The sequence below is a fragment of the Pelmatolapia mariae genome, linkage group LG4, assembly GCF_036321145.2.
Source record: "Pelmatolapia mariae isolate MD_Pm_ZW linkage group LG4, Pm_UMD_F_2, whole genome shotgun sequence".
Classification (NCBI taxonomy): Eukaryota; Metazoa; Chordata; class Actinopteri; order Cichliformes; family Cichlidae; genus Pelmatolapia; species Pelmatolapia mariae.
Genome location: NC_086230.1, coordinates 2,744,518 through 2,797,196, shown reverse-complemented (window position 1 = coordinate 2,797,196; position 52,679 = coordinate 2,744,518). Strand labels below are relative to the sequence as shown.

Below are 52,679 nucleotides of genomic sequence, written 5' to 3'. Positions count from 1 at the left end.
TATATTTGCATCTCTCATCCCAACTAGTTCTCATTATCCTACTAAATATATAGAAATGAGATGTGGCTCCAAACTTCAATGATTATACAGCATATATCTTAATGACTTTAAAAACAAGAAGTGGGTGCACAAGTTTGAAAAATAGCATCACCATTCCTGAAGAATCTCTTTGATTTCTGTATTTGTATTTCCCTGATGAGCATCGGTAATAAATATAGATTCTCAGACATTTTGTTGCTTGATTTTTTTCTGTCTACAGCAAATGACTTAACAACAGTTGTTCTATAAATGTTGACACATATGATCCTAAAAAAGGACACCCAGACTGTGCTTCATATTAAATTTGTACTAAACTAAGCCTATAATTGCGTTTTTATCATAGCCAATATAGGCCAGCTGGACTCAAATGCTGGACTTGGAAACTCAAAGTTCAGTTTTATTTCCAGTGAAGTCAACAACAACACACTGCAAAATGAGGGAAACAGTGATCCAAGGGTCCATGGAGAAAAAGAGTCTAAACATCCAGTTATACACAAGAAACTCCTCTCAACTTGGGTTAGGCTCACCCAACACCAGAGAAAAGAATCCAGGAATCTGTGCAGAAGAGACAAATGGTCAGTATCCAGAAAAAAACAGGAGCAAGATAACAACACAGTGAACCAGTTTCACTAACTGTATAGCTTACCAGTGCACCAAAGACTGACTGCCAGCCATTATATTAAGTAATGGCCTTGATAAGCTCATTGGAGATAGGTGGGTGATTACAGGGGAAGCCAGAATGAGTCTCAACCATGGGCAAAGACAACAACAGCACACAGAGAAGAGGAGAGAATCTTGGCATGAGAGACCAACAGGAGCTAAACGCGATGAAGTCCATGACAGTTTTTATATTTGTATTTTTAGATTTATAGTTTTTTAGATTTCAGATCATCTGGAGGCACCACAAGTTAACTCATTATGTTATTCATAGCATGTTTTAGGCATTTTGTCCAATGTATAGCAAAGAATCTGTGAAATTGCTCATTTTTTCTTCAGTGTACACTACTGACTACAACTATGCATTTTTAAAAGAATAATTGGAGATTCGTGTACACTTGGTTTTGTGAACACTGGAAAAAGAACATTTAAACAAGTACATCTTTTTCCAGTAATGTTAAATTGTTATATAGGAGCGCTGGTTCTTAGATGGGGCACTTATGAAGAAGATGTAACAGAAATATTGACCGATGTATGGGAGAAGCTCCAAGATAAACATCTGTCCATACCAACCATCAACTTATTTTAACCAGGTTTTAGAAATGGACTCTTTCTAATCCAAAACAGAGGTCTCATTGGCCTCCAGAATGTAAACCCAGTATAAATAATAAAAGTTTAGTGTTGAAGACAGAAGAAACATGAGCATCTTAAACTGCCTAATTATTACATGATCAATATGGAATACGGCCACTATCACACATTTGAAACACAAAACACATGGATCTGGGTTGCATCTGAAGTCCAAATGGATGCTTTGTAAAAAATAGTCTCTCAAATTCTGCAGATGAGAACACATGTGGTGTCCAGATACACTTTTATTAATAATCTCATGCCCTCCTCAGCTTTCTTATAATGAGTACAATCTTGTCTGTAAACATGCTCTGTTCTCTAGCTTGCTGAAATTTTAAATCATCAAAGGCTGAATTTACAAGTGATGTGGGCAGGGGTTTGCTGTGGATAACACACCCTTGGATTTATCCACAATCCCTAAAGTCTATATATCCCTTTAATCTATAGTCAGACACAGTCTTGAAATAAGATGAGTACTGAAGTATTTTTTTAGGATACAAAGAGATGGTCATGACCTGGATTATTCTTCTTTCTACATTAATTATGTGCCTCACTGGGTATGTTTCAGTAGCCCACCTTGTGCCAGTGACCTACAACGACAATAGATACCAGTAAAGTAGCCAAACCCCTTTTCAGTCTCCTGTTTCCCGGAAGATCCTAGTTTAAGTTACAGAAGGTTGACAGTAGTTGGCAGTGTGTGCTTCAATCTGTGTGTATGTAAATAAGTAACAGGCTTTGGAGATTGGCCTTCTGTTTTCAAAAATGACAGTTCATTTTTTTCTCTCTCCCTCCCTTTCTGTCTTTTGTAATTTCTTAATGGATATATACACTCTCTCTCTCTCTCTCTCTCTCTCCATAATTATAAACAGAGGAAGATTTGCAGACACACACACTTTTTTGAAAATGGTGCCCCCCCCCCCAACACACACACACACACACACACACACACACACACACACACACACACACACACACACCTCACCCCACCCCACCCTGCAATCCACCCCCCAGGCGAGCTCGTATAACCAGTTACCATGACAGCCAGGCCCCAGATTGCAATAAAGTTTTACAACACAGAAAGAGGCCCCAAACTCCCACTCTGCCCCCTTTCTGTGTGTTTGTGTGTCACTGAGAGGAATTGTAAAAAAAGAATCCATGTCAAAACACACTATAATCCTTTTCTCCCTCTCATGCCTTCATTAGTTGCTTTCTCTAAAAGGAGTCGTGAGGGGATTGAGGCTTTTCCCCCCCATTTTTTAAACAGGCTGTGGGCGCATTAGGGGAATTAAAACATATTTATGGAGCTGGATTTGCATTTCTTACAGGCAAGATACACACGGCCCATGGTGACATTGTGTGTCTGAAGGTCAATCAGTTTGAATCCAATGCGCTGTATTAAATGCACTCTTCAGAGATCAGCACTTTGATCTGCTCTGGTACACTTCATCCCAGTGAAGGGTCTAATTGCTTTTTATCTTGGTAAAATGTACAAATCACACATGTCATTTATATCTCCACAAAATTCTTTCAAAACTGCTAATACTGTTCTCCCTATATATGGAGATGTTTGCAGTATTTGATATTGTGAAAAACATCATGAATGATGCTGTCCAAGACTTCTCACCAAGGGAAAATATATTTTGCTGTTTCTTCTTACACTGCATGCTGTTATGTTTGAATTTTATTTCCGCGAGGACCAGATGTATCCAGACTGAGTCTGGACGTGGCTTTTAGCGGATCACAATAGCAGAGATTACGTTACTGAAACATTTTAACAGGATAAAATCTAAAGAGGCATTCTATGCTGAGTAGTTTACTTTAAGATATAGTCAGAACTGCATGATGTTCTGATTTTTGCTATTCTGTGCAGCAAAGTGATCTGAAACTTAAGCTTTAAGAGTACACACTGCTAAAGAGCTGAGCTGATATAAATTTAACACAGTTAACTGATATTAGTACAAAATGTAATTTATATATTGGCATTAGTATACCTTATTCAAAAATTATTTTTATTTGTTAAAACACAATACATTATTATCCTTACAATGTTTCTGTGTAATCCTATATCACCTACTCTGAAAGTGAGTATTAGCTTTAAAAAAAAAAAAAAGCTAATACAGCAGGTTTTGTTTTGTTTTGTTTTTATCAGTGTATCATTAATCCATCTGAAAAAAAGGATCACTATAGACACATCAATTATAAACTCAGACTAAATACTAAAACAAATTACTCCTGTATTATGGACAGACAACCAGCAGATGGCACTGTGGTACAAAGAAAGAAACTTTGAAAACAAATGTAAATACCGATACAAAAAAGAGAGTCAGATCAGAATTATTCAGTGTCTTATATCCCAGTTGACAAGCTTGTTACACAAGTATTAAAGTTGAAGTCTTTAGTTAGTTGATATAAAATGTATTACTTATGAAGGGACAATATTTTTTTTAATTACATTTCATGTTGTGACTGTTATCTGTATTTGAAGCCATCTTTTATGAAAATGCTGAATGCTTACACCTAGTCATTTTCAAGCTAAAATGCATCCAGTTATTCACCTTCAACCTTCAGCCTGTTTTTTCTTCATTTCAGTCTCCTAGGACACGTTGGGCTCCAGCCTGCAGCTCTTTTTATGGTTCTATATTTCCCGGGCTTTTTTATTGCCACTGACAGACAATTAAAGTCTGCTGAACACACGCTTGCTGCCCGTCAGCAGGCTGTGGCTCCATAAAAGCGTCTTTCTGTGAAAAACAAGTGGCTGTCCAATCAAAGAAAAGAAGAGCAGAAGCAGTCAGAAAAAGCCTTACCAATCAGGGTTTAGCTGGGCCCTATAAACTTGGAAAACCCACAATGCCCCACCTCAACCAGGGTCCATTTGACCTTGAAATCTTGCAAAAGTGCAGCTCCCTTCCTTTGCTGTTTTGTGTCACAAGGAAGCTGAGCGAAAATGACAGTTAATGCAGTTGGTGCTGAAATATGTTATCCCAAACAATGTCAATGGGATCAAATTAATTTACCCTGGAATACAGTGAGCAAATTGGCAAAATGTTAACTTAATGTACAGCCTTCAAACAGATTGTATTATGTGACGAATTACTGAATGGTAACCTAAATTTATTTTTGCATTAACTATTTTTCAAACAGGGAAATTAAGCTTATAAAGACCATTAAATTATATTTGATGATATAATAATGTGTATGGCACTAATGCTATCACTCAGTTTCCAGCCCATCTTACTTTACGTTGGAGTTGGGCTGGATCAGGTAACCCTGAATCCTCCCATAATTATGCTGCAGTAGGCCTAGGCTGCAGGGGGGATTCCCAACATACACTGATTATTTCTTCCTCACTCACGCTTTTTCGCTCAGTATGTGTTTATACCCCCCTATACATTTAATCATTAGTTATTATTGTCCGCTGTCTCTCTTGCACACTGTCTTTTGTCCTGTCTTCCTCTTCTGACCCAAAACTGGTGAAGTGAAGAAAGCCATCAAGCTAAATGAGTCCTAGCCTAACCCTAGCCTGTGGGACTTTGGAAGCAGGTAATGGGTACCTGCAGGCCAATCAGCACACAGCTTGGGCGGGTGGTGGCTGAAACATGCAACTGAGGATAAAGTTAGGTGGTGAAAGGAATACTTTGAAGATGTGGTAGAGGTGTGGTCTGTGGCTCTGCTGCAGAGGAAGCATGGTGCAGCAGGTTCCTGGGGTTAGTGCCAGGGAGCCTGCCAGAGCAGCTGGGACTAATCTCCTGATGATGTCCCCTATGTTTAGTAGCCCATTGAGACCAGAGGAAGCAGGGATGAGCAGGATATATCAATATTATTGTTAATATTGTTGTTTTGTTGCTGTGGAGGCCAATAAATAGACTCTTGTCCATAAATGCTGCCTGTGTGTCCTTTAGGCCCTTCTAGGACCGCCTTAATGCCAACTGACATGGTTTCTGCAGAGAAAGCAGAGTCCAGGGATGAGGGGGACAACTAGCTCATCACTGGGGGCGAGGTCACTAAGGTAGTTAAACATCTCCTTTGTGGCAGGGCTCCTGGAGGTCCTTAGGCTATGGATGTTAGGGCTGTCTTGCGTGACATGTCTCTGCAACATCACATGGCAACCAGGGGCAGTGCCTCTGGATTGGCAGACTGGGGCATTATAATAAAAAGTAAAAATACAAAAAGTCAGACAGAGATGATTATGACTGCAATAGAGATGAATAGAGGGAAGTGAGAAGCATTTTGGTGGTTCCAGTCGTGAAGAAAGGGGATCCGAGAGTGGGCATAGAGGGAATCACACTTCTTAGCCTGCCAGGGAAGATTTTTACCAAAGTACTAAAAAGGAGAGGTTTTATATAATACATATACAATATATAGGCACACAGGATAATGAAAGCATAGGAAGCAGGTGGGGAAACAGCTTGTAAGAATTAAATTTGAGGACACGAGGAAAGCAAAACTAAACAAAATGCACATGAAAGAAAGACAAAAAAAATTAACAGGAAGTGACAAAAAACCAGACACATTGAGGACTTGACAAGACAGGGGCAGGCAGGACAGAATTTATTGTGATCTATGACTCTAATCAGAACCTGGATAGCAAAACTAAAAAGTCAAAAATTATGAATACTAACCAACTGAAAACCAAACAAATGAAAATAAGGACTAATGCATCTTGATCTTAAAAATAAATCAGAAAACCTAAGATGGCAAATGGACTGATTCTTATATAGCACTTTTCGTCTCTGCCAGAGTACTCAAAGCGCTCTATACAACATGCCACATTCACCCAATCACTTTATCTACACTCAGTGCTTTCTAAGTACATTCACACTCCGATGGATGTATCAGAGAGCAAGTTGGGGTTAGCATCTTGCCTAAGGATAATTGATATGCAGACTGGAGGAGCCAGAGATCGAACCACCAACCTTCCGATGAGTAGGTGACCTGCTCTACCTCCTGAGCTACAGCCACCCCTTAGGCTAATAAAAACAAGAAAAACTCATATATATATATATATATATATATATATATATATATATATATATATATATATATATATACATATATATATCTATATATATATATATATATATATATATATATATATATATATATATATATATATATATATATATATATATATATATATATATATGAACGCAGCTGGAATCCAGCTGCGTTCATAGTTCTGCAAACTTTGACCCCCACAAAGTCGACTAAAGCTTTTTGGTTTGATCAGTCTCAAGTCTACGGATATATCCATGTATTTCCGCGGTGATGATGCTGCGCTGAGCGGACAGCTCCTGAAGCATTTGAAGTGTTGGAATGTGGAAATTTCAACATCGCTTGAAAAAACTGCCAGCTAGCAACGTCCCTCTCACCGGTAGGCTAAGTTATTTTTAGCCAATTACAAGTTGAATCTGGTAGTTGGGGTTGTTAGCTAAGATACCGTCATTAAGAAGCGGCACAACTAATGTTTCTTAATTTTTAATGCACCTTCTCAGATTAATTCACTGCGTGTCGTACCCAGGGCTGGACTGGGACAAAAAATCAGCCTGGGCATTTTGACTAGAGACCGGCCCACCAGATATTATAGGAAAAGCCATAAAGCCTTTGAATGAAAACAAATGCTGTGGTGACAGTGTCTTGTTGGTATACAGTGGCTTGCAAAAGTATTCGGCCCCCTTGAACTTTTCAACATTTTGTCACATTACAGCGACAAACATGAATCAATTTTATTGGAATTCCACGTGAAAGACCAATACAAAGTGGTGTAGACGTGAGAAGTGGAACGAAAATCATACATGATTCCAAACATTTTTTACAAATAAATAACTGCAAAGTGGGATGTGCGTAATTATTCAGCCCCCTGAGTCAATACTTTGTAGAACTACCTTTTGCTGCAATTACAGCTGCCAGTCTTTTAGGGTATGTCTCTACCAGCTTTGCACATCTACAGACTGAAATCTTTGCCCATTCTTCTTTGCAAAACAGCTCCAGCTCAGTCAGATTAGATGGACAGCGTTTGTGAACAGCAGTTTTCAGATCTTGCCACAGATTCTCGATTGGATTTAGATCTGGACTTTGACTGAGCCATTCTAACACATGGATATGTTTTGTGTTAAACCATTCCATTGTTGCCCTGGCTTTATGTTTAGGGTCGTTGTCCTGCTGGAAGGTGAACCTCCGTCCCAGTCTCAAGTCTTTTGCAGACTCCAAGAGGTTTTCTTCCAAGATTGCCCTGTATTTGGCTCCATCCATCTTCCCATCAACTCTGACCAGCTTCCCTGTCCCTGCTGAAGAGAAGCACCCCCAGAGCATGATGCTGCCACCACCATATTTGACAGTGGGGATGGTGTGTTCAGAGTGATGTGCAGTGTTAGTTTTCCGCCACACATAGCGTTTTGCATTTTGGCCAAAAAGTTCCATTTTGGTCTCATCTGACCAGAGCACCTTCTTCCACATGTTTGCTGTGTCCCCCACATGGCTTGTGGCAAACTGCAAATGGGACTTCTTATGGTTTTCTGTTAACAATGGCTTTCTTCTTGCCACTCTTCCATAAAGGCCAACTTTGTGCAGTGCACGACTAATAGTTGTCCTATGGACAGATTCCCCCACCTGAGCTGTAGATCTCTGCAGCTCGTCCAGAGTCACCATGGGCCTCTTGGCTGCATTTCTGATCAGCCCTCTCCTTGTTCGGCCTGTGGGTTTAGGTGGACGGCCTTGTCTTGGTAGGTTTACAGTTGTGCCATACTCCTTCCATTTCTGAATGATCGCTTGAACAGTGCTCCGTGGGATGTTCAAGGCTTGGGAAATCTTTTTGTAGCCTAAGCCTACTTTAAATTTCTCAATAACTTTATCCCTGACCTGTCTGGTGTGTTTTTTGGACTTCATGGTGTTGTTGCCCCCAATATTCTCTTAGACAACCTCTGAGGCCGTCACAGGACAGTTGTGAAGCTGTTTCGCAAAGAAGAATGGGCAAGAATTTCAGTCTCTGGTAGAGACATACCCTAAAAGACTGGCAGCTGTAATTGCAGCAAAAGGTAGTTCTACAAAGTATTGACTCAGGGGGCTGAATAATTACGCACACCCCACTTTTCAGTTATTTATTTGTAAAAAATGTTTGGAATCATGTATGATTTTCGTTCCACTTCTCACGTGTACACCACTTTGTATTGGTCTTTCACGTGGAATTCCAATAAAATTGATTCATGTTTGTGGCTGTAATATGACAAAATGTGGAAAAGTTCAAGGGGGCCGGATACTTTTGCAAGCCACTGTATGTATGATTTCTATACATTTTACGTCAGATAAAAACTTTGGTTGTAAGATTCAGATAATTATTTATTAAAAGCCAGACATTTTTAAATGAGAATAAGAAAGAAAAGTATTTCTTTGTGCCCCCCTTTCCCTGTTAATGTCCTACCTGGCCCCCCTGGCTAAACTTTGCTAGACCAGCCCCTGCACAGTTACCAGCTGTCAGCTACATAGAAAAGGATCCTGGTGTTATTTGTCTCTCAGAAACAGTTCATAACTTCCCTTCAAGTCATTCATGTCACCTAAAAGGTAAACCTGTTTCTCCATCACCTGTTCAGCTCTGATGATTCAGTAAGGACATCTCCTGGTTTCATCTTCATGTTTCCCTCTCACCAAATATCCAAACCGATATCATGACCACCAGCTTTTACAGCTGTGGCTCCAGCAAACATCACCTGATACTAGAAATTAATATTAAATAAATTCTAACAACAGCTGATCAAGCTTAAACGTGCTGCTGTTGTTTAGCGCGACATCCGCTGGTTTCCTGTTTCTGGTGCAAAGTGGGCGATAAACAAACAAGAGAGAAAAGCCGATCAGCTGATCATTGATCAGTTTCATGATTGAAGTAGGAACAGGAGAGGGAGGGGGAAAGAATGAGGGAAGAAGAGGCAGCTGCAGCATAATGACAGAATAAATCCAGCTTTGTGTCTTTTTCATTCTAGCTGAAGTCCGGGACAAACTGTGTTCCTTTTCAACTCAATATGAAACGCTTAATATTTTCTCTGAGTACGAGACGATTCCATTTTTTACGGGACGGTTGGCAACTCTACTAACTAACCTTATGAATAAAATAAAGTTCACTGTCAGTAACATCATAGCGCCCACCCAGCTGTATAGAAACTCCGTCATGCTAGCTAGTACGCAGTACGAGTTATTGTAACTGACTGTAAAAAGTCAGCACAACGAAAATAAACTCCACCTAAACTTGGTTTATATCTGACCCAGGTAGACTGCAGGTTATAACTTCTCACCTGAAGTTCAGTTCACCTGACACTCGGACCGGCGGCCGCCTCGGGTCTCTCCTCCTCCTGCCTCCCCTTTCCCTCATCCACCTGCTGGCCTCTGTGGAAGCTCCACCATAGCCGCCACCAAACAACTGAGTAATTTTAAACATCGACTAGCATCTGGCCAATCCACCACCTTTCATTGTTTATACCTTTAAAAAAAAAATAGTAATAATAGTAATCGGACCATAAAAACGAAAAATCACCCGGTATGCCGGGTATGGTCGTGCCATCAGTTAAACCTTCCCAGGGTTGCCGAAGCCTGGACTAGAGTAATGATGTTGAGATCGACAGTAGGGAAAGTGGTAGACATGTAAACAGAAAAGCAGTTAAAATCCTGAAAAGCAGGCAGATGAGTGATTACAGATCTTCCTTGTTGATGAAAAAGCTTTATTGTAATTGTAATGGAGAGATAAAGAATATCAACCAAATATCCAGAAAATCCACATTCCAAAGTTATAAAGTGATAAAATAAGTATTTGATCCCCTACAACCTAGCTAGAATCCCACAGATCAATTAAAGATATTCCTAATCTCAATTTATGATTATAAAATACACCTGTCCACGGAATCAGTTCTTCCATTCCAACCTCTCCACCAGCATAGGTGAGACCAAAGCATCAGGGAGAAGATTGAAGACCTGCACAAAAATGATTCAGTGAATGCTTGCGAGAACTGAGCTCTTTGGCATTAACTCAGCCTGCCATGTTTGGAGGAAGAAAAATTATCAAAAAGGTACAGGATAACTTCACTGCAATAAGAGGCTAATGTATGGGGCCACGTACTGTAAAATCTTGGAGATTCTCCTTGCCTCAGTCAGAACACTGAAGACGAATCGTGGATTGGTCTTCTAGCGTGACATTGACCAAAACCATGGACCCAATACAACAAAGGTGTGGTTAAAGCAGATGCACTAGCTAGTCTCCAGTCCACAATCATATACAAACTTGCCAACAAAGGTTTCTCCACTAAGCGCAAAGTTATGTTTTGCTGGAGTATCAAATTACTTATTTCACTTAAAGACATGTATATCAGTCAGTCAAACATCCATGCAATGTTTTTTGTTTTTCCTGGGTATTTTGGTTGAGAGTTTGTCTTTCTTCATTAACATAAAACTACCATAAAAAGAAGAGATTATTAATTTCTTTGTGAGTAAAGTTACATATTCAGCAGGTGATCAAATAATTATTTCCTCACTATATAGCCTGAAACATTAATAATATCCATCAGCATGTGCAGTACTTTATCCGGGATATATCAATGAAAATAGCTATAATTACTGTAATTTAATTTATAATTTATAATTTCAATTTAATACTAGTTCTGTATATTTTTAAAATTATTGGCCAAAATTGGTAAAACTGCTGAAAAGTAACAATATAATATAATGAAATGGGATATAATATAACAATGCAAATGAATATTATATAAAGCTTTATTGCAAAAGCCAGTCAGAAATTAGTTAGTTTAAACAATAAATACGAAATGACTGTAATCATTAAAAATGCATTTAATGTCATTTGATAATATGTCACAGACACTTTTCTAATAAAGTCATGTAACACTAAAAATATCAAAATATTTTTGTAAATTTAAATATTGACTTTTAAATATATTTATATTATTATTATTATTATATTTTATATTATAAAAATATTAATAAGGAGTGAAGACTAAATCAGGAATCATTTAGCAACCAATGATATTTTATATGGTATAGTAACAGGCCTAGTATTGTTTAATGGTTTACACATTACACATTTCATAGATGAGACACAAATTCCTTGGGGTTTGAAATCTGCCAAACATTTGGTATTCTGGAGGTAAGATGGCTTTTTGTCTGTCTTATTTCTGTTTGTGGTCAGTCCAAACCACAAAAGGCTGCTCAGCCCTCTCCACTCTTCCAGAATTAGCTTTATGGCTTGCTACACAATATTCTGCATTGACTACTTTTGAGAAAAATTACGAGGTCAAATCAAGCTTTTGTTAAAAGACAATGATATGATCAAGGAACACAAATAAAGAGATGTTCAAAAGGTCTCTCAGCACATTATTTATTAAAGTATGGAAACTAGTGTGAACAATTAGTTAATCCAAAAGCCATAATTCAGGTCTCATTTGGTGAAAAACATGTCTCCATGCAAGGGTTCAAATTATGAGGTTATCGCAAAGACAAGCGGTTTATTCTTGATCTGATTCAAGCCTCTATAGCAATCCATGATCATTTTGTTTTGTTTTTTTCAACAAAGAAAAACCCTGCACCCAGTGGAGAGGAGGATTGTTGAATGATCCCAGCTGCCAGAGAGTCTTTGATGTATTTTTCCATAGATTCCTACTCCAGCCAGGAGAGACTGTAAAGCATGCTGGTCGATAGAGAGGCAACTGGAAGGAGCTGTATAGGACAATATATGTGGCAAAAGAGGCAGAGCCTTGATTTGGCTGGAATGTGAGAAGTAAGGACCCAAAGGATGTGAAGGCAGACCAAGTTGAATGAAAAGTGAGCTGCTTATTGATGACTGATAGCAGAACTATACAAAACCTGGGACATAAAGTACTAAAGAATAACTGAAAATGTTAACCTTATGGAAACCAAAACTAGAAAACATGGCAAACCTAGAGATATCAGATCAGAAGATCAGAAAGCGATGGGGCTAGGAGCACTGGAACATGAGGGGACACTCTGACGACAAGAACAACAACATATACACAGAAGAGTAACTAGGGAAATGGAGACAGCTGGAGAGGATGAGAGACAGGTGAACTAAATCCCAGAAGAAAAGACATATGGAGCAAAACTAAAAACAAAGCATAAGAAATCCTAACCCTCAAAGTAAAACAAGAATTGAGGTAACAAACAGGGGAGACAAAGACACAATAATAAATGTAATATACAAAGGGTAAAATAAGTATTGAAAATATCACCAGTTTTTTAAGCACATATATATCTAAAGGTAGTATTGACATTAATTTCTCACCAGATATCAGTAACAACCCATCATATAAAGAAATCAAACCATAAATGTCCATGAATTTGTGTAAATGACACAGGGAAAAAGTGTGATTGCTGAAATTCATTTAATACTTTGTACAAAAGTCTTTGTTGGTGATGACAGCTTCAGGATGCCTCCTGTATTGAGAAACTAGTCAGATACATTGCTCAAAATTGATTTTGCTCCATTCTTCCACACAGACAGTTTTCAAATCCTGAAGGTTTTGTGGGCCCCTTCTATGAACTCTGAGTTCTTTCCATAGATTTTCCATTGGACTCAGGTCAGGTGATTGTCTGAGCCATTCTAGAAGATTTATTTTCTTTCTCTAAAACCAATTGACAGTTTCCTTGGCTGTGTTTTTGAGATCATTGTCTTCATGGAATGTCCACCCATATTTCATCTTTATCATGTTGGCCCATGGCAGCAGATTTTCAGGCTGAAAAACAGCACTAACCAATATATGCCCAGAGTGTAGTGTGCCAAAAAAAATAAAAATAAAAAATAAAAATCAGCTTACAATCTCTGACAACATGGGTGAACAGGGTCAAGGTGGGTATGAGTCATGCAATGAAAGACAAAACTCTAGTCTAACAGTCTTACTTGCAGGAGAGAGTGACTAAAATGACTTTGGAGGGCAGGTAAGTTTCCAGAACTGTGAGTGATTCAACATTAGAGAGTAGGCAGGCAACTAAGTTTCAGGTAAGCCCTTCTCCTTAGAGGTACGTGATTCCAAACGTGATTGGCTGGCAGTGAATGAAGATTTCCTCAAGGTAGCAAATACAGAGCAGAGCTGGTTAGCGTGGTGAGGCACAGACTGATAACACCATGATAGCAAAGATGATCTACTGATATGCTGAACCATCCAGCTGTTAAATAACTAGGGGTTGCTGAGGTTATTCAGAGTACCCGTGAGAAGGGCGACTTGACCAGAAGGATTCTGCCCATAGGCAGACCTGAGGAGCCCACACCTACACCTAAAACCTCAAAGACTTTTAAAGAGTAAGAGAACAGAAAATAAACACAAAAACCGAGATAGGTTATGACATAAAAAAAGCATATACAAATCAAAATGATATAACATAAATTCCATAATTATTACATAGATCAAAATCTTTTATTCATTAAAAATGTAATAATCTAGGGTTACCACTTAACCTAACCTCTGAACATATGAGCAAACAAACACTTCCAGAAAAAAGGTTGGCAGTTGATCCATGGGTCCCTGATCTTGGACCCAAGGTATTCAGTTCGGATTTTCAGTTTATTTAGTTTATTTATATTCTTTTGTTTGGTTTTTAGTATGTTTATTGGTTTATATTTTCAGTCTGATGTATATTTTTCATTATTATAAGTGTTTAATTATTTGTCCAGTCTATGTTTGTATTAAGTTATTTTGTTCCCTGGGTGTTTTCTGTTTCCACCACCTGTGTCAGTTCCCCTACATTAAGTTTACTCTGTGTGTTTCCCTGTTCTGTTATTGTTTTTGCTTTCTGTTTTATTTTGATAATACTTCTGTGTCTTTATTTTAGTCGTAATTCCCTTATCTCATTATGTTGATTGCATGCACCTATGTGTTTCACTCAGCAGTGTCCACTTCCCCTAATTTGCCCTGTTTGCATAAGAAGGAGGTGCAGCAGGGCCAGCAGGTGTGGAAACCTCTGGCTGGGGCTGTGCAGGGCTCGCTGCGGCCTCTGGATGCTGCGGCTGGAGCTCATGTTGAGGACTGGGCCATCCTTTCCTTGGAACCAGTACTGGGAAAACCTGGTCCTGTTATAACAGACCGCATCTGTCCCACTTTGGATGGAGCAGCTCTCATTTCTAGAAATCTGGCCAAAACATGACTATCCAGAGTTTGGAACAGGAAGCAGAGTTGCAGTTTTACACGAAACTCTGCAACTTCTCTTTTCCTGTTATCCCTCTAAAACTCTACTCCCTGTGTAGGGTTGTGTCTGCTCCCAAACTAACAAAAAAAGAAAGAAAAAAATCAGCAAAAAATGATTTAAACACAAAAAAGTTATAAAGAAAGAACACTCTTTGTACATGAATTAATAATTGATAAACAGATTTACTCTGCCTTATGGATCCCCGGCTACAGCAGGATGTTTATGTTAGTTTAAATTAATCAACACCCCTGAGTCATACTAATTATCACAATTCTTGAGGAATTCTTGAGGCACAGGCCAAGGAGATGGTGTGGCAGAAATCTTCTACTCCAGCTTATAATTCAACCAAAGACCCAGACAGAGTTTGAATTCATTTAAAAGCCTGATGCTCTCTAAATTTACAATGGATTACACAGTAGTGGGAAATAGGTTTCATCACAGTAGAAGTTGTTCCATAAGTGTTGTAACTAAGTTTAAGGACATAATTCATCCACTGCTGTCTTCTTACATGGCATTGAAGAACAACAGTCCTAACAGTCCTAACAGTCCCAACAGGGCAGAGCAGCTATCTGAGCTCTACTCCCACAGGAGGTCGATTATCTTGTTAATAATTCTATATCTTCACTGTGCACGACTCTGGATAATCTAGCTACTCTAAAAAAATTACTCATAATAGTCTCACAGACATAACATTATGCACAGCTACTTTGTTCTTCTTTTTTTAAAACACCTGTTCTGTTCAGTTGTAGCAAGCAAAATCATCATCTTTCTTTTCATTTATTTGATTTTACTATTCATATTATGCTGAAACAGACAAAGGGTGAGGCCAAGTTGGTAAAAGAAGAAAGCGGAAGAATTAAAAAAGGGGACAGAAAAAAAGAGAAAAGAAGGTGTTAAAGGGGGAAAGTTAGGAATGAAACAGACAGACTTCCTGTGTCTCCAACTGCTGCATTTGTAACAAAAAAAAAAACCTCAAACTATACATAACACCTGAAAGACAAAACACGAGGAGGTATATAAACAAACATTCAATTTTGCTGTTTCTGTGTGTGTGTGAGCAAGAGAGAAAAGACGAGAGAGAGAGAATGTGAGTGTCTACGTGTGCTTTTGTCATAAAATATACCTGAAAATTAGGGTAAAATTCAATTTAATTCAATTTTATTTATATAGCGCCAAATCACAACAACAAGGCGCTTTAAAAAGCACTGTTGCAGGCTCCCAAAGCCAGAGGTGGACAGGGAAAGACTCAGGAGGCCCGACCGTCCATGGCCACCAAAGAGTACTGAAGACCACTGCAACTAGCCCCCCATGAGTACTGGGGGAAATTGAGAAGTTGTACAACTTGTTTTTTTTACATTGAGCTACTGGATTTTTTTCTTCAGTGCAGATCAGGGGGGAATCTGTCAGGGTTTGTGGGTTGTTGACCCAGTGTTTTCAGTTTTGGACTTTGTCTGTCAGGGTTCGTTGAAGGAGGACCCAAATGCGGAATGTTCTGAATGGAAAAAGTGTGTTTATTTACAAAATGCTATGAAACAGTGCCAGCAATCCACAGTGTGTTCCCAATTCCCAGGCCGTGATTCCTCTCCTTGATATGTGGTGAAGTTATGTCCTCCTTGGTGCCTATGTACACAGTGTGCTGCTTCCTCCACACATTTCTGCATTTGACCTGGAAACAAGAGATGCCGCATTTAGTACAGTCCTATCCACCGTCCAACAAAAACTTATACCATTCCACAGGAGATAACAGAAACCACGATCATAGAGCTGAAGAACTAACTGTGTTCCTAGTGTAACGATCAATTAATTATTAATGATTAATCCCAGGTGTGGCTGACTCAAAGGCGGGAGACTCTCCAGGCCTGGCGTGGCAGCAAAACCAACATACTACAGCACACACACACACACACACACACAAACACACACTCACTCCAACTCGTACACAGGGAAGCGAGGGACCAGGAGCAGATCACACCAACAAACAACCATAAGCATTCCAGAAGACAAAAGAAACTAAATAAATATACATCAAACCGAAAAACACATGATCCCTGGGTCGCAGACCCAGGCCCATGACATTGTCACTTTTTATTTTCCACGTGTATCCTGTTTTACTGCCTTAGTCATCTGTCTGTGTGCATTATGTTCTGTTCTCCCAAAAGGTTGATTCTGTTCATCTGGTTTTCAGTGGGAGAAAAATTTGGTCACTCATCCAAATGACTTCTTCAGTCTCAGCTGACTGCAGGTTTCTCCAATCTTATAAACACTACATTCCACAATGACTGAAACTAGCCCACTAAATGAACAATGGGCTGGGAGGTCAGTTCCTATATCATTAACATGCAAATTGTCAAATCAAATCAAATCAAATCACTTTTATTGTCACATCACATGTGCAGGTACACTGGTACAGTACATGTGAGTGAAATTCTTGTGTGCGAGCTTCACAAGCAACAGAGTTGTGCAAAATACAATAATGTAAAACAAGCAAAATATAAAAATGGCTAATCTAAAAAGTAATAAATATATGTACAATATGTAAAGGTATATACATTACTGAATGTGTATACTAAATATGTTTTTCTATGTGTGTGTGTTTGAGTGTGTATATAGTATGTATATACATGTTTTACAAATGAAATAAAGTAAACAATAAAGTAAGATTATATAAAATAAAATATACAGAGGTTGGTATGTGCAAAACAGTGGTATTTATATACAGTATGGAGTGCATAATGTTGAAGTTCCAGTAGTGAGGGTGAGGTGTCTATGAAGTGTTCAGCAGTCTGATGGCCTGATGGAAAAAGCTGTCTCTCAGTCTGCTGGTACGGGACCGGATGCTGCAGAACCTCCTTCCTGATGGTAGTAGTCTGAACAGTTTATGGCTGGGGTGACTGGAGTCCTTGATGATCCTCCCCGCTTTCCTCAGGCACCGCTTCCTGTAGATGTCTTGGAGGGAGGGAAGCTCACCTCCAATTATCCGTTCAGCACACCGCACTACTCTCTGGAGAGCTTTGCGGTTGTGAGCGGTGCTGTTGCCGTACCAGGTGGTGATGCATCCAGTGAGGATGCTCTCAATGGCACAGCGATAGAAGGTCCTGAGGATGCGGGGGCTCATGCCGAATCTTTTCAGTCTCCTGAGAAAGAAGAGGCGCTGCTGCGCCTTCTTCACTGTTTTGTTTATGTGTACTGACCACGTAAGATCCTCAGCCAGATGTACACCAAGGAAGCGGAAGCTGCTCACTCTCTCCACAGCGGCGCCGTTGATGGTGATGGGGGTGTGTACTCCTCTGCACCTCCGGAAGTCCACTATCAACTCCTTTGTCTTTGCGACGTTGAGGGTGAGATGGTTGTCTTGACACCAGTGGGTCAGGGCGCTGACCTCCTCCCTGTAGGCCGTCTCATCACCGTTGGTAATAAGACCCACCACTGTAGTGTCGTCCGCAAACTTCACAATGATGTTGGAGTTTCTAGTGGCCGTGCGGTCGTAGGTGTAGAGTGAGTACAGGAGAGGGCTCAGTACACACCCCTGTGGAGCACCAGTGTTCAGTGTGATGGGGGATGAGGTGGTGCTGCCCAGTCTGACCACTTGGCGTCTGTCAGACAGGAAGTTAAGGATCCAGCTGCAGAGGGAGCTGCTCAGTCCTAGATCCTGCAGTTTCCTGTCCAGCTTCGAGGGAACGATGGTGTTGAATGCTGAGCTGTAATCTACAAACAGCATTCTCACATACGTGTCTCTCTTCTCCAGGTGTGACAGGGCAGCATGGAGTGTCAGGGCTATGGCATCATCAGTGGACCTGTTGTGGCGGTATGCGAACTGTAGAGGGTCCAGTGAGTCGGGTAGTGCAGAGCAGATGAAGTCCCTGACCAGCTTCTCGAAGCATTTGCTCACGATGGGGGTCAGGGCTACGGGTCGCCAGTCGTTCAATGAGGAGATGGTGGAGGATTTGGGTACAGGGACGATGGTGGCCATTTTGAAGCAGGCTGGGACTACAGACAGAGAGAGGGAAAGGTTGAAGATGTGTGTAAACACTCCAGCCAGCTGAGCCGCGCATGACTTGAGGACGCGGCCGGGAATCCCGTCCGGACCAGTAGCTTTGCGTGCGTTCACCCTCCTGAAGCACTTCCGCACATCCTCCTCAGACACAGTGTGCGCACTGACGTCATCCGCGGTGCGCACACTGTCCGGTCTCGTGGTGTTCGCTGTGTCGAATCTAGCGTAGAATACGTTTAGATCCTCACACAGAGAGGCCGTGGTCTACGGTGTGCTGGTTTTCCCTCTAAAGTCTGTGATCGTGTTTAGTCCCTGCCACATACTCCGAGGGTTGTCAAACTGTTGCTCCACCTTGTCCCTGTACTCACGTTTGGCTGCTTTGATCGTCTTCCGGAGTTGGTAATGTGCGTGTTTGTAGTCCGATGTGTTCGCGGAGGCAAAAGCGGTGCTCCGTGCCGCCAGTGCTGTGCGAACATCTCCGTTAATCCAGGGTTTTTGATTTGGGAAGGATTTAACTGTTCTGGATGGGACGACATCTTCCACGCATTTTCTGATAAATCCGCAGACTGAGTCTGTGTACTCATCAATGTCTTTAGCAGCCACGTGAAACATTTCCCAGTCCGCGTGATCAAAACAGTCCCGCAGCGTAGACTCCGATTGGTCCGACCAACGGTGCACCGCCCTCAGGGTTGGAGCTTCCTGTTTCAGCTTCTGCCTGTAGGCGGGCAGGAGCAGAATGGAGCGGTGATCTGATTGGCCGAATGGGGCGCGGGGGAGGGCTTTGTATGCATCCCGGAAAGAGGTGTAGCAGTGGTCAAGAAGCCGGTCTCCACGAGTGCTGAAATGGATGTGTTGGTGTAGTTTTTGTGAGACTTTCTTCAGGTTACCCTTATTAAAGTCCCCGGTCGTGATAATGTCATAACCATTGATCAGGTCATGACCATTGATCAAAGCCTGTTGATCATTGGCCATGACTAACATTCACAGAGAGTTGGGGAATGGCTGCAATCACAGCATTGAACAGATGAATACATGACCACATGAAGGCATGACATGTAGGAAACCAACATATAAAAAAATCTTAATTTTCCCAATTATTGCCCAGCCCTAGTCTGGGAGATAATAGGTGCAAAGGCATTATGATCTCCATGCCTTCCTTTTTCTTTCCTACTTCCCAAAGAGAAGACCAGTTCATCAACATTTTTTTTCCTCTGAAAGATTTGAAAGTGTATCATTTATTTATCTCACAGAATTAAAAAAAAACCAACATGTTTTGGAGGGATTTGCGAACCATATACACAAACAAGTAACGGAACTGTTGTGTATACAAAACCTGAAACTTCTAAAGATGTATGTAGGTAAATATTAATACTGTATTGACTCATCCTTCTACTTCTGTCTATTTTGTTGAATATTTCTGACAAGGGTAGCTTACCATTGACTTGAATGTCATCTGACACTTGGGACTTTTTCATCTAATGACCTTCGACCAGGAGCTGCTCTTGGCTCTGACCAAGGTCGGCATTGGACCTTGGATGGCCACCCTGTGCCAGAAGATGGTAGTGTTTTTGTCCCAACATAAAAAATTGCAAAACAGGAACTGCAGGTCCAGTCAATAGTCATTTTATCTGTAAAAATGTAAGAGGACAAATTCTGACAATTATCTAGAACAACAGATCATGCAATGACTACACTCAAAAAAATAACTCTTTAAATAAACATTAAAAAAACTCATGGAAAGAAATTCCACGTGATTAAATTGCTTTATTTTAGCATTATGCAATTTTGTTATTCCAACTTAATGTACTCAAGTTGGACCAACTTAATGATTGATGAATCAACGTATTTAGTGCATTTGAGTCCAATATAATATAATAGTGCTATTATATATATATATATATACATATATACATACATACACACATACATATATATACACACACATACATATATATATACACATACACACACACACACAAACACCCATCTCGCCCCTGCGGGCGGTTTATCCTTCAAGCTCGGGTCCTCTACCAGAGGCCTGGGAGCTTGAGGGTCCTGCGCAGTATCTTAGCTGTTCCCAGGACTGCGCTCTTCTGGACAGAGATCTCCGATGTTGTTCCCGGGATCTGCTGGAGCCACTCGCCTAGCTTGGGAGTCACCGCACCTAGTGCTCCGATTACCACGGGGACCACCGTTACCTTCACCCTCCACACTGTAAAATATAACTTGTTTCAACTTAAAAATATCAGGTACAGGGCTGCCTTAAAATTTTAAGTTAAGTCAAGAAATAGAGTTTGTTCTTATAACACAACCAATTGTTATCTTAATGAAAAATCACATGTTGTCTAAACTTTTGTCTTAGTTTAGTTGGCTGAGATTTGTTAGTCAGTTCAACTCCTTTAATTGTCATTTTTACTTGGGAAAACCCTTTCAGCTAAATTAAAATAATCTATTGTTTAAACTCTTGTCCTAGTTCAGTTGACTTGGGTTTTTTAGTTAATTCAAATACTTTAGTAGTTCTTTAAACTTAGGAATCTATTTTAGCTTAACATAATCTGTTAGCTAAGTTGATTTAAGTTTATTAATTAACTGAGCTCCTTAAGGTAGCTGAGTGAACTTGTGAATCAGTTTCATTTTAATTATCAGAGTTGATTGACTGGATGTAAAGAAAAGTGTATTAAACATCTTAAGTTTTGGGTTTTTTTTTTTAGCTTTCTAACATCCATTTCAGCAAAACTACCTGTTAGGTTTATCTTAGAGCTCAGGTTTAAATATCTACATTCCTTTAAATTAATTTTCTGTTTACAGAAAAAAATAAAAACCCACAGATTCCATTAAAGTCTGTGTCACAGTCTGGCTGGAGGCCGACTGCATGTAATATGAAAAGGACCCAATATGCAGACTCCAAAGAACAGGGAGCAAGGCGTGAATGTTAACCAAAGGCGAGCCGTTTAATGTGGCTGGTAAAAGGTACAAACAAAAGGCAAGGCAAACTGAAGCAAACTAAACACAAACCTAAACTGGGAATTCTAAACAAACACTAAGAAAAACCTAGACAAGAAACTTGGAGGGGAGGCATGGCATGGGAAACATGGCGTGGACAACAGACGACCTGACAATGACACACTGAAAACAGAGGACTTAAATACACAAGAGGTGATTAGGAGAAGTGGGAACACATGGAGGAACAGCTGACTGACATGAGTCTAATGACAGGACAAGGGAAGTGAAACTAAAATACAATGAATAAGGAACACACGACTCCTTCAAAATAAAACAGGAAACATGAGACAGACATGATAATACAGACTAGATAACATAAGACACGCAGCATGAACACAAAGGGGCAAGGGAGATTTCACAGGGATTGAAAACACAAGTGGGAACTAATAAGCAAATGAACATAGGAAACCTAATGAGCTTAAACCTACTATAAACATCAGAATGAACTAAAACTCAAAATACTGGGTCATAAGACCCAGGATCGTGACAATCTGATCATTTCATACAGAAAGTTTGTTTTAAGAACATGACAAGACAATTACTAATGAGCACCCAACATTCACCATTTATTGTGCCATCTTAGTCATCTGAGAAACAGAAAAATCAGTGACGTAGCTCATCAGGCTCACAATCCATCAAAACTCAAAGGTTGCTCCCTGTGAAACAATAAATTTGAACTTGGTCTTGAGCCCAGTTTGGGTGAAGATTAAATTCTGACCAATACTCTAGGAGCAGTAGTGATTCTTGTGAAGTAACAACATAAAGTCTGCATTAATGTAATGTATCAACGGGACACTTGCTATTTTAGAAAAGTTATTCTTTACATTTGCAAAATTTTTAAACTTCATTGTGCTCAGTCACACCTGTTAGCATAAAACATGAAATATTAAAATAGTACAAAACCTTTGATAAGTGACAGCAAAGATCAGTTTACAACAACTAAGACATCAAACTCTTGTATTTGTCTTCGTTTACAATTGCAACAAATTCCACAGAACCAATATCTCTGAAAATGACTGCATGCTTCTGAAACATTGGATAATATGAATATTTCAGAAACAGTTTGAGTCTGCTCAATTGCAAAACAAAGGAAAAACTACTGACTTGCATGAGATAAGCATGTGCAGAGTCCACCATTATATTGTTGTTCACATAAGTTTCTTAAACCATGAACAAATGAGTAATTGTCTAATCTGGAATGTAAAGTGTCGTCATTTAGTGACATACAAAAGTGAGAATGAGAATTTGCAAGAATAAAAAACAAACAGTAAAATAAAAACTGTCCTTAACACTAAGGCAATTGTATGCTGTGAGCATACAATTACAGTTCTGCATGGCTTTCTGCAAGAGTCTGTTTCTTAGACCATGCACTAGTGAGATGCACTGCCTTCCACCAATGTTCATTAGGATGTTCTGAATGACTTCAAAGATGTCCTTAAGTTCCTTTGGATAGTCTATGTTGAGGGCAAAAAGAAGGCCCATCAGCATGGAAATGGCACTTGAGACATCCCTCAGATTAGACAGGATTACTGCCGCCTCAAGGACAACCAACACATCGATGAGGTCTTCTTCTTTCACCATCGCAATGCCAACTTTCATCCTCTTAGAAAACGTGTCTTCAATACCTGTCGGCTATAAAAGGGTTCAAAGACAAAAAAAAGAAAAAAATTACACAATTACAATTACACAATATCCCTTGTGCTTAAGAATTCATGTCTTTCCAAAGAAGAGCCATACTGATGCCTTTATGATGGTGATTGGCTTTGGGTAACACTTATTAGTTGTTAAAGTTTTTTCAGAATGAGATATGCACCCCCATGTTACAAATCCATTTCTTGCTTTAAACAAAGACCATGTTCATAAATAACTGAGCATGTCTTCAATTGCAGAATTCAAACAATTTTCAATTTAAATGGTAAATGGCCTGTATTTGTATAGTGCTTTACTAGTCCCCTAAGGACTCCAAAGCGCTTTACACATTCAGTCATTCACACACATGGGTGGATGACTGAATCGTGGCTCAAGAGTTGACAGTTCGTCTTATAATTGGAAGGTTGCCGGTTCGAGCCCCGGCTCTGACAGTTTCAGTCGTTGTGTCCTTGGGCAAGACACTTCACCTGTTGCCTACTGGTGGTGGTCAGAGGGCCCGGTGGTGCCAGTGCCCGGCAGCCTCGCCTCTGTTAGGGCGGCTGTGGCTACAATGTAGCTTGCCATCACCAGTGTGTGTGAATTTAAATCTACTTATGCTTAATATTGGCTGTGCTCTAAACCAAATGTGGCTGAGAATACATGAAATGTGCAAACTGCAGCTACACTACAGGATCAGATTATGGCTCCATAGACAATGCTTCTTTAATCAGTTTATTGATTAAAGTTTATTTTCCCCCTATATTAACAGCATGAAAAAAAGAGCATATAGACATGGCTGAACAGGTTGCATAATTGGCACTGAATATCAACATCCACCTTTACCCAGCTGCCCAATGACTCTCGGCCAGTAACCTTTAATTGCTTACCCAGTCTACACAGTCTCTTTTCCAGGGTCCAGGACATTTCACCAAAGTATTGCCCCCCACAGCTGTAGCAGCCACTGCAGCCCCTTAAATATCCTAATATCTCTGCCATTACAATATACAATGTGAGAAATCAAACGTAAAGCTGAAGTGAACAGTACAGCAGCGAAATGTCAAAGACCCTGGTGAAGACATGAATAAACACAAGACACTAATAATATCAATGCTAGCTTGCCAGTTAGTTTCTCTGAAACCCAGACCAAATCCAGTGTCAAAGATCTTGTAATAATACATTTGGTGAGGAAAAAGTACACATGTTATCATGTGGCATCCATTGTTTCATAGATGCCACATGTTTAATTTAAAATCCACTGTGGTGCTGTCATTATTAAATTTACTAAAAGAAACAATGCTAACCTTCACAGTCTTGAAAGTGTGTGAGGGATCTTCCTTTAGAAAATGAGGTCCTCTGTCCTCTTCCTTTGTGTAGGGCTCTGGTCAAAGAAGTCAAAAAGAAAACAAAAACACGTTTTAAACAGTGTTTATGAAGCATGTAGACAGCTCCAAATTCACAGCTTTTTGATACATAATTCCATCAATATATGATTATCATTGGAGATTTTGAATCAGGCTTATCAGGACATTCAAGTAGAATATGATATCCAACCTACCACCAATATACATAGATTCTGTAAAAGTTACCACACTAAATGTCCGGTTGTGAAATATGATGACAGACTTTACTTATCAGCTTTCTTTCAATGAGTTCATCAGTTGAACTGGATAACCTAAAACTTAAACAAAGGAGAACATTTTGCAGTTGAACACTTACATCATCATCGAAGCATTTTATGGGCCTAGTCAGCCCTCCTATGCCGCTCTTGATTTTGTACAGCTCCACGAACCTCTCCATAATGGTCAAGCACAGCAAAAAGGAACCCTTTCAGGTCAACAGATGTAAGACGGGCAAATTCTGCTTCAACCTGAGCAATAGAAGAAGAGGGGTGGAGAGTACAGGCAGAATAAAAAAAAGATTCTTTGAGACCCAAATTTAAGCAAATGGTCATCTGAGGCCCATTAGAGAAAACACAAACACACAAAAGCAAACAAACAAAAAGATGCACTTTACCTGCCGTTCAGCAAACAAGAAGTTCAGAGAACAATAAGCTCAGTCTTGAAATCTTTTAAAGTAGAATGATTGTGAAAATGACTTATGTGATGTAAAACTTTAGTAAATGTGCGATTAAAAGAACACTGAGTAAAAGGACAAGTAACAGTTTCCTTATTCCTCAGATGTTTACCTTGATGAGCAATACTGTTTTAGTCCAACTGCCTCATTAAAGTTACACAACAGGCAACAGCTAGCAAGTCCATTACATACTCCCTTTTTAGATCTGAAATACTGTGCAGATTCTGTGTATATGTAGTGGACAGCAATTTACCCAAAAGAGCGCAAAGTTTGCAAGTCCACCTCATTTAAATGACAAAGACAGATGTGATCATCTAGACCTGTGAAAATAAATTAATGGCAAACCTGCAGTTATGGATGTTATTACAACCACAAGAACCTAAACAGTCTGCTCCATTGCTTTTGTTAATGAATCATTTGTTGGTAGCACATCTGAATATTTAGTTTATGCCACCTGCATGCGATCATCAATAGTGCCATATTACTTCTTAAGAAGTACCCTGACACTACAATCTTTATATCATTTGTTCTACAGAGCTATTAAATTACAATATAATCTGAGGTGTTTCCAGTATGACAAAATGCACAAATTGTAACTTACCATTTGACTCCACTGACAAAAATAAATCCCCAGCATCAAGTTTGGCTTCACAGACCTAAAATAAGTAAAATAAAAATATATGTTATAATTATATTGTTTTCGCCTTTTATTCATGTTTGCTAATTTTCTGACATATAAACAATGTTAGTTTTGTTACAATACAGAGAATGCAGTTTAATTAAAAGGTAAATTATGCAAAAAAAAAAAAACTTCTGCAGTATACCATGCCAAAAATCAGTGTCTCTGATGCCAATTATTTTATCACTACAGCTCTTTTAGTATGGAAACTCACACAATCTAGTCATACTGATCACAAGAGTTCAAAAATAAGTTAAAATAGTGAGCTGTTGTTAAGCATAAAGCATTTCAGGGTAACAAATAACTGCACAATAGAATTAAAGCAAAAAATAAACACACTGGAGGACTATCTGATAAAAACTAATATAATGCTGGTTTGTAGACCATATTTTGTCTCTGTCCTCAGTGCACTCTTGCAGCTTAGCATGCAGCAGTTAATAACAACTTAAGTGATTACATAGGGGTAAACAGATGACAACAAGCATCGGAGTCCTGCCAAAAAGTTCTTTTTGAACCCAGCCAGTTATTGGAAATATTGCCAAAATGAACTTCCACCAAAATACAACAGCCTGTGAACTTGAAAGAAATTTACAAGTACAGAGACAATATGAAATAAGCTTTATTAATTAGCTGAGTTAGCTTGCTAATATCGCAACAGTGGTTGAGTGCACAACCTTAAAGCTAGCGGCACAATACTTGTGATTTGGTCAGCGCCACATTAAACCCATAAAAAAGGCCATATGTCAGTTTATTAGGTCAAGTTTGGTCATGACACACAAGCTGGACCTTGTCGGCTAAAGTTACATTAGCAAAAGCAAACATTTCGGTAAAAGAGAAAAACACACATCATGCCATAAATTCAAAACATGTTCCAACTTTTGTAGCTCTCTTTCCTTATAGTTATAACCAATGTTACTCACCTTGAAAGCATATTCCAAAGAAGACGATTAGAAAACGTCCAAGTAAAGTGAGCATGTCGTTAACCGCCAATTCCCCATGATGCACCTCGGTAGCAGTCACGTGGGACAGTTTTGAATCCTGCTGTGCTCAACTTACCCGCATTGTCAAGTTCACATAAGTTTCTGATTTAGCTGGACATGAGTTTTCAAGTTAGCTTTTTTTGGTGTAATTGGGATGTTTTTAACTTGTAATTCTATGTTATAACAACAACTTCAGTCATCTATCGTCAAACTGATATAGAATAATATGTTGAAATAACAAACAGCTAGAATTACATTTTACAGTGCACATCTTCTCGAGCTCTTCTCTGAGCCCTTGGTATTTCTCCAGCTTCTCGTGTTCCTTCTTCCTGATATTGCTGTCATTCGGAACCGCTACATCGATCACTACAGCCGTCTTCTTCTGTTTGTCTACCACCACTATGTCCGGTTGGTTAGCCACCACCATTTTGTCCGTCTGTATCTGGAAGTCCCACAGGATCTTAGCTTGGTCATTCTCCACCACCCTTGGGGGCATCTCCCATTTTGACCTCGGGACTTCCAGGTTATACTCGGTACAGATGCTCCTGTACACTATGCCGGCCACTTGGTTATGGCGTTCTATGTATGCCTTGCCTGCTAGCATCTTGCACCCTGCTGTTATGTGCTGGATTGTCTCTGGGGCATCTTTACACAGCCTGCACCTGGGGTCTTGCCTGGTGTGATAGACCCCAGCCTCTATGGATCTTGTACTCAGAGCTTGTTCTTGTGCTGCCATGATTAGTGCCTCTGTGCTGTCTTTCAGTCCAGCTTTGTCCAGCCACTGGTAGGATTTCTGGATATCAGCCACCTCCTCTATCTGCCGGTGGTACATACCATGCAGGGGCCTGTCCTTCCATGATGGTTCCTCGCCTTCCTCCTCTTTCTTGGGTTTCTGCTGCCTGAGGTATTCACTGAGCATGCTGTCAGTTGGGGCCATCTTCGTGATGTATTCGTGGATGTTTCTTGTCTCATCCTGGACTGTGGTGCTGACACTCACCAGTCCCCGGCCCCCTTCCTTCCGCTTAGCGTACAGCCTCAGGGTGCTGGACTTGGGGTGAAACCCTCCATGCATGGTAAGGAGCTTTCTTGTCTTTATGTCAGTGGCTTCTATCTCCTCCTTTGGCCAGCTTATTATCCCAGCTGGGTACCTGATCACGGGCAGGGCGTAGGTGTTGATGGCCCGGATCTTGTTCTTACCGTTCAGCTGACTTCTCAGTACTTGCCTGACCCTCTGCAGGTACTTGGTGGTTGCAGCTTTCCTAGCGGCCTCTTCATGGTTCCCATTCGCCTGCGGGATCCCCAGGTACTTGTAACTGTCCTCTATGTCTGCAATGTTGCCTTCTGGTAGTTCGATCCCCTCAGTTCTGACTACCTTCCCTCTCTTTGTTACCATCCGACTACACTTCTCCAGCCGGAACAACATTCCAATGTCATTGCTGTATAGCCTGGTAGTGTGGATCAGTGAATCGATGTCTCGTTCACTCTTGGCATACAGCTTGATGTCATCCATGTACAGGAGGTGGCTGACAACCGCTCCGTTCCGTAGTCGGTATCCGTAGCCAGTCTTGTTAATGATCTCACTGAGGGGGTTCAGGCCTATGCAGAACAGCAGTGGGGACAGAGCATCTCCTTGGTAGATCCCGCACTTGATGGTGACTTGTGCTATGGGCTTGGAGTTGTCCTCTAGTGTTGTATGCCACATCCCCATTGAGTTCCCGATGAAGGCTCTTAGGGTCCTGTTGATCTTGTACAATTCTAGGCATTCCAGTATCCAGCTGTGGGGCATTGAGTCATAGGCCTTCTTGTAATCAATCCAGGCAGTGCACATGTTGGTCAGTCTGGTCTTGCAGTCTCGGCTGACTGTTCTGTCTACCAGTAGTTGGTGTTTTGCGCCTCTGGTATTCTTGCCAATCCCTTTCTGTGCCCCGCTCATGTATTGACCCATGTGCCTGTTCATCTTAGCCGATATGATGCCTGACAGGAGCTTCCATGTAGTACTGAGGCAGGTTATTGGTCGGTAGTTGGATGGGACCGGTCCCTTCTTGGGGTCCTTGGGGATCAGGACCGTCCGACCTTCAGTTAGCCATTCCGGGTGTCTCTCATTAACTAGCAGCTGGTTCATTTGTGCTGCCAGACGCTCGTGGAGTGCAGTCAGCTTCTTCAGCCAGTAGGCGTGAACCATATCGGGCCCTGGTGCTGTCCAACTCTTCATACTGGAGACCCTTTCTTGGATATCTGCCACTGTGATGGTTACTGGACCCTGTTCAGGGAGGTCGCTATGGTCTGCCCTCAGATCCACTAGCCACTGAGCATTGCTGTTATGGGTTGCGTCCTTCTCCCATATGCTCTTCCAGTATTGCTCCGTCTCCAGCCTTGGTGGTGCCATTCTCTTATTGTTCCCTTGCCACTGAGCATACACCTTTGCTGGTTCTGTTGAGAACAGCTGGTTTATTCTCCTGCCTTCTATCTCTCTGGTGTACCTCCTCAAGCGGCTGGCCAAGGCTGTGAGTCTTTGCTTGGCAGTTTCCAAGGCCTCAGGTATGGACAGCTTGCTGTATTTCTTATGCACCTTCTTTGTCGCACCTTTCTGCAATTCTGTCAGTTGGCTAACCTCCCTCCGTGCTACTTTGATCTTGCCCTCTAGCCTCCTTCTCCATGGAGGGTATTAGGTAAATTACAAATTTAACTGATTAGTTTTGTAAACTGTGTTCTAGAAGCTGCAGTTCAAGCAGAGTAAAAATGATTCAGCAGCAGATTAGAATCAGGTACAAAAACATTTACAAATGTTTCTAACTCACCAAATTTCTATGTTTATTTGTAAGTAAAGATGGTTTTGAAATGCAAATCACTGCATTCTGGTTTTAGTTACACTTTACACAATATCCAAACTTTCTTCAATTGGGCTTGTATAAATATATCTTGTCATACCTGGGTTGCAGGTGCCATGATGGTCTTAATTTTTCTCCCTTGTACTCCAACCTTCTTGGCATATATCTTCATAAGGTTTGCCGAATAACTATCCAGCTGGGAGAAGAACTTGGACTGCAAATGGATTGTTGTAATCCTCTTGAATTCTGCACTCTGTCACGGTCTGCGGTGGGCGGACCGTGTGTGGGAGTGTGAGGTTCCAGGTGCAGACACAGACGAGGAGACAGTACTGAATTTGAAACGAAAAGCGAGCCTTTATTTGGGCTGATTAACGTGGCAAACAACAGAAAGCACTGAGGCAAGACTAAACTAGAAGCTGAACTGGGAAAACTAAGAACTGACACTTAACTCAGACAGCAGGGAAGGCTAAGACAGGGTGACAGTGATGCACATGACGGTGACGACTATGAACAGGACTCTGTGCTGGAACAACAAAGAACTATGAAACATATACACGTAAGTAACATGGACATGACCAGCACAGAGTCCTGAAACCTGGCGTAACATGGGGGAAGTTGAACAGACGACGCGGCGATGAACAAAGGAAGACTGAGGACTTAAATACACACATGAGGTGATCAGGGGAAGTGGAGACACATGAGAACACAGCTGACTAGAATGAAACATAATGACAATACAGGGGAGTGTAACACTAACTACAATGAACAAAGAACACCAGACTCTTCCAAAATAAAACAGGAAACACAAAGACATAGACATGGCATTAACTTGACAACAAGATCCATACAGACATGAAACATGACAGGTAGATGCATGGACCAGGGAGAGATGACAAAAAGGGACTAAGAAACCAAGGACTAAACTGCAAACTAGAAAACGACTAGATGCGTTAAACTACAACATGTGGATACAAAAATATGCATTAGAACTCAAACACTGGGCCTCACGGCCCAGTACCGTGACACACTCACCTGCAAAAGGCAGAATAATAATCCAACAGACAAAACTCAGTTTGGCTAATAATAAGAATACATTTATAACTGAGATTTACACAGCACCTTTCAAAAAAACCCAGGATACTTAAAAAAGGAAGATACCACAAATAATTAACAGGGGATTGTGTTGTCATTATTCAGTACACTTAAAAGTCAGTCAAGTCTGTTCAATACATGTGAATGCATAATCCATTCATTTCTTGTATATTAGGTTCCTGCATTGATATTTGTAGCTGAGCTAACACAGGCTGCTTTAGCTGACCTTCAGTAAATCCCATTTGGTCACAAGTTCCTTTTATATAATAATTCAGTGGAAGCAAAATATTGATGGTTTTTTTTCAAACCCATTCAATTACCTCGCACACATGGAAGAGAGCTGGTCACCTCATTTTGAAATCAGCGATCATCAGTGCTTCAAGTACTACCTCTTGCCTTCTGAGAGCAAAGGTCTTCTCCATCATTGCAGCCACCCTGTGGTCATTGTTTTTTTTCTTAACTTCTGACACGAGGTCCACTCTGATTTCTTCTAGTGTCTCTGCAGTTTCACCAGCTGGATAAGTGGGGCAGTAATTCACTTCAGCTTTTTTTGGCTTCTTCACGCCATATGCAGGAGTACATTTGCCATCAGGTTTATGTTTTAAGGAATTCACAGTAACTTCAGGGCATCCAAGCTGTCTAAGCTTTGTTCGGTAGTTAGCAAGTTTATACTTCAAGCTTGTTTTCCATCCGCCATATCCAGTGACTGAACCAGGCTCTTTCAAACATGGATGGGTTGTTACAAGAGCTTCTGCTACCTCATCAAACTCCCTGTCAGACTTAATTTTATGATCAGGATTCAACAAAGCTCCAGTTTCTTTGAAAGCAGCATTGGCCCTGGCCAGCTGTAGTTGAGTATCATAAGAGAACCGGGGAATGGGGAAGACATCGGGCCATGCAGTGGCTCTTGAGGACGTAGATTCAGGAGAAGACAATATGTCTGTATCAAATGAATTCCCAGGAGATGAAAGGGATGAGGAGTCATCTAGAGTGCGGGAAGTGGCATCAGATGAGTAAAGAGGGAGGAGTGGCTCACCAGGCTCGACAGGTGCAACTGAGCTAAAGATGACCTTGATGGTACTTTTGTCCTGGATGTCTGACATTGACTCCAAGTTGGTGAATTCATTCCCAAATTCTGCATCCATGAAGCGAAGCCTGAAGACCCCATTAACTCCACACTGTCCCTTTATCTGGTGAACTAGCTCACTGACAGACACTGGCATCCCATTTGGAAGGATCAATCTCCGGGAATCATTTTCTCCGAGAATGATTCTGAGTTTCACCATTGCAGCCATTTCACAACAGCCTAAAAGAGGAAATTAAGACAACGTTAACCGTTTCAACAAGGGTAAATCTGATTTCAACAAAGCAATTCGGATAAAAGTGTGGCATGCTATGTCCATTAAAATGGATGTAAATAAAATAATGCCACATTAATTTTCAATATATTTTAGATTTATTAGACTGCCTGTCATAAAAAGGACTCTTTTGGACTCTTTCCTTTTCAGTGAGTTCAACATTTTACCATGTTGAACAGGAGTGAAGAATTTCAAAATGAATTATTCACATTATGTAACCAAATTTAAACTGGAATTCTCTCAGAGTAAAATTAATAAAGCATAACATTCTCTTCAGGAATTAAAATAAATAATTGTAATTTCCTCCTCAGTGTACTAAAAACATACATCAATTGTTAAGTAAACTACTGTGCAACAGTTGCAACTTACAAACTTACATTTCAACAGCCCATAAATAAAATGTATATTTATCACAAAAGTTTCTGTGGTAGAGCCCAACTAGCTTATTTGCAGAGGTTAAGTTATAAACAATATCTACATTTGAAGTAGCTATGTCTTTCATATTAGGCTTTTATACTTGTGCTAGCTTGACATTGTGCTATATTGTTGCACTAACGTGTTAGCTAGCTAGAATGGCATAAACAGACAGATTTAAAAAACACAAAAAAAACAAATGTGAATAAATATCACTGAAAAGAATAGACAAACTAATGATATCTTTGCGCAAAAAGTATTTTCATCTGGATGGATGAAGACAGATTCACTCTTACCTTTCCAAGATGACTGCGAAGCAAACAATGTGGTTTCCTGCCTCCTGTGGTTAAAATCACCCATGATCTTGTGATATCGCGAGTCTTTAAGGCAACTAACCACTCTCGTTAGATTTTATCATGTCATATCAACAAGAATAAATTTAAGAGGTGCTAAGTTGGTAAATTTCATGCAGATCGTATATGATTTAATTAAGTTCACCTTGGAAACATAAATTAATTTTGTTAGAGACTTGTAAATGCAATAACCACTCAATTTCACTTTTTTGAGTGTACATAACATATTATGCCTATACTTTTATGAGTATTAAACTTTTGAGTGATAACGCCTGACAGGATTTTGAAAGAGTTGAAAGAAAATGTCATAGTACAAACTGTATAATCACAATAAATAAATAAATAAATAACAAAGCTATTAAATATATTGGTATCTCAAAATATTTTTGCTTTTGTTTATGTATTTTTTCTACACTAAAACCCTGGTAATATGTAATATCGAGGTAAAAGCACCACAGAATACACCCTTAATCTAAGGATCTAAGGTAAAATTAGTTTATCTGAATCCATTAGTTTTAGTTAACAGTGTCTAATGCTCTAACAGCTTAGTATTTGCTTACTGATTCAGCAGATACTTCCATCCCATTTATCCCTCCTGAATTTAATTCTGTTATAGGATAAACACTTAATAAATGTCTTTGTTAGCTATCTACTGCTAACAATGATCCAATGTCAAATTACACTGCAGCAGTGTACTATCCATGGATATAATAGAATGGATGGACAATTTTTAATTGATAGTTTTTCAGTTTTCCTCTAATATTAATGATATCCAGAGTTAGCATTTTTTCTTCAGGTCTGTTATGGTTCAACGTGGGGGACTCAAGCGCAGGACTCCAGAATCAGCTGAACACAAGAATTTATTTACAGAGTTCACCAGGTGTATATAAAGGAAGTGCAAGGCAGTGCTATATACAACAATGCGGGGGACAGGGCTCCAGGGAAATCCAAAGGGGGGAATCTCTTGTTCTCCAACTCTCCACACTCACGACCGCAGTTCCTTTCTCCACACTTGACACAAAGATTCACACAGGGAATGTTATCCAGGAGGTCTGTAGGCGAGGAAACGAGAATGAGTTACAATGTTCACAATAGACACTTGACTTAGCTTGAGCTGTAGCTTGATTTAGCTTGAGCTGTAGCTTGAGTCTCACTGATCGTTGTCTACCACGATCCAGCGAAGACCAGCAGACTCCTCCTGGCTTAAATGCCGATCACCTTGATGGGCATCAGGTGTGTTCCCCTTCAGTGGGCGTGGGCCGAGGGCGTGAACCCACAATGAGTTCCGCCCCGGCGACAGAGAGGAGGACAGAGAGAGCGAGAGAGAGAGGAAAAGGTTGAAATGGCCGATCAGCGTCTGGCTGATCCCCCAGGCCGTGACAAGGTCCATGAAAACATCTCAAATAAATTTAGCTTAGAGGCTAAAGAGATAAAGCCTGTGCACTTTAGTTTCTTCCATAATGATAATCAATATTAATCTGGTCAGTGTTACAGTTTCTGCATGTAATACCTTAAATAAATACTCCATACCTTGCAGAGTGCAGGGGCTGAGGGTAACCACCCATCTGTGACTCTTTGGGCTTTTCAGTGGTTTTCATTGCAAACTTTTCCATATCTGTTTGGTGATGTCCCTGGTTGGGGATTTTCTTTTTCTTTTTCCCCCCTGTTTCTGGGTCTTTTCATTTCAACATACTGTGCTGTTAATTTTAAAAATATGTTATAAAATGCCATGTCATCTCTTCACAGTGAAAAGTCTATGGGTTTTAGATGCCACACAAAAAGGTTAAATATTACATATTGATTAAGTAAGTAATAAAACAACAATAGCAATGTGTCCCTGTGACCATAATTGTGTCTTTTTTTTATCTCAACTTTAGCTCTAAGCAAGAATCTAGAAACAGCTGTGCTTAAAGTTACCAATGATATTATGATGTAGAGATGGCACGATACCACTTTTTTATGTCCGATACCGATATCATAAATTTGGATATCTGCCGATACCGATATAAATCCGATATAGGGTATTTCATGATCAATAAAATGTTTTTTAAATATCTTGCTGCATTTTGTATAAGTTCATACTCAAGTTAAAAAAAAAACCCACTAAAGCTATTCTGTTAAACCTGTATGCAAAAAATACACTGCACCCAAAATATTTCATAGTTCAGCAATACTGATCAATCTAATAAACTTAAACCTACACCATCCTCCCTATTCTGGTATTTTAAAGAGTACTTAGTGGAAATATTAAACAACCTAACTAATAGGGTTGCCAGCTCCGAGCAAAAAATAAAAAATAAAAAATAGGGAACCACCCCCCCACCCTCATAATGCTTAATTGACGTAATCAACTTTAATTTAAATCACGTGTAAAAAAAAATGCACAGTAGTCAATAATTTTTCTACAGTAATTAAATAGATTCAACATGAGTTTCCCGCCTTTGAGTACTGTAGCTTTCTAGGTTATAAATTTGACTTAGTAGTTACAATAATGGTTGTATACAATAATGGATTTCTATACATTTTACATCAGACGAAAACTTTGGTTGTAAGATTCAGATAATTATTCAAATCAAATCAAATCAAATCACTTTTATTGTCACATCACATGCGCAGGTACACTGGTACAGTACATGTGAGTGAAATTCTTGTGTGCGAGCTTCACAAGCAACAGAGTTGTGCAAAATACAATAATGTAAAACAAGCAAAATATAAAAATGGCTAATCTAAAAAGTAATAAATATATGTACAATATGTAAAGGTATATACATTACTGAATGTGTATACTAAATATGTTTTTCTACGTGTGTGTGTTTGAGTGTGTATATAGTATGTATATACATGTTTTACAAATGAAATAAAGTAAACAATAAAATAAAAAGTAAACAATAAAATAAGATATATAAAATATACAGATATATAATATAATATATATATTATTTATTAAAAGCCAGACATGACAATTAGAAAGAAAAGTATGTTTTTGTGCCCCCCTTTCCCTGTTAATGCCCTACCTGGCCCCCTGGCAAAACCTTGCTAGACCCACCCCTGCACAGTTATCAGCTGTCAGCAACGTAGTAAAGGATCCTGGTGTAGAAAGTAATATTAAATAAATTCTAACAACAGCTTATTATGTTTAAACGTGCTGCTGTTGTTTATCCGCTGGTTTCCTCTTTCTGGCGCAAAGTGGGTGATAAACAAACGAGAGAAGGGGGTCGCAACAGAAAAGCCGATCAGCTGATCGTTGATCAGTTTCATGATTGAAGTAGCAGCAGGAGAGGAAGGGAGAGAGAGGCAGTCATGCCATATATCGGTTGTTAAACTTAACGTGGGAATGCTTTATGAACATTCAGAGTTGAACTTACACACTTGCTTTACTTCTCTGGGATAGCTTTCTCTGAGATGAAATGCTGGTTTGGAAGCACGTAGCAAGGCTCCAAATGCTCAACCAGACCGCCGACAGGTCTCACACGCCACAGCCGCTCTATCACGAGACGCACACTGCTCCGACGTGCTAAGGTCATGAGCTGGGTTACACTGTGTCGCTAGTTTTGTGAGATGCTTTTGTGATATTTAATGGATCGGATTACATTTTTTATTTCTCTCCTATATCCGATCCAGTAATTTCGGTCAGTATCGGTCCGATACCGATACGTAATAACGGATTGGTCCATCTCTATTATGATCTCCTGACATCATAATAGACATCATCATCTATATTATGATGTCAGGAGATTCTGGAGAATACACAGCGTTGGTCTTACTAGACCTTTCCTCAGCTTTTGACACAATTAATCATACTATCCTAATAAAAAGACTGAAGAATCTGGTTGAGATGTCCGGTCTGTTTTAAAGTGGTTTTCATCCTACATCCTAATCTGGTGGGAGTTTTAATGTGTCTGCAAAACAGATTATGTCTAAATGTGGAGTCCCTCAAGGCTCTGTGCTGGGACCTATTTTCTTTTTAATATATAGACCAGATATTAATGATATTCAGCAATACTGCTCTTTTACGCCTTCAGAGGTTCACAAACTGTCTGCTTTAATTAATTGCTTAACTAACGTTAATCAATGATTAAATAAAAACTATTTACAGCTAACCCCAGATAAAACTGAAACTTTGATTATTGCTGATTAATTGATTATTGCTGTTTAATGTTGGAAATTGCAGTGTCCAACATTAACCTCCTAAGAACCGAACTCTTCCATGGCATACATTATTAATTTCTCTTTGATATTTGGATATATTGGGACCCGATGAATGTAAAAACAAAGAATTACCAGATTTTTTTTTTTTTTACCTGATTTTTATTTCTAAGATAAATGAGAACCACATATGAGGACATTCGTTTAAAATTTCGGTATAACAGTGGCAGTATAATGTCCTCGTAAGTGAATATCAGGCCCTTGTAGACCAAAATTGAGTATTTTGGTCTAGACAACCCAAAATGTGATGTTCACATATTCTGGCGCCAGGTCCCAGGAGGTTAATCAGAAATTGGGTGATCCTGGTCACTCGCAGAATTGTAGCCTCAGAAATTTAGGTGTTATTTTTGACAAAGCTTTTTTCCCAGAAATATAACTTAAAACAGACAGTAAGAACTAGCTTCCTTCATTTGAGGAACAGCTCAAAACTTCAATCAATGGTGTCAGCAAGTGAACTTGAGATGATAATTCATGCTTTTGTCTCTACAAGACTGGACTATTGTAATTATCTATTTACGTGTCAAGAAAGGGCTGAATAGTTTCCAGGTTGTCCAAAACTCTGCAGTGAGACTATTGACTCTCTGAAACAGAGGAACTCATAACCCCTGTTTTAAAGTTGCTGCACTTTTTAAATTTTATTTGTAACTTTTAGAGCATTATATGGAGAAGCCCTTCCTTGTATTGTTGATATGATTCATATATAAATATATATACACCTCTTCTCGTAGCCTGATGTCATAGAATCAAAACCTTTTAGTGGCCTCTCACACCTGCTTCAAAACTATTGCACCCAGACTGTGGAATGCACTGAACTCTGTGAAGACTTAAATGACTTAAAGGGCTTAAATGCTTTGATGATGCATTTATGATTGTATTATTTTCTGTTTTTTTGTGGCATTTGTCTGCGAAATCTGCTGTATAAATAAACTTTTATTTACTTACATATTGATGTTATTTTAAAAAGTGACCTGCAGTGTAAATGCCATGTCACAGTATCAGGTTGCATTGTCTCTTGCCACTTGTAGGGCCCTCAATTTTATGGGTAGGAACAGAATTTGTGTAGGCATCAGTTCACTGTAGGAAATAATTTTGCGAGCTGTTGATCTGTTAATAATGACTATCAATCTCATCTTGAATGTATTTCTTGGCCTATAATATGACTATTTTGCATTACCTCTGTGCCATTTTTATTGACTCTGAGCATTTTTATAATCATCAGTCACTGATGTTTACATTGTTTTCAGCTGCATAATGTTTTGTCAGGGTTTATTGTGCAGTGCAGTCATGCTTTGTTCCAAGATACAAAGCATGACTGCAACTTAAAATACTAATCTTTAGAGTACACACAAAAAACTGACAGAATAAGTTCCAAGACCCAATGAAGTAGATCTATTGGATATCAGAGGTGAATTCAGGTGTGAGCTGAAAGAGTTTGTGGTTTTCTGGGGAGCCAGTGGAAAGTGGGCAGCAGGATTCCGTCACTGAGTAGTTAGCTGGTTGAACAAAGAGTTGAAGATTTACAGACTTGGTGATCTAGAGGATGAGGAATATAGGATGAGCATACTTGAAGCAATAGCTATCTAAGAAGATAAATAACATTGTTTTTGAAATATGTAACATTTGTCAAAGTATTAGAATTAAAACATCTCTTATATCAACATTAACAAAAAGAGATTTGTTGGTTCATCAGTTTTCCAGTATATTCTGTAAATGATGTTAATTGCTGTCTTTCACTCAGAACTGTGATTTTTATTATAAGTACAATATTTAACATGTCTACTGAAAATGAATTTCTAGAAACCAATGCAAAGTTCCCCTACACAAAATTAATATTCTTTTATGTCTATCTATATACATATATATTTAATTTTCTTACACAATGGATACGTTTATATATATATATAAAAAAAAAACAAAAAACACCCATCTCGCCCCTGCGGGCGGTTTATCCTTCAAGCTCGGGTCCTCTACCAGAGGCCTGGGAGCTTGAGGGTCCTGCGCAGTATCTTAGCTGTTCCCAGGACTGCGCTCTTCTGGACAGAGATCTCCGATGTTGTTCCCGGGATCTGCTGGAGCCACTCGCCTAGCTTGGGAGTCACCGCACCTAGTCCTCCAATTACCACGGGGACCACCGTTACCTTCACCCTCCACATCCTCTCGAGCTCTTCTCTGAGCCCTTGGTATTTCTCCAGCTGCTCTTCTATATCTATATATATCTATATATAGATATATATAGATATATATATTATTTGTAATGTCTTCCCTTACCTTTGCATGCTATACATAATTATTCTGGTATCAAACATAGAATGGCCTACTGAAGAGGAATGCCAACATGTCATTGCGACAGTGTTAATAAATAAACTAAATGATTTTGTATTGATTCATATTTTGAATGTTACCTTATTAAGAATATACTAAAAGTAATAATTGTACAAGAGAAATAAATGTAATTGCCTCGCTTATTATATGCCAATAATTTCCACTGAGTTTACTGTTTATCAACTTTAGAAATATGCAGCTGATGAAATAAATGGAGGTTAAATAAAGCTGTTTTTTTATTCCTGCTCCACTGAATTCCAGGAAACTCAAGGGTCTCATTCCGTGTTTTTCAAATCAGGTTGGCATTCACCATCCCACACACAAAGGCTTTGTTGGAGGCCTGTCCGGCTGTATAGTGTGTTTATAGTCATTTCCTTTTCTTCCTGAGCTGTTAAAATTCACACATACTCAGACACACACGCATACACACATAGTTACATGCATGCACACACACACACACACAGTAGTGGTGCTATTTCTTTACATCTCAATTTAAAGTTAGTTTGATTTCGTATATTCTCCATTCTAGAGCTTCAACAGTTTTACCATTTTACATCCAATATCTGTGCTACCTAGTCCAGTGTGTATTTTTTTAACTGTATTTTTTTTTAACAGATCTTGAACTTGAAACAGATTAGAGATTGAAAATTTTTATTTAGTCTGCATGATGTTTAATTATTTCGAAGATGCAGACCATCTCCAATTTTATATGAAAGCATTTGGTTTAAAAAAGGGTTGCTGAATTCAGTCCCCCCCCCCCCCCCCCCCCCCCCTTCCACTGTTGCCACCACCTCCCCCAGGCCATTCCGCACTAGACAAGGGCCAGACTGCCAACAGTTTACAAGCTGTCTGTCTGTCTCAAGTTCAACTTCAACATTCAACCTGGAGAACAAAAAATCAGTCTGCAATGCACACAGAGAAGGATGGCTAGAGATGGTGTGTGTGTGTGTGTGTGTGTGTGTGTGTGTGTGTGTGTGTGTGTGTGTGTGTGTGTGTGTGTGTGTGTGTGTGTGCGCGCGTGTGCGCGTGTGTGTGTGCGCGTGTGTGTGTGCGCGTGTGTGCGTGCGCGTGTGTGTGTGTGTGTGTGTGTGTGTGTGTGTGTGCATCTGCAGTCTGTTAAACATAAATTTGAGACGGAAAAAAAAAAGAGCTACAGTCCTGCATTCCTGATGTAAAGCACAAAGTATACCCTGGAGACGGTGTGTGTGTGTAGTAAATTGACACTTTGTTTTAATTTGTACTTAGTATAATTTATTGACTTTAGAATAACTGAATTTTATTGAGTATTGATTAGGTTTAGTTGTATAATTTGTAAAGTTTAGGGGTGATAAATAATAGTTTAATTTTAAAATTTAATACTGTTTTCCAGGCTTTATGCAGCCTTACTCATAACTCAGCTAAAGTATTTTATCATACTTTTTAGAATAAATACATTATCAATTTAAGTTCTTTGATTTAAGTTATTCAATTATAGAATTTAATTCTGATTTTGTTTTTTTGTTGTTTTTTGTGTTTATTTATGCTAAATAAAACATGACATTGCATACCTCTGTACACAGGCAAACTACAAAGTAAAGGCAAGTTTCCTGAATTCACAGGTATAGTGTGATACCATCTATCTCGCTGATCTCTTATATTAATCTCTAAACATGTTTGTGGTTGTACAAGTCAATCTTTTTAAAGCTGTCTTCCATGTATAAATTTATTTGCACACATAATGCATCTGATAATGAAATCATTGTGACCCCCCTTAAGTATAATATTTAATTTCACTTCACACCACTGTCAATCCTAGCTGTGGATAAATGTGTATAGGCAGCTTTCTTTTGAACATCTTTCTTTTCTTTTTTATGCAATTTCTTTTTTTGTTGTTGTTGTTTTAAGTCTAGTCAATTTAGTCTCTAAAAAATGGTTGGTTGGATCCAATGTTGAATTTTGACTAAGCATATAATATAATTTAACAAATATTAAAATTCCTCAGCAAAATATTAGCTGTGCACTGATATATAAACATATAAATGCCAGTGATGGGTGATAACCCTGAAAATTCCACAGTGAAAATGATCCACTCCTTTGAAAGCATAATATCTTTATTGAAAACCTTCCTGAAGAAAAGTACTGAATAATAATCTATAAAATGCACTTAATCATTAATAAAATAAATAAAGTAAATTTGAATGTTCTTTCTGATTCTTTCATATGTGTGTGTTACTGTATTCATTTTTAAATTGAAGATCACTTTATTTATATTTCAGATTGTTTTATTGACATTATATTTTTTATTTATTTATTTACCCTTGGTGTTTTTTGCTCTTAATTTTGTGACATTTTCAACAGATATTGTCAAGTTCTTAAAGAGTTACATAAAATTATAGTCTTGAGTCCTGCATTTTTTATATTTTACTAGGAACATGGGGACTAGGTACAGTAATTTGTGGAAACATATGACAACATGACTCCTAACAAAGCTTTCTTGTAATATCTTTAATATCTTTATCTTTAATATCTTGTATATCTAGCTCGGCATTCCAGCTCTTCTTTGGGTGCTGATTGCCTTTTATTCCATTCTCTTTCATGATGATCCCACATTGATTTAATAATTATGAGTTCAGGACTCTGGGGAGGAGTGTCCATTGTGTGTTTTTCAATCCAACGCATCTGCAGTTTGTAATGCTGTTTCTCTTCCTTAAAATGTCTTCTTGACAGCAATGGTTTCTGACCTACATTGCCTTCCATGCCAAGATATGCCAACTATTCAGCTATAACTCCTTGAAATAACCCATGGTGAAAAAAATGACTGCTGAATTGTGTTATCATTATCATTTTTATAGATTCAGCTAAAGAAATGGGGGTGGAGAGGATTATTTTTGTGGCAGGCTGCTAGTAACCAAGTGTATAAAAAATAAAATTTTTGTCTGTTATGTGTTTAAACAACACTGGTTACTACCTTCAGTTAGGTACCTTTTTATTTCTTCAGTGATTATTAAATGAGTGTTAAGTGGCTTAACAAACAAACAAAAAATAAAAATTCTTCTGACAACGGCCAGGCACAAGGAGTGGCCTGAAACGTAAGTGAAAATATAGCAATTATCGTAAGACCTTCAAAAAACTATGGCTCAAGTACAGTCTTAAAAATGACAAGTTTTGCTCCTAGTAAGGAAAATCTAAAGAAATAAGGGGTGACTCTAGCCCAGGGGTCTCAAACTCGTGGCCCGGGGGCCACTTGAGGCCCACGTCACCCCTACTTGCATATTGATGTGAAGAAATACAATGCAATTTTGCCCTTGAAGTTACTTTTTTTTGCTTGGGAGGATTTGTTTGTTGTTGAGTGCAATGTTAAAATAAGTTATTTAAAAAGCAAAAAATGATTTAATATGAAGGCAGTATGAGAAGAGAGTACAAACATGTGGATGGATTGGCTGTGTTAGTTCAGTGAGAGAGTTATTTGTAAAGAAAACAATTTTCACTGGCTGTCGAAAACTAATATATACACTTGTGTTTGCATTTTTATTTTGTTAAATACGAACAAAATGATAGCAGAAGTGCTGCCACGTGTCTGGTCAGAAAGAGAGTACCAATGTATTTATTTGGTAGTTCAGTGAAAGGCTTCAGTTAGTTAAGAGTGAGGGAAAAAAATTGTATTCACATTTGAAGTTAAACTAAGTTAAACTAAAAAAAAAAAAAAAAAAAGGAATATTTTCAGAAATATTTGCAGGTGTTTTCTTGTTTGTTTGCTTGTTTTGTACTAGTTGAACACTAAAGTGGCCCTCCAATGAGATGACAGTGCTAGCAGTGGCCCACAGCTCATTTAAGTTTGAGACACCTGCCCTAGACTTTTGCATAGTACTACATTAGATGCTGCATGCCTTTTTTTCTTTAGTAAAGATAAAAAGGCATGCTCAGTGAAAGACATATTTAAAATGCATGTGTGGATTAAAGGGATTTTCTATAGTTATGTGTGAATAAAGTGATAGCATGGTCCAGCTCAAAGGCTTGCTCTTTCATCTCCTCCTCCTCGCTGGTATGCAAAATAAAGGGGAGAAGTAACTTTGTGAGCTTCAGGTCTTCCATCAATTTTGTTGGTTTTAAAGAAGGAAAGAGATGGAGCAGTAAAGAAAGTCAACAGACCAGCAGAACACGCTGCTGTTTGTGAAGTTCAGTGTTAATTTTTAATGGTAACACACATGGGGCGATCGTGGCTCAAGAGTTGGCAGTTCGTCTTGTAATCGGAAGGTTGCTGGTTCTCGGTCGTTGTGTCCTTGGGCAAGACACTTCACCCGTTGCCTACTGGTGGTGGTCAAAGGGCCCGGAGGGGTCAGTGTCCGGCAGCCTCGCCTCTGTCAGTGCGCCCCAGGGCAGCTGTGGCTACAATATAGCTTGCCATCACCAGTGTGTGAATGTGTGGATGACTGAATGTAGTGTAAAGCGCTTTGGGGTCCTTAGGGACTAAGTAAAGCGCTATACAAATACAGGCCATTTACCATTTACATGCATGCGCCTCTTTTTGAAATATAAAGTATTATTTTCTTGATAGAAGCAATTAATCAACTCTTCATATATGCACCCAGCAGTTCAATTATGTGCATTCCCTGGTGCAGCCTGCTTTAAGCAAAAATAACTACTGCTGTCCGGTTCATTCTAATTAATACATCGTATGCTTTAATGTGCACTTGACCCTGGAGTTTCACTTCAGTTCTGCCAAATCGCCCTGGCAAAGCAAATAAAGTTGTATTTAATATTGTATTTCAATTTTTAACACTGTATTCTAAGCCACATATTTGAGCCTGTAGATATTACTGTAAAAATCTTCCTGCACACAGAAATCTCACATTTCATCTTTGATTGTATCTGAAGCATGTGTATACATATTCTATTTGTTTAATACAATTAACTGACTTCAAGCAAAGTATCCAATGAAAGAGAACAAAGAACTTTTAGAAGCAGGTCTGTTGAAGCAATTAACTTCAATTTGACACGAACACAAAAAGTGCATGTATTTAACACCAGTCAAGTTTTACAGAAGCATTTTCCTTTATAGTTTTACTTAAACTATTATATTTCTGCTGTCACCCTATGGAATTTATGGTCAGCACTCCTTGAGTGGATTTAGACTTTCTTTAAAAAGTTTACAGTGTCACTTCCATGAAATGGGCATATGAAATGCTCGGTGCAATGAAAACCATTTTCTGGTGGACTGAAATGTTCTCATTTAAAAGACATTGCCCAATGAAGCACAAAAATAAATAAAATAAAAATTACGGCCATGAAAAAGAAGCCATCAATATGATTTTGTGTAAATTATTTCTGGGGATTCATGGTAGAGATTTGGATATAGACCAAAACTGTTTTAAGACAAGAAATTCTGAAAAGTGTTTTAATTCAATAACAATTCCTGAATTTTAAAAATTTCTCTTACAATAAAATTGATTTTTCTTTGCTACATTTCAGGTTTGTTTGACCTTTTTACATGAATAACTGCAGAAAAAAAACAAAAAAAACAACCTGCACCTGTGGTCAAAACCACTTGGAAGGGACCACATGGAGATCAAGAAGGCACTCTTTGATAGTCATTTGAATTTTGGGCCACGAGGGTGACCAAATGTCCCTCAGAATGTGGCACAGCGTTTTTGTTCCCTGTGCCCCTGTCCCAAATCTTGAGGCACTGTGACTAGTTCTAAAGGACATTTAGAACTAGCAATTATTAGTCTGGTTTTTACCCACATCTATGTACATGAAAGGAAAGCTTTTTGTTATAGTCTGAAGAAGGTTAGCCAGTCTAATGCCCTACTCCTCAGCAGATAAGATAAGATGAGGCTTGATTATTCAAGACCTTGTATGTGAGGAGCAGGATTTTGAATTAAATTTTGGATTTAACAGGGAGCCAATGAAGGGAGGCCAATACAGGAGAAATATGCTCTCTCTTTCTAGTCCCTGTCAGTACTCTTGCTGCAGCAAATATTTAATATGATGGAAACTATCACAAACAAAAATGGAACAGCAGTATGTTCTGAGAAATTGATTTTTGGTCTTTTTTGCTAATGTTATTCATTTTCACTTTGGGGGGAAATGTTGTGTGAAATCACATAGTATATGTCTCAAGGTCTGGCTGTGTGGCAGGCAGGATGGGACCCAAATGCAGGACTCACGACACGAAAGAGTGAACTAAGGGAGGCAGCTTTATTTTGGGTGTACAAAAACTCAAATACTAAATACAAGAAAACTAAACCAAAAGCTAGACACTAGAAATAAGGATAAAACTTGTAAACTGAGAAACTAGAATTAAGCATTGCAAGGCTCATAGAGGAACATGCAGCTATAGCAGTAGCATGAAACAACAATGGACAGAGGAGAACACGGGGCTTAAATACACAAGAGAGTAATGAGGGAATGGGAAACAGGAGGGAAACACAGCTAGCACTAATCTGACATAACAAGACGAGGAGGAAGCAAAACTGAATACACTGAACACAGGAAGAGGAACTATCAAAATAAAAAAGAGAAACACACCAACCGAAGATACACACGTTTAACACAGTGACTGGGGAGACATAGGGAACATAGAGACAAAGTTGACTAGACATGAATGGGACACGGGAAAAGCACAGACATGGGTCAAGGGAACAGAGACTAAACACAGATAAATACTAAGGGAGAAAGAACTAACATCACTAAGAACTTAAGAAATAAAGATAACCAAAACCAGAAATAACAAAAGTCAAAGAATATTAAATCAGAATCTGAAACATAAATATTGGGTCACAGACCCAGTACTGTGACAATATGTGTGTCATAACTGGATAAAGTTTGCTAAAATTAACAGATATGACCCAAACAGTTATGCCAATCAATGGCTACATCCAAACATAAATACAAAACCTGTTACCAGACAGAAAAGCAATTGACCATAATTAAAGAGTATTGGCCTGAGCATATACCAACTATTGATTGAGATCATAAGGGCAAACCAAATTGTTGGAAATATGATATATTTGGCCTGTACAAACTAAATGATAATCCTGTATCAGCCACAATTTATTGTATTTTTATTTTTAGTTTAGATATCAAAATTTCAGAGTAACTCTCAGCATTGTTCACCTGTCCCACGTTGCCCCACATTTTATTTGTTAGAATCTGGACAGCCTATGTGAATATTAAACCCTTGTTTTGGACGCACAAAACTGCGTCAAAAAATGTTTCAAAGATCGTCAGCTATAGCACCCTCTTAAATCCGTCTACATCCTCTCCCTATAAACACTTTCAAATTTATTTGATGATAGCCCACATTGTGTGCGTTTCCAAACAAATTACCTTTACGTGAAAGTGGTTATCAAGCTACTCAACACATTCTGCATCTATAAAGCCTACTAACCACAATCTGTGTGTCTGGTAAAGAGGTGATAAGATCCGAGACAAGTTCCGGTCTGCCCCAGTTCTTAATAATAATAATAATAATAATAATAATAATAATAATAATAATAATAATAGTTTATTCATTCATTTCGGTTATGTTTGAGCATTAAAGTAAATGTTAAGAACTCGGTTTATCGCCCATAAAACACAGTCAAAGGATTTGTTAAATTCAAAAAACGTTGCTCATGGTTTTCAGATTGAGGATTCAGATTTCAGCGTTGCGCAAGAAGTTCACATAAGAAATCTTTTGACTTCGCCAGTGCTGAACATTTATGAAATGGAGTGGCATTCATCGATTGCCAAAGTCAGACTATGTAAATTAAAACAGATCCCAGTCGCCAGAAAGCACACTAATGTTAAAGGGCTGGACATCGCATTGAAACCATAGCGAGTAAAAACTGTGGTGAGCTCATGTGTAGCTGTAATCTGTGGTGCATGGCAGTGGCCCGTATATATTGTGTGTATTGTTAGTGATGTCCCTCACACACCCCGCTATTATAAAATATTCATGGAAGACTTGATACAAGCCTGTCTGGTCACATGATTTTCAAGGTCACCCACCCTCACTTTTGTGTTTGAGAGCTACATACAATGCAGGCTAAAAAAAATTGTATACATACGCACAGACAATTCTGTTTTGTTCTACAGGAGCTTCTAGGATTATCTTCACGGAACATCAATTATTATTATTATTATTATCACACATCACGCTCAAGGTCAGGGTCTTTTTTGTCCCCCCCCCCACCACCCTCCTTATTCTCTCTCTCTCTCTGTCTCAAACGCACGCACAGTGCAGGCTAAAAGAACTATCAGAAAGCGCAAAGAAAATAACACGATTTGAAGTCTCTACTCTGTTTTGTTCTGGAATTATTATTATTATTATTATTATACGAATTATTCACGAAATATTGAACTGATATGAATTGCTAAGTTAACTTTATTTAAAATTATAATACTGTTCACGTTAGTTCTCTGTAATGTTAATGTTATGGATAGAATGTTCAAAAAGGGAAGAAAGGAACGAGAGTTTTTGTTTAGCATTTTTTAAATAATATTTTTAAAAATACTTTTTAACAAGTAGATATATTAAAACTCATTTCCAATGTCTATGATAATAATAACTACACTAATGATTTTTTTTTCCTTCTCCCATACGCGGTTCTGTCACAGGCATGGAAAACCAGAATGCTTGCCATTCCATGAGACAGGCTTCCACCACAGGGAGCGTTCCTCCAGAGGCAGATTTGGTAAGTGAATTTGGTCTCTCGTGAACAGTTTTAATCAACAAGCGCAAAATGGATTCCTCTGCTGTTTGTCTAATTTCGGATATCAGTTTTCAATGTTAAATAAAAGTTTTTTTGCCTCCTCAAGGCATAGAAAATGATTTTAAAAACATAACACCTTTATTGGGATGGGACAAAATTTATTAAGTGTTACACTGTGATTTGGTTACTGTTTTACATGCGATATAAACAGTATGGAGAGCATAGTAGTTATGCTATAGGCTACTTGGCACGTACAACACTGACAGTGAAAGACACACACTAGACAGATATATTATCAAAGCAGTCAGGGAAGTTCTGTAATTACAGAATGCCTCTCGGCAGGTTTGTTGGACGGCTTTGGTGAAGTATTCTTATCTGTCCGTCCTCCTGAATTTGTTGAATCACACATATTCACGCACAGCCGCAGTCTGTGAGAGGTCCCACTTCCAGTTTCTTTATTTTTTTCCATTCACCGTTAATTATCTCAACTGTTACGAATTGTCCAAAGAGCAGTGACCTGCATGCTATGGAGTACTGCTCTTCACTTTGGCCACGAATTTTTTCTCCTTCACCCTCCTGTTCTGGAACCAGATGGTAATCTGTCGCTCTGACAGGTTGGTCACGGCCGAAATCTTTCTCCTCTTGTCCTTTGTGATGAACTTGTTGGCTGCGTACTCTTTCTCTAGCTCTTTGAGCTGGACCTTGGTGTAAGGTATCCGCTTCTTCCTGCCTCGGCGGAAAGACAAGCTGTCGTTCTGGTGCGCCACCACATCTGTCAAAGAGAAAAAGCCAGTCTGAAGGTGATGGGCTGCACACACCATGATACATTTTCACGCTCTACACTCCACGATTGCTGTAATAGTGTAAGTGCCGATAAAATATTTGTCGAGCACAATTTAGCATCTTTAAGGAAGTGAACGGGAACGTTATGTTTGGATCGGACTGGATACAATCCTGCGAGGCAGACGGGAAACGAATCTCTGCTGTCTGAGTTAAGTTCAAGTTGACCTACAAAAAATGGCGTCTTTAAATACAGCGCACGCATCTATTCTACTCCACACAGACTGTCACAAGGACAGCATTTTGTGTCTTCTCTAGACTTTGTGTTTACGGTGTTTTTAGTTTCATTCTACATTTGTGCTATGTGTGTGTTAAATAAAGAGAGAAGTGGAGTGGGCGTTAGGTTTTTTTTCCTTTTAACTCACACATTACAGTCCTGTTCACTGTGAATATTGGGCCAAGAGGATTAATTATTTCCATCATTATTGTTGAATTAATTATAATTTTAATAATGAAAGTTAATTTTCCTGTTTATTTAATTTATTTATTCATTCATTTATTTTAGCAGTGGCAGCAGAGTAACATGTCTCTCATCATAATAACCATTATGATAACCATTAAATTAACTGGAAGGCCCCAGCAATAAAATGATTATCTCACTTGGTTAATAAACGATATTGAACGAAACACCAAAATGTTTTTCACTCTGCACAAGAGATGGCAATGCAAGGCTCATTTCTAAGTTAAAGTCTGCAACATGTTGGTATCTTCACAATATCAAGGATCCAAGCAACATGTCGTTAATTTTCACTTGTACGTGACGCCTTAAACTAGATGGGGATTCAAGGGCTGCGATTAACCTCAGCCACCACAAACCTCAAGCACATTATTGCTTTGCTTTTGCAAAGAAACTCGATGCATTAACCGCCTAATTTTAGTCCAAATTTATGAAGACAATAATTAACTATCGGAGCTAATTAATCATCCGAGATGTTTTTTGTTTTAACAAATGTCAATCCTTTAATTTCTTAATTGTTATTACATTTAATTTGTATTAAATAAATATGTTCAGTTGCGTCATAGTTACAAAAAATCTGTTAGAGTTCTGTTTAACTGTTTTAAAATCGTTATTATGAACCCTGAAAGCAGCAGCACTCACCAGCCAGAGCGGACTTCCAGAGGTGGCCGGCCTGTCCCTGATCTTTGGAGCAGTACATCTGTCCTCCCCAGGCGTTGGTCAGAGCCCAGGGCTGGTAGCTGTCCATGGGCAGCAGGGTGTCATGGCGCGGTTCCCCGGTGCCGAGCGTTTGGACCACCGACACATCCAGGTAGCTGGCCATCGACTGGTATGGGCTGGCATAGCCATGGTAAAAGGCGAACTCCTTGGCCCGGTGGTTCGGATATTCGTCTGAGCTCACTGTTGTGTCCATGTACTGTGAGCTGAGAGCGGCTCCGGCCGCTTGTGTACAGGACTTAAGAGGAGCCCGACCCATCCTGCATGGGTAGTAGCCGTTACCAAAGTAGCTGTAGGGTAATGCGGTTGCGGCCGACGAGCTCTGGTGCGGCACAGCTGCACATTGCTTCCCCGAAGAGGCAGCGGTCTCACCGGAGCCTGAAGCGGACACATCCACTGTGGAATACCCACCTGAAGAGTGCACCAAGCTGGATGGGTGGCCTCCCAGAGCAGCGGCGGCCGCCGAATGTGCCATGATGTTGCGGCACTGGCTTGCTGCAGTGGCAGCGGCAAAGTTGCCGCTGCCTACCAGCCCCTCCATGTTCTTGTTCAACTCGTCCACGTTGTTGTCATACACAAACATTACCGTTTCCACTGGCCAGCGAGGGTTGAGTACTAAAGAGGCTGTCATATGCCCACCCTTCCCCGTTTTGGCCTTTGTGTGCCTCAGACTCCGTCCGTTCCTGGCGCTAAGTTGCTACATTTGCTGAATGAGGCTGATCACTGGCGCTCACTACACATACATACACACACACACACACACACACACACACACACACAAATACAAACACACACACACACACACGCAGCTCAAGAGATGTACTTGTACAGCACTATCATAGCACGGTATGCTGCTTTGTTGGAGTGACGGCGTGTCGTTCGGTAGCAAAGACTCCCACTAACTGGCCGGATCTCCACTTACATCCCAGCCGCAGCCTTGACGCAACAAGCCCCCTGGACCAAGAGAAGTGAGGGGAGCGTAACTATTGGATGAGACAGGGTGATCACGTGATGGGACAAGCGCAAAAAGAAGAGTAGAAGAGACTAGTTGAGGACTGTCGGTGAGAGGAGGGAAAAAAGCATTTTATGAGTTTCCAGCTGTGATATGAGAAGGGAATGAGCAGATTCGCTTTAGCTTACTGTAGTTTGGTTTACTTTCGTTTGTCTCTGCAGCTGCCTTTGCGTCAGACTCAAGTCTGTGATGTGACGTTCTCTGGTCGATACTAAGAGTGACATTACCTTAGTCTGCCTAAAAACAGAAAGAAAGAAAGACAATGAAAATAAATCACTCGACCAACTTCTTTTGTGTTGTGCGTAAAAGTGCGTGGTGCAAATGGACTCGCCAATATCTGAAATGGACTCGCCAATATCTGAACTGACCGTTTAGATAGTCACTTTTTCAATAACTACACTCTCCATTCTACACTGGCAGCACGCACACCTGAACCACAAGAAACAAAAATGTAAAGGTACATAACTGATTTGAAACTTATACACTTTCAGAGAAACCGAAATTTTGTTGTGTAAATGTTATTTATTTATTCAATATTTATTCTTCCTTTAATATGGAACACCAGATACTCAGTTTTATACAGATGTGGACACATTTAAAATCGGTGCTTCTCAAATGCATGAAAAACGTATTATTAATTTATCATTACCATGAATGTTTTCAAGCCTTCAAAAGCAAAGTTTGGCTAATAAGTGCACCCGCTGGAACATTTCTCCACCTAGTGAAAAACCAGGTTTTAGTTTAACTCGCTCTCAGTCGTTCTGACTAGAGTAAACCTTGAGGAGATTTATGGAAGGGTTTTGGAGTTCTTCAAACTTGAGAAAAACGGCTTTGGTTGAAAGTGTCTCAGAAAGGTTTCCGCGGCACTCAAGGGCCGTTATATTAAGAAACAATTTCACTACGGGGAAGTTATTGTTCTCATTTTTTATAGGAGACGGGAACTTAGTCTGCGCTTGGTTTGAAATTAATACTTCTGATGCTCCTCTATACTGTAATTGAAATTACTGTAATTATTTTATTTTGAATCACTCCATCTGCCGTTTACATGAAGGCCAAATAAGCCGTAAGTGAGAAATTAGTGAATTTCCTAAAGGTTATTAATGAACATGAAAACATGGAAAAGAAATGGTTGGTCAATGAAATACTGCAGACAGGAGCCATTATTTTGCTTCAATACATGTTTTATCTCTGGCCTGCAATGAACCTATAGGACTACTTCTTCTGCAAATAATTTAAAAGGAAACTTAAAGATTAAGCATTTTTTCAGTTTTTTATTCATACTAGAATAATTTTGTTCAAGTTCATTATCTACAGAAAACAGATCTAAAGAGAAATATGGTGGGTAAAATAAACTCCTTACACATTACCATGAGCTCTTAACCCGAAGCTTCCAGCCTAAAAGCGCAGGGCCACTCATTTGAGTTCACTGGATTTTCATCATTTTCACCAGGGAGTCCGCCATTAGGCGCATATAGGGTGGGGAAGTTCACGTTTACGTGTGCCGCAGAATTAATCAGAAGACATTAATATCAGATCTTG

General features: G+C 39.3%; 1 protein-coding gene and 1 long non-coding RNA gene across 2 annotated transcripts; both read right to left on the bottom strand.

Moving 5' to 3' along the window:
• Nucleotides 1-23,065: 23,065 nt before the first annotated feature.
• On the bottom strand, nt 23,066-25,060 carry LOC134625850 (uncharacterized). Its single transcript, XR_010093771.1, has 3 exons — nt 24,851-25,060; nt 24,436-24,512; nt 23,066-23,137 (listed from the first exon to the last, which is right to left on the bottom strand). It is a non-coding gene; the product is annotated as an uncharacterized LOC134625850 (long non-coding RNA).
• Nucleotides 25,061-48,638: 23,578 nt separating this feature from the next.
• hoxb13a (homeobox B13a) lies at nt 48,639-50,759 on the bottom strand. Its single transcript, XM_063471144.1, has 2 exons — nt 50,054-50,759; nt 48,639-48,886 (listed from the first exon to the last, which is right to left on the bottom strand). The coding sequence occupies exons 1-2, from the start codon at nt 50,757-50,759 to the stop codon at nt 48,639-48,641; spliced, it is 954 nt and encodes a 317-aa protein (XP_063327214.1).
• Nucleotides 50,760-52,679: the final 1,920 nt, after the last annotated feature.

Coding starts and splice junctions, on each gene's coding strand:
- hoxb13a (XM_063471144.1), bottom strand. CDS start 50,759: ATGACAGCCTCTTTAGTACTCAACCCTCGCTGGCCAGTGGAAACGGTA. Junction 48,887..50,053: donor CTGGAAGTCCGCTCTGGCTG/GTGAGTGCTGCT, acceptor TCTCTTTGACAG/ATGTGGTGGCGCACCAGAAC.